This window comes from Triplophysa dalaica, chromosome 1 (assembly GCF_015846415.1).
Source record: "Triplophysa dalaica isolate WHDGS20190420 chromosome 1, ASM1584641v1, whole genome shotgun sequence".
Taxonomy (NCBI): domain Eukaryota; kingdom Metazoa; phylum Chordata; class Actinopteri; order Cypriniformes; family Nemacheilidae; genus Triplophysa; species Triplophysa dalaica.
The window spans coordinates 17,778,713-17,850,801 of record NC_079542.1 but is presented as its reverse complement, the minus strand read 5'-3'; the positions used below and the strand labels follow the sequence as shown (position 1 = coordinate 17,850,801).

At 38.5% G+C, this 72,089-nt stretch overlaps 1 protein-coding gene and 1 long non-coding RNA gene across 5 annotated transcripts; one reads left to right on the top strand and one right to left on the bottom strand.

Moving 5' to 3' along the window:
- Window positions 1-11,670: 11,670 nt before the first annotated feature.
- On the bottom strand, window positions 11,671-16,147 carry irx5a (iroquois homeobox 5a). The gene is made up of 3 exons (XM_056745022.1): window positions 15,583-16,147; window positions 14,200-14,605; window positions 11,671-13,747 (listed from the first exon to the last, which is right to left on the bottom strand). Exons 1-3 carry the CDS (start codon window positions 15,826-15,828, stop codon window positions 13,056-13,058), a joined length of 1,344 nt encoding a protein of 447 aa, XP_056601000.1. The 5' UTR covers window positions 15,829-16,147; the 3' UTR covers window positions 11,671-13,055.
- A 154-nt stretch (window positions 16,148-16,301) lies between these two features.
- On the top strand, window positions 16,302-61,201 carry LOC130418872 (uncharacterized). Of its 4 annotated transcripts, XR_008906440.1 has the most exons (7): window positions 16,307-17,609; window positions 18,056-18,155; window positions 45,289-45,357; window positions 54,818-54,848; window positions 55,331-58,368; window positions 59,154-59,239; window positions 59,613-61,201. It is a non-coding gene; the product is annotated as an uncharacterized LOC130418872 (long non-coding RNA). The 4 variants fall into 4 exon arrangements; XR_008906438.1 differs by having other exon boundaries at window positions 16,307-18,155; XR_008906439.1 differs by lacking the exons at window positions 45,289-45,357; window positions 54,818-54,848; window positions 55,331-58,368; window positions 59,154-59,239; window positions 59,613-61,201 and adding exons at window positions 27,196-27,648; window positions 27,962-28,042; window positions 28,564-28,851 and having other exon boundaries at window positions 16,302-18,155.
- Window positions 61,202-72,089: the final 10,888 nt, after the last annotated feature.

Below are 72,089 nucleotides of genomic sequence, written 5' to 3'. Positions count from 1 at the left end.
AGACACTAAAATCATATGCACTTAGTCTTAATAGCCCACATCAAAGCAATTATGCACCCAAACTAAGACCGACTCACCGTATGCATATTACACAGCTTAATACATCTGTTCAGTGATTTACCCCTGCAATCCAGCCCATAAATCAGCTAAAACCTCTGTGGTATTGAGCTGCTCAAGTGATAAGGTTTGTGCATATGCATTAAGATCTTCACAGGCACTGGGCCCTCTGAGTGTATGACATCTAGTGTCGGTGGGTTTTATATGTGTGTGTCAATACTTGTGATTAATAAACTAGTATTAGAGAGGAGGAGAAATGCTAATGAATGAGGCACACTTGAGAAGAATGAGTTAACAGGTCAAGGACAAGGAGGAGATGATGTCAGTGCGCGCGCACGCACATTTGCAACAGTGCAGAGATACTAAACATTGTTTAACATGTAACATTTATGGCTGTAGGTATTTCTGTTCTGTTGTGTCTGTATGTAATATATTAGATTCGTTTTAAATACCACTTATCCTTTAGATGCAAATCATAGTAAGGGACTAATAAAAAATTGTTTAGTTAGAATTAGTCCATTGGTTCAAGGTTTGAAACAGTTGTACCTTTTTGTTAAATTTAAATAGATTTTCAAGCAAAACACTTGTTTATGAAGATCACTTTAATGTCGTATATCAGTAATATATAGGGCTGGGAATCGATTCTTAGGTTCACGATTCGATTCAGAATAGTTTTTTTGATGTATAATGACCATATTTAATATGTCATCGCGTCACGTTTGGGCTCAGAGTCAGACTAGTATTGGTAATTTGGCTTCTACTCTTAAAACTGTCACATAATATTTTAATACAACAAGTGCCCAGTAAAGCCATTCTCATTGACGTATTCTGCTGTCAGACATTAAAACAAGTACACAATAGTAATTAAATGAGACTCATTAGTGCTGTATGTAAAGCTATAGTCACTTCCACGAATTGCCTCATCGTATGGTAAAATCATCATACACACATACGTTAAAAGAGCAGTTATTTTACCAATATTAGTGTCTTAGTCCAGTGCAGAGCATCCAGCATGTTCATTTGTGCATATATACAGAAGTATGTTCATGTTCTTAAGTCTAAACAGTGACAGGTTTTGGGAAACTCTATTTTGCACTTACTGACAGGTCAGCTGCGGTATTGTAAATTGAATGAGCTGTTTCTCTCCGCTGCTCACTCACTGCACAGATGCAGAGAAATACCCTCCCTAAAAAGTATATATTTTATCCAGCAGTTTAGTACAAGGCTGAATGTACTATATGGTTTTCTCTCTTTCTCTACTGCTCCTGTATTCTCCACTGTGTTTGCCTGTGAGGTGTGCGCAATGTAAAAGGTCTGGGTGCTGCACCGCTCTTGCAGATGACTTTTGCCCTATTTGTTCCAAATAAGTGTTATTATATTAGCCTTATTTAGTCCAAAGACATGTTATTATATTTAGTAACGTGTAAGATTTTTTTTGTTTTGTGTCATGTTGTGAATTGATTTTTCCTCCCACCCCTAGTAATATATATCTTGTTTTTAGCCAGATTAAAACAATTTATTATAAATTAATAATTTTCATCTGTATGTTAATCAAGCAAAAACAAGGCACGTTTCTGTTTGAGAAATCTTTCGTTTCTTTTTTCTAGGTCATAAATGTGAGAGACAGAGTAAGACAAAGCTTTTTATATCATTTATCACTGTGGATGAGGTTATCATTATAACAATCCTCAGCACCTGTCAGACAAATAAAGAGCAAATTCATAATTTTCTACTTCATAATTTTGTTACACCATTCACGGGGGATGCTTTTTTATTATGAAAAAGAGGCTGTGTAGGATATGTACAGTCTGTTTAATAGGTTGTGCTGTGTTGAGGTCCTAAGTCACATTTATTTATTTTTCTCTCACCAGGATTTTTGTTAGAAATATGTGTTCAGTGTTGCATCAGCTGAACGATCAACTACAAATTCTAACCCATTAAACGGACTGTACATGTATACCTTACAGCCTCAATTTCATTCACCAGGATTTTTTCATTTATTTGTTTACAGAATGCATTGACATACATCAAACATTAATCTGATCATTTTTGAGCGCTAGTAGAGGAGTGCAACACAATAACAGAAGGGACAGCTGATTATAGAATATGTGTTATGATGCATTCTTTAGTTGCCATCATGACAGGAATAAAACCATATGGATTTAAAGGTGCACCTTGAAAAGGTTTTACATTTGAAGAAATAATTAAACTATTTGTGGACAAAAACTTGTGAACTCCAAAGAAAAGACACACAAAGAAGTAAAAAAAGAAAATAAAGAGGAACGCATCAACATTTAAGCAACAAGTATAACAGTATAAAACCGGCTCACAATCGCTTGTGAGCGAGGCAATGGAGGGGAAAAGGATGGGTGAAGGGATTATTTATCAGATATCCAGAACTGCTTTTGACCCCTTGGCGACCGCTTACAATACAACCCCCCATAGGTCATTAATCATTGTTGGGATTTAGAATGGCAACTGGAATGAATGACCTAATGGAATATTTCTTGATCGGCCCCTCTCATTTCACAACATGATGTTTGTCTCTTTAGTGCTCATGTTGATTTCTAATCAGTGTAAAGATGCTTTTGTGCCAGCTCTTTTCTCGCTTCTTTTTTTAAGGAAGATGGATGGCATCAAGAGAGAGAGAGAGAGAGAGAGAGAGTGATGGTGAAGAGACGAGAGAGGGAGAATAAAGCAAGAGGTGGATATCTGATTACTTCTGTCTTTTCTCACGCACTGATCAGAGACTGAAAGTCGAGAGCAAGTGTCCCTCAAAGCAGTTCACTCCTGTTTCCAGTTTAACCTTCTATTAAACTGTCCTTTGTCTTGCTTCTCCACCGGTGCAGGCTCGCTTCCACGCATGCTGACCCGGGGTCAGGTGGGTTAAGGGGGTAAAATGTCATCCCATTGCCCATCTGAGATGACGACAGATCTGTATAATGTGTCGCCAGACAAGAAGTATATATACTACCACAGTTTGATGATCAGCGAAGCAATAAATTCATTTATCATCATTTTATGCCTCATCAAACAAGTTGCCATCCCCACCGTTGGAGTTGGAAAAATTAGCTTGTGAAAAAAGTCTTCATTTTAGTTGGGGATAGGTAAGTGCTTTTTGATTGCCTTCTCCAACAATGCTTCCCTTGACAAGCTAATAAATCAGATCCATACAAAATCTGAAATGTTGCTCTTGAGGGTAAGCACCAGCATTGAATTCAGCTTGCACACACAAAAACAAAGAGTACGGTTGTGAGGACTTTTATTCATATAATTGCTTCTTGCAAACATGTGATGCTGTTTCTTTTGCTTCATTGTACAATGGCATGTGAAAAGTAAGTCTCATATGTCAGCATTATATGTGAATCCCTGTTTGGGCGCTTCAGGGGCCATGAGGACAATGGTTAAACAGTAAATGTTATTTTAAGAGGACTGGTTTTATCAGTGACAGTCATTGCCAAGACTCACCTGAATGGTAATCAGACAGAAATGAGTTTGTGTTGAAATGTCTGCTGTGTTCTGTAGCACAGTGTTTCACTGTGGCCCCTTTGCTCTGTGTTTGGCAGGCAGGTGGAATTATGGCATGCTACACCTATCTTTCCCAGATGGCTCTGGTATTCTCAGCAGCGAATTGCTTCTCAGACTGGAAATGGCGCCTTGAGTGAAAATGAGGTCAATCGATTATTTGAGCAAGGACTGAGGCTTGCCCCTGTAACAGGTATTTATGTGTTTGCCAAGGTGCTGTCTGGGGGGGGTTGAGGTGGTTTGCGGTGAGTCGCTCCCGCACTGTGGGTTGAAGAGGGGCCACAGTTGGCATTTTTTCAGTTAAAACGATTACCTATTAGGGCTGTAAAGCACACTGCCATTCAGAGATAGTTGGTGCTCTCTTGGCTGGCACACAGCCAGAATGCTTGTTTGGCAAAGAGAAGATATAATATGTAAAATATATATATATATATATATATATATTTTGTTAAGCTCTGTTGTGAATGTAAATTTTAAATACCTGTGTGGGCTTGCCAGATGAATTTATATTGAGTCCTTGTTTTCTTGCATTTGTTAATGGCTGGTTGTACATCAGCAAGAGCCTTCCCTTAATTGGTGTGTGTGTGGGACTTGAACACCCCGTGAAGCCTGAAAGAAAACAGTCACAGGGCACTATTTCCTTGTTTAGTGTGTGTTTTTTTTTGGTCCAGCCCACACAGTGTTGTGACTGAATAAAGTGCGTCTCAATTCCTTCTCATTAAGGTTCCCTAAACACACACAAAAGTGTGCGCACACATAGAGAAACACTGCTGTCCTCACACAGCTCAAAATAACCCCAGCAAGCATCAGCCATTTATCTGTATCTGGGGAACTGATCCAATTACACAGCTCACATTTGCATCCATCAGCCTGAGAAGGGTGAAATAATCTCAGAAAACTAGTCAGATTCCTCGAAATAAATTAATAATAATGGTAAGAGTCAGAAAAAATTTTGAAGATTCCCCCATTCTCCTGCATAACTTCCATCATCAAGCTTGACTTTTCCCCCAGGTGGGCTGAAGATAATGGCTACTTACTCTTGCTATCTTACAAAGCAGGGCATCAGAGCAGCCATTAGGCTAAATATCAGTGTCATAATGTGGAACAGATGTCTCGAAGAAAGGGATCATTTAAAAAGGCCAAATGTAAATAAACAGGGAGCGTGTAGACCTCCCTTCATCCCCTCTTTCCTCCATCCCCCATCCCCCTCTCCTTGCCCCCCATTCTCGTGGACCTTGTGAAGTGCCCAAAAGAAAACAGTTCATCAATCTTAATCTGAACCATTAAGAATGTAATAATACTAGCTGCTTATCTAGGCAAAGTGGTGCGGTGGGACTCTTAGGACTTGAGCCTAATGTGTTGAAAACTCTCTGTTTTCGTTCCTTTCAATGAAAAATCATTTACATCTGCATTGAAGTGAAACGTTTCCATGCGTGTACAGCTTCCTCTTCTAAAAGTGTTGATTTTTCATAGGCCTACATCGAACTGAAATGACAGTAAGAGCGGAACAGGAATAAATAAATATATTTGCAATGCAGAATTCACACAAATCTGATGAGCACAAAGCTTTGTACCTTTTAAAGCCATCCCAATGAAAATCAAATGAATGGATTGTCAAGCCATATTTTGCTAGTTGTTTTATTGGCAAACATATTTTCAGATATGCATTTTACTTAAATGGTACTGATTGCATTATTAATTAATAATTGCAATAGTAGCTGGAGAGGGGTGGGAAAGGGCCCAGTGTCTGACAAATTAAAGTTGACTGTATTAAATATTTATCTTGTGCTCAATATTGTAATTTAATAATAATTAATAATAAAAATAATAATATCTGTATGCTTATGTGAAAAGGTAAACGAGTTGTAATTAAATTTGTCAATAAATGTCCTTAGATTTATTGAAATTATAAATATATTTTGTAATTAAAGCTGCAAGCAGCATTTAGCGGGTTCGAGCAGTCAAAGGCCTCTATTGGCCTTGCCATTGTCAACTAGGCTCAGGAATGGCACCGTAACAAATCCACAACGAATGACACTCTTCCACACCAAGAAATATGACAGAAACGGTTGGTAACTTTTAATACAGACCATGCATGCGTACACTCGTATGCAAAAACGGGCGTAAACCGATAATACCTAAGGGACGAGTGCAATAAACCATTTCTCATGTCTCTATGATGATTTGTTGCAGAGATAGAGATCTTGCTAAACGGTTGCTAAGCTAACCTGTTCGGTTGCCATGGGTGTCAATTAATACCTGTCAATTAATAACACATCAAACCACAAGTCAAACGAACCAAGCCCCGTGTCTTTATAATATTCTACTGCAGAGATGTAGGTCTGGCTAGACGATTGCAAAAAATAATCTGTTTGGTTGCTAAGGGCGTGGCTTGGCAGCTGTCAATTGATAAAGAATGAAGCCATTAGCAAAACAAAGCAACTCCTGTGTCTCTAAAACATTCTATTGCACATATATAGGTCTTTTTTTTAATACAATGCACATTCTTCAAAATAGCTTATTTTGTGTTCTGAAGAATTGATAAAAAAATACGACCAATTTAAATAGATAATTGATTCACATTCATGGTCTGCAACAATATTCCAGAAGACCTTGCCATTTAAGTGATGCTTATTTGGTTGAGTCTGGTGACTCTGAAGGCCATTGGAGTACAGTGAGCTCATTGTCATGTTCAAGAAACCAGTTTGAGATCATTTGAGCTTTCTGACATAGTCGATTTTTTTTACTGCTGGAAGTAGCCATCAAAACATGGACATGGTTGGCAACAATCCTCAGGTGGTATGTGTTATCTAATATATCCCATACCATATATCCAATTGTTTCTCCATTTTGATGCTCGGTTTGAACTTCAGCAAGTGTGTTTACCACGTCTAGAAGCCAAAATGGATTGAGTTTATGCTATGTGACTGGCTGATTAGCAATTTGACTAGCAAATGATGTATTTATTAAAGACAAGTTTAAAATAGTAATTTTAAATGTATGATATTTCACCTTTTTGACTGTTGTGAAGGCATGCCTCTTCCGATAAGAATCACATGTTGCATGCTTGTTTTGTGTCATAATATGTATAATAGTACTTAATGGCAAGACAGTTGGATTAATTATTAAGGAGTGGTGACCTTCACCACACTCGTTTCACGCTAATATAATAATGAACCCTGTTATGGTCACAAAAAAAAAACTCAACATGTTTTTGATGATTATTGACCTAGAGAGTCCAGAGAAATGTACTGTGGTGGAAATTTTGTAATTGCTTGAGAATCCTTGAACAAGTTTGCAAAAGTAGGTTTTATACATCATCACCAATAACTCACAAACCATTTGATAGACATCAATGGTTCAAGAGGCAAAGTTGTTATGAATGAGGAGATCTATCGTTTGATATCAATAGTTTGTGTATTAGTCAAATGTCACATGACACAAAGTTGTCCAGGCCACCAAAATACATGTACATTTTGCCTTTTTTAATGTTTTAGCGCCACCTAGTATCCAAACGCCACCTTCCTTTGTATGTGACCTTGGAGTGATGGTCTACACATATCATCTGAGCCCCATGATGATATGTTAAGCCGTTCTGGATTTATGGCCATTTTAATGTGATAGGCTCAGACCATTTTAAGTTTTGGCGTCCCTAAGCAGCGGTGAAAGAAAAATTTCAACTTTTTTTCAATGATTATTTACATTCACACTCCACAGAAGTCATCTGCATTGGTTTGGTTCCGATCGGTTGAAAAACCAGGAACTAGTTCGCGAAAGTAGGTTTTTGACCTCATCAGCGATAACTCACAAACTGTTCGATTGACAGAAGCGTGTCCAGAGGCAAAGTTGCTCAGAATGAAGAGTACTATCATATGATACCAATAGTTTCTGTATATGTCAAATGTCACGTGATACACAATTGTTTAAGCACTCCTAAAGCGTTATTTCGTCCCCCGGTGGCCGAATGAGTTCACATTTCTTACAGACCTTAAAGACCATGAGACGAATAAGCCCAGCGAGCGTCGTTTTGTTCGGCCTCCGTTAACCCGGTCTAATAAGTGCTCAAACTTCATTGGCCAATGGCGGCCATGTTTTTTAAGATACGCCAATGTCCTTTTAGATATTCATGTAGAATGAGACAAAGACACACCATACCAAATAATAAGTCAATTGGGCAAACTGTTGCGTAGTTATGGCCATTTTCTAGCTCATTCAAATTATAGCGCCACCTAGTGGCCAAACGCAGCATTTTTTTTACCTTGACCCCGGATTGAGGGTCTACACATATGTTTAAAGCCCCATGAAGATATCTCAAACAGTTAAGGAGTTATGGCCATTTTAGTTCAATATGTTACTTCCGTTTTGGACATTTTTGCACCCTCTAGCGATGGGGGATGAAAATTTCAACTTTTTTTTAATAATTATTCATATTCACACTCCACAGAACTCATCAGCGTTGGTTTGGTTCCAATGGGGCAAAAATCCAGGGACTAGTTCATTTTTAATTTTTTTCATAAAATGCTAATTAGCGAAAAAATTTGCATACCGGAAATGAAATAAGAGATATACGTTTTTTAAGTTTTGAGCCAGTGATTACACTGATATAAGACACTTGGGTGTGCGACAAACGGTTTAGGAGTAACAAGCGTTAACGCGTTCGGCATCGCTGTAGCGCCACCTATGGGCCGATTTGGCTGGTTCCGTGTATCTGAGTAGCGACAAGGACTACTACCATCTGACCAAGTCTCAGCTCTGTCGGTCTTACGGTTTGGGCTGCACGATCAGTTCTAGGGAAGAAGTATAATAATAATAAAACTAACAAATACAATAGGTTTCTAGCCCTTCGGGCTCGAACCCTAAATATATTTAATTTAAATATTGCAAGTTGTGGAAGCAGTTATCTTAAAACAGATGCATGGATTTAAGTCAGCCTTAATGACTCTAAGTAAACAAATAAACAATTGCTATTTCATTCTTTCCACCATGTGGAGAGGACAGTGTAGCTCAGTTCAAAAGCTTCAGTCTTCTTTCTTTCAAGTCATAATTTTTCGTTAACGTTTTCTTTCTTTAGTACAAATATTTGGTATGTAAGGTTTCACTTCAACCATCATAAGGCTGAAAATGACACGTGTAATTTCTCCCTAGAGAGTCACAGGAAAACAGTGGGTGAAGTCTAGGCTAAAGTGGGAGTAAATAGCAGTAAATCACACCCTGTCAACTCATCTCGGTCGATTTACGATGTGCGTCTGTCTATCAAAAATGTACCTTTAACGCGAACGATTTACACGCGTCGAATCGGTCATGACTTTGCCGAAAAGCCGCGCTTTAATTTGGCTCCACCCTCATCGTAGTCCGTGAAAGGATGTACGTCAGAGCAGCCATGACAACAGCTCGAATTTTGTGGGAGAAAATGCGGGCTAATTTGTGAAAATTACGCACCGTGGTCGCGTCACACTCCTCGCCTCGGCAGCAGCGCGGAGTGAAGAGAAAGGAATAGAGAAACAGCTGGTGTGAATTTTTAGCACCCATAATTAATTAAGAGGTTCCTCAGTGGGATTGGATGATTAAATACAAGGGAGGAGGTATTCCCAGCATGTAGGGGAGAGGCCACTCTGCCTGAATTTCTGACTTTATAGAGAGTTTGGTTGGAGATTATGTTTGGAGAACAATTTCTCACTTTCAAAAACATGTTTACGAGTTTTTTCTTTGTATCTGCTCTCACAACGCTGCTTTCTCATTTCTTTCTCAGACTTCCTGTCAAGCAGGTATGATTTTTTACTAGCGGGGTAAATCCACCGGCTTATTGTTCACTTAAAGGAAACACACACACACACACACCTTTCTGAATTTGGCCACACTTGCTCTGCTGCCTAGCACATGTTCCAACGCATATTAAAAGCAGTTCAAATAAAAGGGTGTCCTTTTACACATTCGAGCTGAATTTGATTCTGCTCAGCTGGAGTCGTGTCAGTGTGGAGGGATCAAATAGTCATTGGTTGTTATCAGGTGGACTGTTGGTATTACATCGAAATCCGTTTTTGAACACTTGGTCCCGTGCATTTATATGGTGATTTAACGCTCATTTTTATCAAGAGGTTCGGATTACGCCATAGACGTTACCTGTGTTTTTGGAGAGGCCCATTGCTCCTCGATTACTTGGCAGGTGTAATTTAAACTCGTGAACGATAAAGATCAGAAAAAATATCGAAATTGTTAGACCGTCCTATGTCTATCGGCGCAGAACCACGGGTCACGAAAAAAGTTAATTTGCTATTTGGTTTTAGCTAGTTACAGCTCCTGTAGGCGATAATTGAATATATGCAAACACATGGAAATATTTAATTCCATATTTATTACCACGAGGGATTTATCAGGCAATTTATAGAAAACCGAAATGCTTGATCGCTTAGGTTGATATGTGTAAGCATATATGTTTTTTTAAATAAAAATATATTTCAATGGTAAATTTTATTTTCCTTAATTTCCTCCTGCGTAAATATATCATTATCGCGTTTTTAAGCGAATTGCTTGTAATCTAGCAGCCAGTAGCGACTGACAAGCTTTTTCAACAGGTTTATTGTATATTTTTTAAACTGAGCGAGAATGTCTTAAAGGCTTTACATTTAATAATTTCGTTAAGTTTCACTATTACGCAGAGTCCATACTAATTTCACAAACGAAATTTTCAGTTAAGTGATTTCTGTTAAATATATGTGTATTACATCTTTTTCTCCCGATCTGCTAGATTGGTCTTTTTACACGTGGGAACTGTCTTGCATTCACTTGACATGCACACACACTGTGAGTGTGGATCTCTTCCAACAATGAGCCTGAAATCCATTCAACTGAAAGAGATACGCGGAAAAGAAAGTTGAACAAAGTCGTGTGGGATGATTGCGGAGTTCGTGCTCACTGCGGTATTCATTCTCACAAAAGCACCGACCGACCTTATTCCTTATATATTAAAATAGTCTGTACGTGTGTTGAACTATAGCCTTTATTTTTTGTTCAAATATAATGATTATAATGCTAATCGAACAAACAAATAATTCCCAAATGGTTTTTTTTGTTTTCCTTAAATAGTACACCTAAAAAGCCAATAAATCTTGCTCGACATTTATCAAAGGCATGTGTTCACTTTCTTGGCGTTAAATGTGTGGTTATTTTTGCTCTTATGCCACTAAAAGCAAAATTTAGTGAGATGGATTTCACACCACTTTCTCAAAAATAAATTAGACATCTTAAGTGTGTTAAAAAGTCTGTCTCTATTGTGCCTATAGGCGTTGTAATCAGCTTTTACATATTTCTCGTCTATCCTTTTAAATATCCAATCGATTTCTACCATGCGCAAAATTAGATTATTATCGATATTTTAATATTAAAGCCTAAGGATGTCAGCATAAGAGAGGACGTTTTCTGAAAATGTGACAATCATTATGCGAATGAATATTTATTATATCTATTCACTAAAAGAAAAAATAGCCATTGTCCCTCAAGAAAATAAATTCCTGCATTTTAAAACTTCTAAAAGGGCTTATGCAGAAATAGGGCATTTCATTGAATGCTTCAACTCCTAGAGGGATCACCAAAGAAAAACATAATTATGCTATTTAGCCGGGTGATGTGGTGCAGCGGCAGCTTCATAACCTCCGAGAGATTAAATATAGCCACCCCCCATCACCCGCTCTGCCGGGGAAGGACATTAGAGCCGGGGGAATTAAATGAAACCCAGGGGACTTTTCAACTGGAGTGCGCAAAGTAAACTATAGAGATTAATGACACGACCTCAGACTGAATCAAGCCTCTTGCTTTTCTTCCGTCTCTTAATAATAATAATAGTAATAACAACAACAATGTAATTTTATGTAATTATAAAAATCGATCATCAAAATCAACATTACCACGTTCAATCAATACAACAATAATAATAACAATAAAAAATGTTTAGTAGCAATAATTAAGCAAAATTATTTAATGATCTACAAAAACCTACCAAAAAAGTGCACTTTTTCAAATTAAATTGTTTGTATACATCCCATGCTACGACAGTCAATAAAGTTTCATGAGACCCAGATAAATAAAGTAATTTCAGGAATTACATTTTCTTTTTTAAACATTGTTAAAAATTATTTTAAAATAAATAAAATAATTTTTTTTTTTAAATTTTAAGTAAATAATTGTAGCAGTTTGTCGTGTTGGTGAAAAATAGGATTCGTTTGGTCTTGTACTGCCAAAGTTTTCTGACTAAATTGTGTATTTTTCAGATTATAAATGGCCTACAAGTGCATGATGATATTTTTGCATGGCACTTGAAGTCTATAAATGTTTTTCTAGCTTGTTATGGTAACTGTTTTCCTCGGATCCCTGTGCTTGAAGAAGTTTCAGGACTTGAAATTAAGAGCAAGTGTGACACCTACCTGCGAGTGAGGGTAAAGGTGCAGGACATTACTGAGGGACATGCCATGCCATGCCAGAGGGATATTTTTGAAACATACACTTTTGAAAACCATCAGCGTCTATAATCCAAACGCTATTAAGCCTATCCTACCATTTAATGATTTAACAGAACAGTATGCTCCCAGGCCCACTCCGCATCGCCGCGCGCCTCTAACCACTTTGCCACGCCTAGGACATAGTAATGAGGTCTAAATTTGGCATAAAATCGAACTCATTACTAGAGTTCGCCACCTGATTGCTTTGCATATAACACGACGCGGTTGGAATGTAATTGGGTTAAATGACTGCTCGACACTTTTGCCGCTGTTGTCATATCAATATTCACCCGTTGAACCATCTCTCAGTTTGCAAATGACAGATGAGTATTGTTCATAACCAATGCTATCAGGAGAATCCTATGTTAAAATCGACCGAGGGGCGTTTGCAAGCTCTCGTCCCCATATGGCTTTTCCCCACACCGCCTGAGTTTTCAATCTCTGCATTTGCTTTTTTATGAGTCAGAAAAGCATATTAACACACGGTTTACCTACTGATTCAAAGTATTTTCACACCGATTTAACTTTTGCTAGAGGCGTTGCTTTGCGTTTGGCAATAATACTTTTACGGCTGTCATCCGTCACATCCTTGTGTTATTTCTGTCGTTTGTGCAGCTATCAAATTCACATTCACAGCCATGCATATTTTGTAAAATCAGTCTCTGCACACATTTTCTTTATCATAATTTACTTCAAAGATAGTGTATTGTCCATTTTAAATACAAAATGCTACATTAAATATACATATTAGTCTTTAATACAAATAGACTCAGGCGGCTGCAGCGTTTAAGACAATTCTTAGAAGTTACATCCTCTTGATTACCTTTCAGAAACTAAGATTTCAGGATAGGCATTTACTCAGAAAATAATTGTCCTCGATTTTTTTTATTCAAAATGATCTTTTGCTTCTTCTTCTGCTTCTTCTTTTAAGCAACCACAAATAATAAATAAATGTCCGTGTGATTGGCGTTGAATCCGGTATTAAATGTTTGACATACCTTTCTTTAGCTCATAAGGTGAGTCTTTACAAAGATCTACGTGCGTTTGGCTTCTTACTTTGCTCTCTCTGACAAGAGCCTCGGCTCTGTTTAAAACAGTCTGGCTTAATCCATTAAAATGTGCCGTAGAGCCAGTGTTGGTGCCGTGGCTGCTGTGGATATGTCCGAAAGTGCTATAGTTCGAGTAGCCTGGGTAAAAAGGAGACGTGTAGTAAATAGGCCGAGAGAGGACAGTGTTGCTGGGGAGAGGGCACTGAGGGGACGACCGGGTCGGCGAGGCAGCTCTGGCTATGACTGTGCTTTGACCCAGGTCTGCGGCCTGTGGTGCCTCACTGATCCCCTTGCACCTGTCCGAAGACGTGGCGATCTCGGCCAGTGACCAGAGTTTGGGTTTGGGCGCGGAAGGGGGGGAATGAATAACAGACGTTACATTGCTGCTCCCCGTACTCGTGGCGTGGACCTCTTCTGATTGCTTCTCTTGCGTAACGAGATCATTCCTTCTTTGTAGAATGGAAGGCGAAGAGGTGGTGGGTTTTGCCTGCTCAGTGAGCAAGTCCGTCCCTTCCTCTGAGTCTTTTAATTCCGAGTCTGTCAAAAGTGGATCAAGATCTTTAGAATGTGTCTCATCTTTAAACCTGTCGCATGGAATCTCCCCTGGGTCGATAAGTTTATGATCTGAAAAAAAGTTAGCAGAATGGTCAACGCGTTAGTTTTAATTCATGTATTTTGTGTTATTTTTAATGAGAAAATACTGCAAACATTTTAAAATAAGTGTAGAGTTTTTCTTTGACACTCAATTAATAAACATAACATTTTATGCAACGTAAAAAAGAATACATTTTTTATAATAACAATAATAATATCAATAATAAGGCTATTAAAAGCTGTAAATGAGATTCCGTGCGCCAGCTGTGTCCTTATTATGCAGCCTGAGATAAATCAAGTGCAAAACACTGTACGTCACCAGGAAACCTCATTCCATAAGAAGTCAAATTAGAGGAGTTCAAGGTGATTATTATTTAAAGCAATTCTCCCATTATAAATAATATACCACCATTAACCAGCAATCAATTTTGCGCCCGGAGTGGAAACGACTGCGATGAAAAATTTATGATTTTTCCACAGACCTGCCTCTGTGTCTGTGGAGTCTCCCTTGTCTGTGGGCTTGTTTGGCTCGTCGTCGTCATTTTTTTCTAGATCAATGTTTTCGTCTTCCTCCTCGTCCTCGCTCCGGTTCCGTGGGGTCCAGGTCATCTTGTTCTCCTTCTTTAACCTTCTCCTAGCGTTAGCGAACCAGGTGGACACTTGGGTGAGGGTCATTTTAGTTATGATGGCCAGCATGATCTTCTCGCCTTTGGTGGGGTACGGGTTTTTCCGGTGCTCGTTAAGCCAAGCTTTCAGAGTGGCTGTGGCGTCCCGGGTTGCATTCTTCCGATAAGCTGGGTCCCCATACGGGTACGAGCCCAAGGGAGCAGCATATGGGTGATACCCTATAGATCCGGCCATGCCTGTCGTGTGGTCATACGGGGAGCTCTGCAATGAGCCAAAGCAATTGTTTTATTAACCAGATTTCACCATTTCGAAAATTAGTAACACATCACTAAAACAACACACAAAACACACTATAAACAAACACTATCGTACGCACACACATGCAAAGACAAACACGCACATGTCTGCCACATGTATTCTTCAAATCTAATTATTTTAAACAGCGCGAGGCCGCTGGGTCACGTAGGCTGCGTATCATTTTTATTTTGTCATTTGTCTAATTTCACAGCAATGCCGCTTATGTATTGCAATTACTATAACCTTTGCTTCAAAATCACATTTTTGTTTACGCTGATAGAGTGAGCTGCGACACTGTTTATTTTTTTATGATAAAGCTAATTAGAAGTTCCAGCCTTATAGTCCATTGGGTCATCTGACAGTGTGTTGTACACGCATTGACCAGGGCTGGCATGCTAATAAATTTCACATTTAAATAGCCGGTAAAACATGTTTCCTTTTTAAGTTGCTTATTTGACTAAGCAAGATGAGGACAAATTGGGCCCTGGTGACTATTTATTGTCTTTGATGGGCTATTAGAATTGTTCTCATCATTAAATTATAATTTCCTCGCAAGAACAAGTAGCCGCAAAAGACAAAAAATACACTTATTCAATAATTTGTATTTATTATGCGCGTTTGTGGCCATGTTTCTTTCTGGAATTTGTTTGCAAGAAATGTTTGCGTCATTTACTAATGCCATTTTGTTAGTAATGTCTGTTTGGGCATAATGTTTGCTTACATCTTAATTTTGTAATGATTAGTATTTTAAGAATTATTAAACCCAACAAATTCCGGTAATGCAAATTTGAGGGTTAAAACAGCAAATGTTGCGATGCAATAGCCCAACTGGTGCTTATATGTGCGTCATATTCGGAACACATAATATAGTTCGCTGCCACTGGCATTATCTGGTCAACTTTTCATATGAATTAATATAGAAAAAAACAAAACGCACTTACCACATAAGAAGTGAAAGTGGCAGCGGCGGCGGCTGCATCAGCACTGTACTGGAGATGGGAATTGTAGCCTGGCGAGGCGCTGGTGAAAGCTGTAGATCCGGCATAGGGAGCGAAAGCAGAGCCAGAGGAAGATCTCCCTAGTTCCTCTGTCCGGGGTCCCGATATCACACTCGTATTGTAGGCAGGACACGAATAGAGTGCTAAAGAGGCGGATGGCTGATACAAGTAGCCCTGAGGGTACGCCATGGTGAAGATCCAAGTATAAACTTTTCACTTGTATTCTATGCTCTCAAACTCTCACGCGCTCTCCGCGCTCGCTCATAGAGTTCCAGACCTCCGTCCCGTCCTCCTCACTGTGATAGAGGTGATGTAAATTAAACAGATCGACGAATGCATAGACTTCACACTGGTTAATAAGTCGTTGTCAGGCTGCAGCCAGGTTGTTTTCAATCACAAACGGATTTTAGAGCCACTCTCTCACCCCCTGAGCGCGTTGTGTCTCTCATGCCGAACGCGCGGAACAAGTTTTTGCTCTCTGATAGGGCTTTGCATCGGAGAGTGTCCTGCCAGGATGCTAAGTTGGAAATTGAGGATTCTGACGCCTACTAAGAGCCTCACGCTCCTCCTCTCGGGGTGTAGTCATCGAAGGAAAGCAAACTGGAGCTGGGTTACGAGACTCTCTCTCTCTCTCTCTCTCTCTCTCTACATTCGTACCATGGCACTCACTAACAATCTCCCCCGCTACCCCTATTTTTGTCTCTAACAAGCCTCATTGCCTTAGACTGCGCAGCTACAGCCCCTGGATGGCGGTCTCATGCGAGCCAGTACATCAACTTCAACTTTGCTCATTTTCTAAATACATGAAGCCTTTATTTTTACACATGGTTAATAACAAACGGACTGTTATCTTCCTGGGACGGCTTGCCAAATGCGAGAGGAGACGCTACAAGTCTACTATTTGCAGTTCTCATTCCTTCTGGTTTTGGTTGTTGTCTGCGCTCAGTTTGAACGTGTAGAAATACTTTTGCAACATTCGTTGATTGTACCATGTGACCAATGAATATGAGCGACCTGTTTTGAAGATATCTTTAAAAAAATTAGTTTGAAAAATAATTTGTGGAGATTATGTTTAGATACTTTTATTGTTGCCTCGGTTATTAATTGGAAATAATTATTTCCAGTAGTTGTCGACTCATTTTAGCAAACGAGACTGTATGTGTGCTTCGATCAATTCTCAGCGGTAAGAGAGTGAAGAGGTAACCTTTGACAGGTGTTAACTGATTTGTCCACCGGACAGTTTTCGCTTTAGATCCCGGAACAAGCTAGATCTTCTTCTCCTTTACACCAAAGCCCAAGCGCCGACAGATTAAGACCATATGAACCACGGCAAATCCGCCACGACCAGGGGCTCCAAATCCCTTTGATTCAAACAGATACATTTCTCTGCGGCGGAGGAAATTCGCATGTATGTTGCTTTCTCGCAATCTACATGGTTAATCTTTAAAAACGTGTATCATCGCATATATTGATGTATTTAAAGCAGAAAAAATAATGCATGTAAAAAAACACAAGTTCAACGAACAATTTAGCGAATTGTCTCGATACAAATATTCAAATCTAATCCAAATTCTAATAGTATTTTTTGTTAAACTGTACCGTGCAGAAGCATGCAAATAATTTAAAACAGAAGTGTGGCAGATATGTATGAACTGCTCAGATTACTTGATTTATCTTATACCTAGTGTACTATTTTTATACACATATATCAAAGGTTAAGCAAATAATAAATACCATGTGGCTGATTGCAATAAAAATGAAACTAACAAAAATGAAAAATGATGTTTATATAACTTGCAGTATTTGGTGAACTGATTGTGTCTCTCTGAACCGAAAGGGATCGCTGCAGGCGCTGCTACAGAAAATGTGCATGGGGTCACGTGTTCCTGCACTCTGAAAACCTCTCAAGAGTGAAGAATGATGACGCTCAAACTTAGTGGACCAATGCTAAGTTCAGAGCACAACAAATAGTAAACAGAAGAAGATATTATGTCGACTGTGATATAAGACGTTTTGAATGCATCTGCGCTTAACAGCTGCACCACTACCTGGGAAACTCCGTTTGGGACAAAGATAATAATATTCAGTATTGATGGCACGCTATTTGATGTAGATAGAAATAAAACATGCATATAATGATGTTTTAAATATTTAAATAATTATCAAGAGTATTGTCTAGATTAAATTAGTTTTATTGATTCAGGAGTAAATCGTGATTTTATTCATTCCAACCCAATGCAGTCTACTAGCCTAACTATTTGTGTTTATTGTTTTTGCTAAAGCACAGTGGAAGTAGGAAATGCCCACACTATAAATAGCACATCTATTTGTATGGATAGCCGGGCTAGCATTTGAATGACGTCAGTATTCATTGATAGACTATTATTGGCAGTAATGAGTTCCTCTTCACCAATAGGATTTGATAAGCAGCCTGTTTAGCAACATTGGAGGGGTGACTGAAGGAAGTCATGGAAAGAGAAATGCAGCAAGGAGTAGTCACACACGCTAGGAGAAAGGTAGGTGTTCATTTATCTTAAATGACATTCTTTATACTTAATATCGTCACCGCCGTGCAGGTGAACTAAAAATCTTAGAACTGCACTTTTGAGCATGATCTAGCAAACGTGACGTATATAAAAATTGTTGTGCTTTATTGGACTGTTTCGTTTTGTTTTGAAACGCGAGCTCCCGTGAACTCCAAGACTGGACGGCAAGGGGAGGTGTAGGCTTATGTTAGGATATGCGTTACTTCTGATTATAAAAGGCATTCACCTAAACTGAGTAACGAATCGCGTTTAAGGCTTAAAGGTGCTACTGGGTTATTTTCATAATGAATTTAGTCGTTATGTTTACAGTCATACAACGTTTAATGCGAACTGCGTTCTAGACAGACAACAGTGTAGGCTATGTCGTCACAGAATAATGTCAAACAGAATAACGTCAAACGAAGTAGAACTGGGCCAACAAAAAAGAGACAGAGGGCTAGGGGGTGTTGTTTCAATCAAGTGGTGTTTTTATTCCAGCAAAATGCCTCAGGGAAACGACGTCATTTAATTTGGATTTAGAAACTATTATTAGAAAGCATTATCTATTGTAGCAGACTAATTGCTTCTCGCGTTCACGCGCGAAATGGTCTTGTTAAACAAAAGTTAGTTAACGTGAAGTGCGTGACAGGTTTCCTCGAGGCACCGGGTTTGGCGTGTCTCCGCCGACGGCAGTGGACAGCCGGTACCGTGTAGCCTGCCTCTATCTGTGTCCCCTCAAACGGATTTTAGCCACTTCAAATCTGCCCTAAACCGATTAGTTGACGCCAAATATTCTTTGATGTATTAGCTAAGGGGTTTTGCCACTTGGAAGCCAATTGAAATTCTAAACAGTCCCCCGCTAATGCTTTGGGGAGATCCGTAGCGAATAATGGATGTGATTTATTTTTGACCTTGCCGTTTTTTATGAAATGATTAAACACATGTGCACAAGAAGGCCCCCTATTCTCTTGGCAATAACGAAAATAAACAATAATAATAATTGGTAACATTATCTAGTATTTTTATATAAGTTAGATGCGTTTTTAAATACATGTATATTCTTTTATATATTACTATCATATAAACAATAAAAAACGTTCTTTTTATTCATGAATCATGTTTCCCTCTGTAAAGCCTTTATTAAATCATTATTACCAATTGTGCAGAGCGTCGTGTCCTAATACCAGTGTTTTTACAGACAGTCTCTGACTTTGGGAGCATGCATGTAAAACTCATTTCAGATTACCTGTTATCGGGGAGTTGTTAGTAAGGTTATTTCAAATGTCAATTTCTTGTCATCCTTTTTTGAGTTTTATTCTGTTTATTTCTTCAACACATAAAATGCATAAATAACCATGAAGTTCAACATTTATGTAAACTGTTGTTTATATTTTGCTTATATATTGTGGGTATAAGACTCATGGAGTAATGTGCTGCATGTTTTCAGTCATAATAATACTGCTTGTACAAGAGCTGTAATAGCCATGATCCAAATATGTTTGTAAGTAGAGCATAAGATCAAAAGGGACAATGCTGATCCCTTTAAGAGCAATCTATATCCGTCAGTGCTCTGGTTTGTAGAGGTTCTTTTATTGAAACTACCTAGATTGTTGATGCAGGGGTTCATTTATTTTAAACATGATTACTATGGTTTTCTTTTCTGACCCCTGGAACAGATGCAAAAACCGCATGAGGGAGTTTCAGCAGATTTAATCGACTTGCTGATTCTCAACATGATAGCCTTTCCCAGCCCAGTCAATTTTAAAGTGTTCATGTACTAGGCAGAGATAGACCGGGTCCCCAGGACCCCCAGCTGAGGCTCCATATTCCCGGTAGTGTTCTTCAGAGCCCCCTGGTGACTGACAGGCTGTTAGCCAGACTAAACGATGTGATGATGAGCTTTTTATGAGAATGGATTTCGAATCGAGAGATTTCGGACAAAGATTGTGTGCATTTTCTTTCTCTTTTTCTCTCGCGGTCTCTTCCTCCCCCTGTCTTCCTTCTCTGTCAGATGGCTAGATTATGATTGATTTGGTTAAAATGGATTATAGGAAGCAGACATTGATTTTTCAATGACTTCTCACCCAAAAATATTTAAAGTTTTATCTACTGGTTGAAAATTCTAGCGTCCAACATTTTTTCTTTTTCTTCTGCCTTTGTCTTTCTGTGCTCTCAGAGGCAGAAAGCACCATAATGCAGTCTAGTCAACGATGAGACAAATGACCTGTAATGTTATTTTGAAATGAGTCAGTAGGCCGAGGGACTAAAGGAGTATTGATTGAACCTAATGAGGATTGAGTGTTGGGAAAATAAGCTTTTTCTGGGTTTGCCGAAGCATCTTTTATCAGCACATGAAGCACTACTACCCGTGTTCTCCCGACCACAACATTGCTGCTGATAACTCTCTTCCTTGGCTTATTTGCTGACTCTTAATATTATAGGCACAGATCAGTAACAGACTGTTGAAGAATGACTGTTGATGAAATAGTTTAAGGAAACATTTGTTGATAAATTGCACAGATTGTATTAGAACAAATATGGACAAGCTAATTTGTAGTTTGGGGACACATTTGGGGACTGAATAGCAATTTCAGCATAAAATCACAATCCACAACCATTATTTCAATGGTGTCATTAGATGTCTTTTTCCCAAAACAATTTTATCAGCAGTGCTTTTAATGTCTGAATGAACCTTGTAATAGTTCTTAGCGTTTTCTTAATTCGATGTGAAGAGAAACAACCTCATTTAAACCTGGTACGAGTTGATGCAAGTGATGCATAATATAAACTCTCATTTTACATTGACACCAATAAGAGTGGATTATTTATTTAACTATGGATCCATTTGAATGATAATATGATGCTTACTATGGGATCTAATATTTCCGACTACAAAACAACACCTATAAAGTCAATAGATGTTTTGCATGGAATAATTAATAATTGTTTCTTTGTTTCTATCTACCCAAAAGCACGTAACATATTTTTTATAACATTATTCACAATTCTATTTACTAAGTTCTGAATAAGTTTAGATGCTTAAGAAAATAGATTTTTCCTACCTACAAGTTTGACGGTTTATCTGTTGTTGATTTGTTTCTTTTGTTATGCATATTGTGATAATCAAAACAAACAAACATAGTGGTCTCTTGCAATCTCTCCAGCAAGGGCCTCAATGACTCTTTACAGTCCCTGACCTGTCAAAATGACTTTAATTGGTGTGAGGAAACAAGCACCCACAGTTGTTTTATTTCTGACGGGAGTTGTCAGTCCACAAAACATGTTAAAAAGACCTCCTGAGGATTAGAGTATCGTAATTAAAAATGCTGATTCTAATGCTGATGTTGTGAGAATTGATAGAAAACGTGACTTTAGTTGCATATCGTTTCAACACCCGACCAAAAAGACCATGGAGGTGTGAAAGTTGGAGAAATGCATGTTTACCTATTTATATATTGTCCCCGAGTGCATGTCACTGCACTGGTATAAGTGTTATTTGCCATCTTTGCACCGTACGGTACACTTTTTCATCCACGGATCATTTTACTTTTTAAGCAAACCCATCACGGCATTCTTTTGGTCAGAATTGTGTCACGCCCACTCTACATGCACGCACGGGACTGAGGTTCAAGCAAGTAGTTCCGGCCCCCTGTTACAGGTAATCAGCTGAAGCTATAGCATAATTCTTAGGAGAATGTGTGTTCTCTTCCACGGCAGCAGCGTGATGTTGTTGTTTTTCCTCTGAGCAGCTCTTTGATGCCATATCTTCTTACATTCACTCAATCCCAGCAGCCATGTTTCATAAACATCCAACGGAAAACATCCTCTGGATTTGAAATGTAGATGGCTTTTTTTGCCTGCCTCTCCACATACCGCGCTTGCCCTTTTGCATTCTCCTGCCGTCACTCTCTCACAGCAGAGGTATAGGGTTTCTCTCCACTGCCTTTGATACATTCGAATAGCTACCCGATCAAGCCTCGACGTTTTGGGTGTCAGGTGTAATCTGTGGCAACAACAAAGCGAGCGAGGCCTCATTCCCCATTTGCTCCTCGTTAGGATGATATCACTGAGGTGCTGGATCCAAATGAGCTGTTTTGTTATGCAGCGATAGCACATGATACAGCCTCTCATAATACATTAGGGATGCATGTGAGAACAGCATGGCAGAATGCAGACCATTTGGAATTCTATAAGTAACTATGCCCCTATATAGCTGTTTTAATGGTTAATATTTAATTTTGGACATTTTTAACACTGGAACCGCCAGAGTTCACTGTATACCTTAAACCACTGCGGGTAAAATTTACTCATACGCATGAATATTGTTTGATATACAAAAAAAAAATTAATGTCTTCGTGTAGTCGATTACAGGGACAACAATATTCCGATATTAACACGATTAGGAAAATACTCTGATTAAGAATGGACCATGTTAACAAAGCTTTTTGATTAGCTAAATCCGTCTAGACTCATAATCGTAGTAAACACAAATCGAATTAAGATGGGCGGCGGAGTACTTCTATTTTAGTCGCATTATCGAAGTGCAGTATAGACATGTACACACCTTAATCCCACTATTACCGGCGCATAGGAACTTTCGCGGCACTTTCCGACAGGTTAAACACACGCACGGTAGTGGACAGCCGTTTCGTTTTAAGGCAAACAACATGGCTTCAAGCAAGAAAGCAAATTTTTTTGGTCAGAACGGGAAACAAGAAAGATGCCAACAATTGTAGAAAATAAATGAAACACCAAAAACTGAATGTGGTACCTTGGCGAACTGTTTGTTAGGGACGTAATGAAGTATGCCATTAATCGAACTATGCAGTGTAACATGTAGTAAGGGAACATGAAAGGTATATTCTTAAAGCAACTCATGTAAACACCTTAAAAGTAATATTAGCTTACTCGGAATAAGGCAAATTATTTGATTACTGACGTCGATGTAAACATGGTCACTTTTGTATGTGACTGTCATGACAATGTAATGTCTAGAGACATGAAATTATTATTTTTACTCATCTACTATGTTTTTGGGCTGTTGAGAATCACTTTTTAAAGAAAATAATTTTTCCTAACAGTGTAATAATTGATGCAATGAAAAGTTAATGTGCACAGTTTCACCTAAATAATTATTAATTTGTTTATTCGTATCATTTATAAGTTGGACAAGAGAACAAAACATAGGGTAAAATCATAAAAGATAAAGGCATGAGGTCAATTTGACCCAACGGTGATTATAGGTATAAATACACCGCCTTTTTGTCTGGTTTTATCTAAACAATTTTAAACGAAAGGGGATTGTAAACAATGCAGTTTTAGTAAAAGTAAATGACTGGGAGACTTGGATATTTTATAGAAAATCTGTTGTGTACACTGTAAAAATAAATGGTGTCTCAAATATCGTGTTATGTACTCAAAGAACTTTAAACTTTATTTGAGGTGCTTCAAAGCAGTGCTCGAATTGAAGAGAGACTGGGGGGCCCCCATGAGGCATTAGGGACGCCCCATAAGAAGTAAAAAATTATGGGAGCCCTCGGATATTTTATTTGATGGATAGGGTTAGGGTTATGGGATATGGATATGGTAAATTTTGTGAATTCATTATTTACAATAATTTATATTAAGTTTGTTTATGTGATGGTTGTCATGTCTCTTCAAATTTTTAATTTAGCTTTCCTGTAGCTCAGTGGTAAGAGCATTGCATTAACAAGGCAAGGTTGTGGGTTCAATCCCAGGGATTGCAAATACCTATGTTAAATGTATAGGATAAAGCAATGTAAGTCGCTTTGAATAAAATTTGTTTGAGAATTTGTATTCCTTGCGTACATTATTATTATTAGGCCTTGTTCTGGGGTTCTAGAGATCTCGATGAAGATGAGTGACAGCTTTTTAGTAAATAAAGGGAGTGCTCATTGTGCGGTTTCTTCGCTAAGCAAAATCCATTCAGAATTATATAATGCTTGTTTTTCATGCTGCTAAAACCAACGTCCACATACATACTGCAAAGTTCTGTGAATTACATTGCCATATAAATGCGGGATTCACTCTTGAAATAGCTATGATTGACATATTGATAGCCATAGTTAGTTCCTGAATACAGTTGTGTTCAAAATTATTCAACCCCCACTGAAATTGATTGTTTTGGTCGGTTTGACATTGATTATGATCATTCAGTCATCCTGCTTACAATTAAATCAAAGAGGCACGTGTAGGTCAGACAAATATAACATAACATTTATAATGAAATAACCACAAATGTCGTTTCTTAGCTCACATCATTATCAGTTTTATTCAACCCCCAAGTGACATTCAATCTTAGTACTTAGTGCAACATCCTTTTACAGTTATAACAGCTTTTAAACGTGAAACATAGCTTGACACAAGTGTCTTGCAGTGATCTACGGGTATCTTCGCCCATTCATCATGGGCAAAAGCCTCCAGTTCAGTCACATTCTTAGGCTTGCGCACTGCAACTGCTTTCTTTAAGTCCCACCAGAGGTTCTCAATCGGATTTAAGTCTGGTGACTGCGATGGCCACTTCCAAATGTTCCAGCCTTTAATCTGCAACCATGCTCTAGTGGACTTGGAGGTATGCTTGGGATCATTGTCCTGTTGAAAGGTCCAACGTCTTCCAAGCCTCAGGTTTGTGACGGACTGAATCACATTGTCATCCAATATATCCTGGTACTGAAGAGAATTCATGGTACCTTGCACACGCTGAAGCTTCCCAGTACCTGCAGAAGCAAAACAGCCCCAAAGCATGATTGACCCCCCGCCATGCTTCACAGTAGGCAAGGTGTTCTTTTCTTCATAGCCTTGTTCTTCCTCCTCCAAACAAAGCGTTGATCCATGGGCCCAAACAGTTCTAATTTTGTGTCATCAGTCCACAGAACACTATCCCAAAACTTCTGTGGTTTGTCCACATGACTTTTGGCATACTGCAGTCGACTCTTCTTATTCTTTGGGGACAGCAAGGGGGTGCGCCTGGGAGTTCTGGCATGGAGGCCTTCATTACGCAGGGTGCGCCGTATTGTCTGAGCAGAAACTTCAGTACCCACATCTGACAAATCTTTTCTCAGTTCCTCAGCAGTCACACGGGGACTTTTCTCCACTCTACGCTTCAGGTAGCGCACAGCAGTCGAAGTCAGCATCTTCTTTCTGCCACGACCAGGTAGCGTTTCAACAGTGCCCTTTGCCTTGAATTTGCGAATGATGCTTCCTATGGTGTCTCTTGGTATGTTTAACATCTTTGCAATTCTCTTATAGCCATTGCCCTTCCTGTGAAGAGTAATCACCTGTTCTCTTGTATTCCTGGACCATTCTCTTGACCTCACCATGTTTGTAACCACACCAGTAAATGTCTAGAAGGAGCTGAGTATCACAGTCATTTTAAAGCTGCCTAATTGGTGCTTATTAGGCTTTATTGCTGCTCCCTGATATCCACAGGTGTTTTCAATACCTGATTGAAAGAAAAAAAGAAAAATTCAATTTCTTTCAATCAATACCTGATTGAAAGAAAAAAAGAAAAACTAAACAAATTGATGTCATTTTAGTTGCATATGGTTCTTTAAGAAGTCCTTGTAGGATTTAATTCTGAATACAATAACAAATGTACACTAAATTCCCTAAAACCATTTACAGCATTGGGGGTTGAATAAATTTGAACACAACTGTAAATAAGACTTTTGGACTGTAATGGTTGAATAGTCTGCTGACTGACTGACTCACTCATAACAGTTCCTTGCCGCCACCTACTGGAGGTAACTATGTAAACTGCACTGAAATCGTTGAAAAATCCCTACAACACTAACACACAGACTGACAGCAGGTCTTGTCATAATGTTTTTTTTATATCTAATAAACTAGTTTCCTGCATTTAAACAAGTCTTTTGGAACTAAAATTATAATCACAAAGTGTCAATCATCCAGTTGCTTTTCAGGGAAAATAGTAAATACTACATTGTTAAATAATGCTAGAATTATTCTGATTGACATACTGTTCAAAAGTAATTTCTGTTCACCAAGCCAGCATGATTTGATCCAAAATATAGTATAAGATGCCTGTTCGTTTATGTAAGCCTGTTTTTAATAAATAGTATATAGTTATACATATTATGATCAACCCCTAGTCTAACCCCTCATAAGACTAGATTCAATTTGAGCACTACTTCAAAGCTCTTTTTCTCATAATAGGGCTATTTGTGGAACCATCTATAGTCTTGGTGGTTCTTCCAGGAATTTATAAGATTCTTGAATAACCCCATATCCAGTTCTGAAGTTTTGGAGTAACCTTTTCACTACCCTGGGACCTCAAAATTGCTTTGCGGGTTATTAAAGGAACTCTAATTAAAAAAAAATGGTTGTGGTAAGATCCGTAAACATTTAAGTGGTTCTTGGAGAATCTCTCTTGTATAAGACAGCATGTAGAGGAACCCATGAAAATGTTATTCTGAGTGATTTTTTTTAATGTTTTATAAGAATAAGAGTAGTCCAAAGTTAGGGTTTTCGCCCCTGCTATGTGAACATACATTTAAAAATTATACACATGGATAGAAAAGGCTAAACTTTATTAAAACAATTCTCAGCGAGCCTTAGATTGCACGAATACTTCATTCGATTATAATAATACGAGATGAAAAAATAATACAAAAAAATATATATTCTACTCATAGATCTAAATGTAGATCCCTGAAATCTGTTTTCCATCCTCACAAAGCGCAGCTTTCCTATTCACTGTGTTTATAGCGCAGTCCCGCGCTCCACAGTGCTGTGGCGTTGTTGTTGGCCCATTGTCGCAACATCATTGTATGTGTTTAACTTTTTCTGCTTCGTGAGACTGGTCACCGTATGACAAAATAAATCATACAACATTAGAAAAGCATTTCTAAAGCAAACGGAGCAGTCAGTTCACAAATAGCTCTCACTGTACTTTGATGTCAAATGCCGATGGGTTTTGAGATCAAACATCTGTCTGTGATACGAAGCGGCTGCAAAAGCCTACAAGTGCTCTTCTATGTTGCGCGACAGGTGGGAATGGGTTAAAAATAATTCCTCAACGCAACAACCACTCTGTATGACTGTCCAATTATAGGTGAGTGAAGTTAAAAAATATAAATACATTTAGTTCCTATATACTATGTTTATACATGCATACTAATACATGTAAGTCTAATTGTATTGCGTTTTTTTGCTGTTTAACCGTTTATTTAGTACATAGTGTAGAACATGCTTCTTTTAGCCGAGATGCTAACAAATAAAATAAAGCTTGTGGGGCTAAATTGTAGCGTTAAATAACAAACAATGACTTTTAGTCACTTTTAGCTATCATGTTTATTTTTAGTTTAGTTTGTGTTAAATGGTTTCCCCACCCATGTTACATAAACTTTCTGTAATTTACTTACTATTTGTATCATAATCAGCTCAGCTTTTATCTTTTACCTTCCTCAGAACGTTCAATATTTTCCAGTTGAGCAGCAAAATGTAAGTTTTATATTTATTAAGATATTGGACATTATGAGTTTTTATTATTATGTTATTTGTTATTTTTGCAAATGTAAAAATACTAATTAACATGAATAAATCGGAATAAAGTTTAAAATGAAATAATCACATTTATTGCTATAAATATTGTTCTCCTTAACCACAGACCAAAACAGTGACTACAATACCCGGCATTGTAATATTCAGTTTATTTATACCATTGTAAAGCAATGCGTGATGTGCTAAATGAATAAAATGTTTTGTGAGATGTTATCTAAATCCCTCTTTTTTTGTATCCATGTCTTATTCCCAGGGACACCAAAGGCCAACAGTCCCAGCTCTAGCCCATCCTGATGCCCATCCTTGCACAGCCTGGGACACCTAAGGCTAACAGGTGCAGCTCCCGTTCTCTTTTTGTCATAAATACATATACATATATATTTTCCTATAGCTCCGTGATAAGAGGATTGCTTTAACAACACAAGGTTGTGGGTTCGATCACAGGGGATTGCACATACTTAGAAACAAAAAAACTTAAAGGATAATGCAATGTAAGTCGCTTTGGATAAAAGCGTCTGCCAAATGCATAAATGTAAATGTAATATACAGACGTGTTTAATTTTTGTTACCCCCCACAAAAACGAAGAATGTACAATTTTCTCTGAAATTACTTCAAACTGACAAAAGTAATTGACATCCACCATTATTTATTTCATATTTAATAGAAATTAGACTTTCGTCTGTATATATAAATAAGCTCTTTCTTTATGTGTGTGTGTGTGTGTGTGTGTGTGTGTGATTGAAGCGGCTTTGCAACCGTGAAAATTGTGAAATGTGCTATAGAAATAATTTTGACTGATCCTGTTGATATCAGGAAACCCATTGAGTGCATTATGATTATTTTTTTCTTGCTAGGAAGGATTTGCTTACCTGCTTGCTTGCCTTACTATGAGCGACTCCTTTTTTGCTGGAGTTTCAGAAGCAGAGCAGCGAGTTATCTTCAGCTGTCTTTAGTCTTATCAATTATGTAAAATCCCATGTAAATATTATTAATGTCCACTTGTTACTTATTGCATTGTATATTGTGGTAAATTTGAATTGTACTTTTCTGTACAATTGGACATTTTCTAAGTACCTGAACATTTTCTATAATTATTTGTTACAGTTTTTTTATATAAAAACATTTAATTTATAACAATAGCACCAACACAATATTAATTATACATGCGATTTCATGAATTTAGAATTGTAATGTACAATATAAAGTATTCAGTGAATATGCATTCAATTTAAATTGTTGTTGTTTATCAATAAACTGTTTTACATTGTATTTTACATTGTACCCAAGGTGGTTACAGACCATTTTAATAAAAAGGTTCCTCAAGAAGACTTGTGCCTTGAGTTTGCCCTGAGGATTCCGCCGGTGTGGCAATGTGCAAAACCCCAAATGATTCCTCAAAGAACTTTTCATTTTTACAGTGTACATTTGAAAACATCCAAGGGTAGATTTTACCCTGTAGTGGTTCTAGTGTTTGATGAATTAATGAAGTTGTAGTATTAAATTAACTCCATGTTATGAAAAATTCACAGTTTTGACACCATTTAAATTACTCATAGACTTACGCTGGTAAGCTAGCACTAGACAATCTTAAGCGGGTATAGTCTCAGACTGGGCTAAACGTCTCATGGATAAGGCACACTTTTCACTTCAGCAATTTTGAAGTAGTCATCTGATTGGTTGAATTTCACAGGATTCCGGGAGACGTGCGTGTCATGTTCTTTAACGGTCCGCCTGGAAAAACACAAAGCCGTCTGATCTAAGTAAGCTGTCACAACGGTTGCTATAAGAATACATCGCAATCGACCTAATGCTTAATTCTTGAAGGATGTGAGGTTCACGGCATAAATGTATAATAATTTTGTTGCTGTTAACTTTTGCCACGTTTGTGAATGTCTGTTACTGAGGGGACATTTCCACGCCTCTAAACATGACATCACAAAACAAAACGTGATTGGTTGCTTTTTCCTGTCAGTCATATGGCCTCTTGGGCGGGCCTTGGTCAAAGAAAGTGGCGATAAGTTCCACACAAAGCGAGACTAAAGCTGGTCTTACTGTTTCTGCTAAGTCTGCTTCCAGCTGTTCCCTCACACCTGGCCTGGCTTTAAAGGCCATACCGCTTTAGGTACCTGTCAAGCCCTCTGTTCTTCAATGCCTCTAGGGTACGTTTCCTGTATGCGTTTGTTTATGTGTAAGAATATGTCCCAATTGTAGCATTTAAGCATTTGACTTGTGTTGCTTTGGGGCCCAGGCATTATTTACTGATGCTGTGTTTGCATAACCCTCTTCGTCACCTCTGTTCTGCCTCAGGGAGGATGTATTTTAGTTTGAAACGGCAGGTGTGCTGTTCATTTCCCAAATGCATCTGTAACCCACAGTTCTGGCTAATGGCAGAACTATAGTTGTGCCATTAGCCACTCACCTGTGCATACTGAGACTCTTATGAAGTTACTTGAACTTAAATCCTTTCAACATACAGTATATGACATAAAAGAGACACTATTTTTTAAATGATTAATTAAACAGAGTCACCCAATTGATATATCAATAATAATAAAACTTTGCTGCATTATTGCAGTTTATCTTAGACATGTTATTCGCTTTTTTGCCTCTTAAAGGTGTCATATGACACGGCTTAAACAAGTTTTATCATTTGTTTTAGATGTTATGCAATGTGTATTCATGATTTAAGTTTCAAAAACGCTGTATTTTCAACATACCGTGCATGTTTGTATCTCCTCTTTGCCCCGCCTCTCTGAAACAGATTTCTACAAAGCTCATCGCTTTGAAAAACGAGGTGTGCAATGATTGGCCAGTAAACCAGTGCGTAGTGATTGGTCAAATACTGCTAGCGTGTGACGGAAATGTAACGCCTCTTACCATATTTGGAACTTAAGGTTCCAAAGCAATTGTACGGACAGGTACGCCCACTTACTTGCGTATAGATTTGGGCGGTTAGTCAAATCATTCCACGAGATTTGTGGGGGTGTGGTTACACGAGGCGTTTCAGGCAGGAATGTGTGAGCATTTGCTTATAGATAGAATACATCTTTTGTTTCCGACACTTTTCCGACACAATTTTTGCAGGTTTACGTGTCTAATACATGCATGAGCAACTTATAACACACCAAAGACACAGAAAAACACGTATTTGCGTCATATGACCTCTTTAATTAAGGCAAAAGATTAGTGTGTTTGTAGGGAGGTCATTTCCCTGCAGTTGTGTGATTTTGACTTTGACTTTTAAACCCCAGTAGTGAGCTCAGCAGCACTCTGTGTTTAGTAGAAAGAGAGGCTTCCTACTCATAGCTAAAAGGGACAGTTCACCCAAAAATGAAAATTCTGTATTCCTTTACTTAAATTCAAGTTGTTGCAATAGTTGACTATCATAGTAGTAAAATGTTTTTATATTGAACACACAACAAGATATTTTGAAGAATGTGGCAAACAGTTCTGACGGTACTTTTAACTACTTTCATTTAGCTTTTTATTTCTGGGCGAACTGTCCCTTTAACATTGCATCCTCACCACGTACCTCCATGTGCCAGTGCTGGGAGGAACTATTAGGGTTCAGAGCTGGTGAGTGAATATTTTGAATAAAGGGGCCGTCCATGTCGTAGACAGTAGAGGTATACAGAGGTGAAGGCTGTGCTTCCGTCCTTGAGGGAGCCCATTTAGACAATGCTTTGAAAGTGAAGCTAGACAGCACTGAGAGTCATTTTACTGACTGGTGTGGTGAGCGAGAGAGAGAGAGATTGAGGTGGTTGGCAGGTATGTCTTTCCACATGAAACATCTAGTGTTTTCACAGGCTGAATTTCCTGTTGTAAATATTCACTAAATGCTAATTTTCCTTACCTTTCCCTCGCTGTGTTTCTTTTGTGTCTGTTCTCTTGATCTCACACAGGGCATGATGCAGAGACAGGGAGGGAAAAAGAAATAGAGAATGGATGAGGGAAAGCCCATAATGCTGTAATGCCCATTAGCAAGATTTCACGCACACTCTCTGATCTGACTCACTGACAGCAGCCTCTAAGAGACTGTAATGAGAATGTTTGCAAGGGTTGTGTGTATGTGTCTTGTGTCAGTGTCTAGGTGAGTGTAGTATGTGCACCACTCATCGACTGTGACAGAAAATATTTGAGATGATGTATTCACACCCACACATATTCCCAACACGCATTATTATTCTTTTACAATTAAGAGCTGCTCTCTGATCAGATCTTGTAATAGCAGAGCTTTAGATTCGTGTACAGTATCTCAACGTTTTGTCTCAGTGAAACATAAAATTGGTTAATTTACTCGCATGTGCTTTTGACAACTAAAGGGATCAAATTGCCTGCAGTTTGACCTAGACCAACCTAATATACTGCTTAAAACTTTTAACATTCTGAAATGCTGTTTCATATTTTTGTGAAAGTGGCGTCCTCATTATGAAATTTAACAGCCTAGCTCTTTTTATTCTTTAAGCGGCAAACAGTAGCAAAAATGACCAAAATCAACCATGCCGCTTCTTCTCTCTCTCCCTCCCTCGCTCTCTTTCACAGACTCACATTCTATTTTACACAAATTAGCTTCGGTCCTGGAGGGCAAAATGACAAGAGGTTATTGTGAGACTATGTGTTTAATTAATTGAAAAATGCTCAAATTGCTTTTACAGTTGTTATTGGAGGTGAAAAAATGAATCCATGTTGCCAGTACTCAGGCGTAATTAGCTCCTGAGGGACTTGGATATTTAGCATTAGCAATGTTGCTGCACTTAGGACACAAATTTCTATTTTGATAATGAAGGGCCTGGGCTGTACTTGAGGACAGCTGTAGTTTGGGGGGGGTTAGGGTTTGGAGGTCCTGTGCAGAGGAGAGAGACACCCTGTCTGCTCTCTATGTGAGTGTCTGTAAAGGATATGGCAGCAAGGGCTCCCAGGGGCCATTCATTACCCAAAGTATTTAAGTTTCCAATTAAACCGAGAACTAGCACCCACTGCAGAAAGCTTGGAAACAACCAAAACAATTCCACACGCAGCTTCAGGAATCCACGGCCCGTAGAAGAGGAATAAAGAAGGGAGGCAAATGGATTGGGGGAAAAACACAGGAGAAAATCATTTTTTTATTCAAACTTTATCTAAGTTTTAGTACTGAAATGATTGGGAAGAATGGAAGGCAGGATGGAGTGTTAGAAAGAAAGAGAAACGAATAAAAAATACAAGACTTTAATGATCTGCTGTTGAGAATCAGTGTGGAATCCTGAGAGACTGCTGGGCTTGTTTGAATCAGCATGGTCTCATTTGGTTCGGACTGAGTGTGGCAGTCCAACGGAGCCCTTACACCATGCTGTCTAAATGCCTGCCTGCTACCGCCTCTAATGGTCTGTGTATGTGGACATATGCCATGTGGAGTGGAGACAGGACATGTGTGAAAGAGTACGTCTGCTGTGTTAAGTTCCCCTGTTAAACCATAAATTCCACCTTAGTCACTATTTGCCTAATAATAATTATCTCATAATTTGTTTGATAGTATAGAAGGTCCAAACCCCATGCCATTTCAATTTTTGTTGTCATTTTTCATTTAAGTAAATATAAATGCTGGCTGCACCAAAATGAAAAGTATGTCAATATGTTATGAATAACCACTACAGTGGATGTGCCCTGCATCAGCTATAAAATGAACAACAAGAAAATGTATAACCTTATTGTAATATTGTTTTAAAGTTAAAACATCCTTGTACTGTTCTGATGTTCACTCTAAAAATCACGGTGCTTAAAAGAACCTGTTGTAAAACAGAAAGGTTCTTCGGATGTTAAAGGTTCTTTATGGAACCAAAAGGTTCTTCTATGCCATAGAATCGAAGAACCTTTTGAAACACTTTTTTATTGATAGAGTATATTACTAATAGTGTAGCATAACGGTGAGGACCTGAACAAACTGTTATAAAACATATCGTTTCGTGCACTTAAAGGAACACTCCACTTTTTTGTATATGCTCATTCTCCAACTCGCCTAGAGTTAATAAATTGAGTTTTACCGTTTTGGAATCTATTCAACCGATCTCCGGTTCTGGCGATAGGACTTTTTCGCAAAGCTTAGCATAGATCATTGAATCCAATTAGACCAGTAGCATCGCGTTCTAAAATGAGGTATATCATCTAAAATGATATACCTTTCCTATTTAAAACTGGGCTCTTCTGTAGTTACATCGTTTGCTAAGACCGGCGGAAAATGAAAAGTTGCAATTTTCTAGGCCGATATTATAAGAAACATACACCCATTCCGGCGTAATAATCAAGGAAGTTTGCTGCCATAACATGACCTTTTCTCAGTAGTTGCAGTGCTCCTCGGCTGGTTTCTTACTACAGAGAACCTATATGAGACAAGACTCCCATCTGACTAGTACAGAGGGTTTTGAATTCAGAGAAAGACCCGGTGCTCAGACAGGGAGTATCTTGATTTCAGCAGCCAACTTTGACAGTGAGAGTCCAAGAGTGTGCTTTTCAGCATCTCGACTATGATCATCATGGATTTAGGTCTGCCATCCTCAGCAGCCAGCTCAACTTCCAGTACAGTCCTGCAAATTTGGTGATTAATGAAATGTATTTTGATACATGCAAAGCTTGTTAAAAACAGCCTATATTGTTCATGTGATTTTAACAATAGTTCACCTTATCTTTTTCTGTAAAATTATACCAAAGCCGCTAAGCAATGCTGCCATAAAGGCTAAATAAAGCTTGATGCAGAAAAGGGACCTATAACATGATGAGCTAAAACGTTTATTTAAATTGTGATAAGAGTATGGAATCATCACTATAGCTGTCCATTAGTTGCACGCGATTGGCTACAACGCTCAACGCTGCAAAGTATGCTTTAGAAACCGGCTCTTCAGACAGACCTTGAACACAAATAAGCACATGACCGTGTTAAAGCTGCTTCATGTCAACTGAGATGGGTCGAAATAGTCTTGGCTTCTGGATCTGCGTTCCACCCGCTCGTATTAATTCCTGACCCGCACTGAAGATGACACATTAATAATTATTCCACCTGTTAAATCGAATATTAGCGGTTCACCCGACTGTGTGCAGGACTCTGCATCAGATCACCTCATCACAGCCTACATTCCAGATGAACAGAGCCCAAGACTCCTGCCCTAAAATGAGATTTGGGTGAAGGTCTGGACTGGCCTTGAAAGTGTCAGGTAATTTTATTTCTCTCTGGAAATAGGCCTACATTGTTTTGCAGTGTTGAATGTCATTAAGATATACTAAGCATACAGAAACTTTAAACATAATGTATATTGTAAAAATATTATGCTTCAGGCAATATTAGTGACCTAAATAACCAATATACTTTTGTATACAAATATGTATAATATCTTTTGGTTTGAGTATTCTTTGTTTGCATGTGCCCAGGCCAAATCATTTATTTTACAACCATCAGGCTTGCTGTCTTGTAAAGAGAGTTAACAAAGTAAACACAGTTAAATGACTGTCTTTTTACATCCCAGACGCCATCGCCCATTGTACAAAAAATATGCTAATTGGGGCAATGGGAGAAACTGAGACATGCATGGGGTTATTTAATTTCCCATGGTGCACTGGGCTTAGCAGAGATGACAGGAAGGCTGAGGCAGAGTGTAACGGGAGCTTCGCAGCAGCAGCCCTGCTCTGGGCTTCCAACCGACAGAGGAGCACCGTGAGAAAGAGAGACAGCGAGAGGGAGAGAGAAAGAGAAGGAGAGGTTAAGTAGACCTCTGAGCTGTGACTCTTGTTCTGTAAAGCACACATCATTAAATGATATAATGTTACTGTTAGTTTGTCATGTAATGGTGTCAATTGAAAAAAAATGGTTCCAAAAATTAAGTGAGACAAACAGGAACACTTCACGTCCTCTCTTCAACGACCTGCACGTTTTGTGTGTGCTACCCAGAATTCCTCCTGACATTTGTTGTGTGAAGATTACTCACTGGCCCATAGCCTAGCGTAGCACAACAGCAATGGTTTTAAAGACTGCACTATCCAAACCTCGACGCATCACTTGCAAACTGTGCCCCCTGTCAAACCCCCTGGGCATCTATTGTGGCAAATCAGTGACCGTACCATTCCTTCTTTCTGCTGTTCACCAACAAATGATAAACTTAGGGGAAAAGAGAATGAAGGAGGAAGAAAAGAAGACTCAGAGCATGTTGCCTTTTGGCTGAAGTAGTTCAGGACAATGCAAGTGCTAGACCATCATTTTCAAACAGTGCGTAAAGCAGAGTACTGACAGGTTTTATTCAAGCAAACATTTGATTATTCTAGTTCTTACAACGCATTGGTTTAATGAAAATGAAAGTTTTGAAAGAAAAGTTGAAAAGCAACAACAGAACAGTTTATTCAGTTTACAGCTGCAATAAATGATTGTGTTGTTATATGTTTGGAGCCTTTTTAACTTGTATAAGTGAAAGAATGTGATGGGTGAAACAGGTTTGGCCAAAGGTCCAATATTTTGCAATATATCAAACTCTTGCTACCAAGACTGTTCACAAACTGTGATGACGCTTTTAACGGTCATCAGCATCCCAAATATTCTTTATATTATATTATGTAGTATTTTATATTTTCATTTGAAAAATGTTAAACTTTTATAACACCATTGTATTATATTTCCTTTGCATCTAATTACAAAAATAGTTAACGCTAATGCGATGGTGTTTCTTATCCTTTTTAGGGTTATAACAGTGTGTTGTTCAGTGCTTTGTTAGAGTAGAGAAAGCATCAGTCAGCTGAGTTTACTTTTCCTCATCTGGTCTAAATCTGTTCTAAACCTGTGGTTGGCTTGGGTGGTCTTGGTCGTTTACATTAAAGTGAGGTTAGTTTGTGCATGTGTGTTTGCTGAACAAATGACCTGCCACAGCTGTTTTAGCACTTAACTAATTTCATTCAGGGCTGAGCGGTGTGTGTTTGCATGTACTGTATATGCATGCGGTTGCGTTTGTTAACTCTGGACCTGCTCACAACGATCGAACATTAGGATGTAAATGTTGCCTCCATCACATATGTTGATTAAAGCTGGAGTCAGACCTTCATTACAATGGTCATTAACATTGCACAGAAATGCACAGGAAACAAACAAAATCCATTGCTCCATCTAAACAAAAATAATAAGAAGCATAATCCGCTTTGTATTGGAGCTGCTTGTTGCTGTCATTATCTTGCAACAAATAAGAAAATAAATTATTTGATGTAGTTTGAAGACTTGTCATCTTTTGGCAAGGGCACTACCTGACAGCCAATGACAGCAGGGAAAGTGGGTGTGTATTTGCTGTCTGTGGGTTTGAATAGGACGAGATTGTGTATGTATCTGTTCAAGACAGACTGAGTAAAGTATAAAAAAGCATATTTTTGTTGGGTAGTTACTTCAGTTTAAAGCGAAACACATCATGGAAAGAAATAGTGATCACATACACACACATACAGGGCGAGTGACAGACAATAGCTGCTGTAAAATTCTCTCACATCCCAGCTGATCTGTATTCATGGATCTCATCTGTTTTTGACCCTCTTCCTTTTTCCCCCTCTCTCTTTCACATTCCCTCAAGACTCTCAATCTCTTTCAACCTCTTCAACGCTTCCCTTTCTTCCTTGAATATTTGCTGTTACTTTTTCCCTGTGTCTGATCAGGTAGAGCCTCACTTGACAACACAATTCTTTCTCCTCTTTTAGACTTCTTCCTCAGATGTCATTTCACCCAGCCAGAGGGCTCTCTCTTTGTCAACTCTATTGAGTCTTGCTTTTTTAACATTAGTAATGAACATCTTTGGAAAATGTATCTCTTTTGTGTAACCCCTTTATACGTTAGTGCATAGAAACAAGCTATAAGTGCTTCATTTTAATCGCAGCTTCATAAAAGAAAGGAAGAGCTCATCCCCAACTCTTGTTTCCATATGTTAAGAGATACGCGCAGCAAAAGCAATGCGTGCAAGCTACATGCAGGTGTTTGTCAGTGTTGGTTTGGTTCTGGCAGATTTAGTCTCTTATCTTTCAGAATCTGTGTCATCTAATTTCTGTGGGAATTGTTTTGACAAAACAGGTTAGCATAAGGTAGGAGATGTCAGACATAACAAAGCCTCCTTCGATTTGTGTGTGCGTATGTGAGTGTCTGTCTCTCCATGGGAAACACGTGTCAGTCATCAGTGAGGTTTTACACTGGATATGACATCACGGCCCTCTAGGGCTTGTGCTAGGAAGACGAGTTGTTTGATTCTGTGTAAAAGAACAGAGTCTGGAGCTAACTGTGAAGATCTGATTCTATCTCAGCTGTTGTAAATGTCTTGCTAACACAAATACAGCTCACAGGTGCATGTCAAAACAAATGTACAACCTTTTTGTTCCTGTTTACACTCGGTTGAGGTCTTGAAAAAATGTACATGAGCTCCGGTTTTGTAAGATTGTGGATAATTAAGTTAAATGAAACATACTATTTGCCAAATCATCAGGGTTTGGTGACAATTCACATTTTGAGATCAATCAACAAATCTATTGCTACTTTTGAAGTGTTGATTCAACCAATTGGAGATATGAAATTGATATTGCATTCCTGACCCTCTTCCGATTGGCTAGTGAAAAGTGTTCTGGTTGAAACAGGTCATGTGATTGGCTAGGCAGCGTCCTGTGGACCAGTGAGATGATCATGCAGTGTAGACAGGCAGATTGATGTGGGGTGGCTAAAGGCTAAGGGAACAAGACTGCAGGCTTTTGAAGTCCTGCAGGAGGGTAGTAAATTGATATATCAATTTAAGCCACGGTGCCTATTAGAGGAGCTCCAGTCAGGTTAATGTGATAGCCCTAGCATTACCCTTCCAACCCCTTTCAGCCCCGTCCCAGGGCTCTACTCGCAACACACACCATCAGTACCTGCCAACCAGTGGCAGAAACAGGGCGTAAATAAAACTGGAAAACGGTTGACCATCTTTCTTTCTTTCTGTCTCACTATGTGTGATTTAAATTCACAAACCAAGTAGATATAAAGTTGGAGCACCTTTAAACTAGCAGACTGTGAAGACAGGAGTGTTGCAGAAGTTCAGGGGACCATGAGCCTTGTGATTGACCAAAGACATTCCTTACACTGAACTTCTGAGATCCACATATTACATTATGGCTGGTTGAACACACTAAGTCCTAGCGTTCACAGAAGCACTATCGCTCACACATTCAACCTGAGTTGAGATCATTCATATTTAACAGCATGCAGACCCACATTTACATTAAAAATGCATAGTGGTGTCTTTTAATCCAGACACTGCTATATTTATTATTAAACCTTTGTCTTTGGGGTCAGATCACAAGAATTTGGTTGTCCGTCAACATTACTACTCGCTCAATCAGTCTGGCCGACACAACATCACATTGCTTTAGATCAACATCGATTCACCTCTGCCGTCTAAATTCATACAAATATCTTGACTTGGAATTATTTGATGGTCCGTATGTGTATGGTCATAATTGTATTGTTTATCTGATATTAACTAAAAGCTTGAAATATTTAGGCCTGGTTTCATAGACGAGGCTTAGCCTAAGTCAGGACTATGCCTTAAAATTTAGGGTATTTAAGTCGCTTTTATTAAAATACCTTAGAGTAAAACTTACTGATGTGCACCTTGAGACAAAACAATGGCACTGACATATTTTAAGATTTGTCAGGGCAAGTTATTTTCAGTTAAGACAGCTCAAAATCCCTTTTAGTCTAGAACTAGCCTTAAGCCTTGTCTGTGAAACCGTGACATAATGTTTTGGATCGTGTTTAATAAATTGGGGTTTATGTAAATGTTATCATTTGTACCTCCACAACAAGTCAAACATTTTAAAAACTGTTGACCTGACCCTTGAAATCTTATTTGTGCATTTTGGAGTGGCGCATATCATCTGCTTCTTTTTATCATGCGTGTACAGACCTGGAATGGACGGCTGTGTAAGGAGATGGGTTTGATTCTAAAAGTCCATTTGTGCACTATGTTTCTTTGCCTCTGGTCAAATCATGGACTTCCTGTCTTTTTGATTTCATTTATAAAAGGCACGCAAATGTAGCCCTTTTACAACATGTGATATAAATCTAAGGAGTCCCCAGAATGTGTCTATGAAGTTTCAGCTAACAATACACCACAGATCTTGTATAATGTTGTGCCCTACATGTCCATTTTTTCATGCGAGGAAAAACAGGCTGTTTTGTTGTGTGTCTCTTTAAATGCAAATGAACTGCTGGTTTCCGCCCCCTTTTTAGCAGAAAGCGCAGGGCTGTGTGAGCTGGTGCTTCCAACAACAAAATTGAAGAGAATGGTCATTAAGCTAATGAGAAACACTGTCCCATCTTTAAAAACCACACATTGTTTTGTAGAAGTGGGAGTTCATAAGACAATCGATTATTTGTTTAAAAACTGAAAACACGCTCGATTTGAGGGAGTGCACTTTGCGTTGTGTCTTTACAACGTGGACATTGTTTTTATCCTTAAAAACCTAAAACATGCTCTCTTTAAATGAATGGACTTTGCGTTACGTCATTACAACATGCACATTGTTCTTATACTTGACAATACACGGGACAAACGCATCATATCTATAAAATCTGAAAACATCCTCTCTTTGATTGAGTGCACTTTGCGTTATATCTTTACAACCTGCACATATGTTTTTTAACATTTAAGTGTGCATTTTCTGGATTAGGAGGGCCTTTATAAAGTAATCTTTTAAGTGTTATGTATTTATTATGATTTTTTTAGTGAAGCCACAGTCGTATGTTAAAATAAATAATTGTTCTAGGAAAAGGGATCTGTTTGGATTGTTCTTGCATTCTGTAATACACAACAGATACAGGTTTGTGGTATTATGGGAATTGCAGCCCTCACATCCTTAAACTTCCAGTTTAAGTCTCAATGCACACCTCTTTAAGATTCATGTACTCTGAGACCAACACACACCTTACATGAATTATGTATTCATTTTGTTTCCTTTTTTTAGCCTTGCACGTGTCACTTTATATTTAGGTAAATGTTATCTGTACACTTACTAGGGAGGCTCAGAGATGACGTATTTTTGTTTGCAAACCCTGAAGCGAGTTAGCATTTTAAGGCTTTTGGTTCCATCGCTCCAAAGTATATGGGTTTTTTGAATGAGTTTCTGGTAAATCGCCCGAAAAGGTCTGTGGTAAACAAAACCTCTAAATATTTTTACATTTCATTCTATGACATAAAACACACAAATTATAACCCACTTGTGATTTTTTGAAACCTTATTGTGTCTTAAAAACGGCGGGGACGTTAGTCTTAATCGCGATTATGAAGCTCACAAATAATATAACATGGGCACAAATCTCTTAATGCGGATTCATTCAGGCAGTAGTTACATACCTGGAAACACATTTTTTTATAAAGTTTGAAAAAGTTGTCTGGCAATTGGTGGTGGTTACGTTGATATTGAGCGACCTTAAAGTCCCAGTGCAGGCAGTTTCATTAAACAAATTGCCATTGAAAAACACAAGCCACGCCCACAAATTTTCTCCTTCAAAATTCCTTTTCACTTGGAAATGTGTCAGAATACGGAAGTAGAAACGATCGCAACTTCCGGTTACGGGGACTTTAAGTTTAGTCTGTTTATAGCATCACGTTAGCTTTTTCATCTGCAAATTTTATTTCGGCTTCAAAGTTACAAATGTGGTGTTAATTTGTTAAGATTCTCCTGATAGACAAGACGTGTGAACATCATATACCTTTGTTAATCACAGAGCTTATTTTTGCGACCTTCCAATAGTCTATGGGAAAAATGCATAGATTTTCGGTCAAGGGAGCCAGTGCGGCACTTACTTCCGGGTTAGCCTACAAAAAGACGTCATCACTGAGGTACCGGATAGCAGATTACATAAATGTATTTCACTTGAGTGGATGTGGGTTTAAGAATTTAGCAGACACAAAGATGCTTTTTGAACCGAGTTCTTGGAGTGTTAGTGGTGGTGAGGGGCTCTTTGATAGGTCCGCCTCAGTGTTCACTGGAGCCTTTCGCATATATATGGAATTTTTGAATATCTAAAACATTATTTAGCATCTAAATCAGTTCTGCCTGTCTGACTGATGGACAATTTGAGCGTGACCCATGTCTCTCTGCATGTGACCTATACTGTCCACACTCTTGCGTATGGCTTTGGATGTTTGGGTTCTTTTCCAGACACACTCACACCATTTAAACATGTTCTTTATTTTATTTTTTGCCTTCGAGCAATATGCATGCATGGACAATGGCTTTTGCATATCTTTGTGCACGGTAACTCAAGTAATCCTGCAATGCTAAGGCTTTCACCAGGCTACTTAGTTCAGCTTTTAATTCAGCGTTTGGATAATCAGTAATAATTATTAACACATGAAATACTGTGAATTGACAAAAAATGCTATTTTGCTGTTCTAACAATAATAAAAATTGCATCATATTATTAGTTCACTGGACATATACACTACACTATATATAATCAGTGGTCGAATTGTAAAACAATTCAAGGGGGATGGAGGGGTCAAATTTATTTGGTGTTGGGGAAGTGTATGTCCCGTAGTAAACCTTAAACAAGAATTACAAATTATGTTTAATTTAATAAATATTAAGATTGATTAGAACTACAAGATGTATTCTACAAAATATGAGCCATCCAAATTTAATAGATGAAATATAATGTAATAGTTTTCTATTTTTGAATATATTTTATTAATGTTATTCCCTTGGTGACTTTTCAGCATCATTGCTCCACAGTATGCCATGTCACATAAACTTTGACCAGTAAATATAACATTGGAGTCAGTAAATAGATGCATCAAATCATTATAAAATGCTTTATGTGGGCATCAGTGGATCTAAAAGACCAAGTTGTAAAAGTCTTATGAAGTATGCTAGTACATTATGTAGCGCTTAATGTCCCTGTGCAAGGCCATCACGTTCTAATAAACTTACAACGTTTATTGTATGGGCTCAGGTTATTCTGACATTTGGTCAAAATCTCATGTTTTGAAGATCAGGTAACACACGCAGTTTCTGCAAATTTCTTATTAATCTTGAGAACGTATACAGTAGTATTGCAAACATCATATCTTCGTAGAATATTCTGTTAGATTAATCAAATTTATAAAAGAGAGACACAGCGCAGCCAATCTTGATGCAGAACACCCAATCTTGATAAGCGGGTCTTGCTATGCTCGTCGGTTGGTGCATGGACGCCTTGCCACGGTTTTCTGGGAGAATTGCCCAATAAAAGGAATAGGATCCCTGTTACGAATACTCAAGCACAGAAATACTACGTCATATGTCCAACTCGTTTTTTAATAAGTTGACCATGTTAAGCATGAGAAGCCAGCTTGTTCAATAGTGTAATGAAGTAAGAATGCATGACATAGCATGTTACCCGTTCTTTAAAAGATAAAGCACTTTGCAGTGGCTATTTATGACAGTATTTGCTATGACTCACATCAAATGCTAGATAGACACTTTTCTCCTCCTATTCTGGCGAATCATTTGCAAAACCTACAGACAGACAGTCTGAATAATAGTTATGATTTTTTTTTAGATAAAATATGGATTACGTTTCCACCTAATCCATATAAAGAGAGGATTGGCATTATAAAACTTGTATTATAATAATTATAATTGTGATGGTAAGGGTGGTTTTACAAACAGGATGCTTTTGGTCATTTTCTTCAACGAGGGGGATGCCATCCCCTTGCACCTCCCTTCATGAAATTAGCAAAAGGCAAAAAGGGCATTGCACTTTATTAAAAATAAATAAATGAAGAGTGACCAGTCTATTATACAATCAAGTTGAACCTGAACTATATAATGTCATTTAAAAATGTCCATGTACACATTATACAGTATGTTGACACATAGGCGTATCTACTAGTACTCTGTCGCTGCTGTGGTTGTGGGCAGACAGTATGTGATTGTCATTAATATGCAGGATTCTACACAGACACTTCTATTTCCTCTGGAGCTCTGCATGTAAACACACAATGATTTTCTATTAGATATATGAATTTTTATTATTGTGTAAATGGATTCATTTTCTCTCCCTTTCTCTCTCTTTTTCTCACTTCCTTGTCTGTGGAGAGCACACTGAGTCCCAGAGCTGTTTAAGACAGAGAGTCAGGATTTAAGCTTGTGGCAGTCCACTTGGGAGTCCTAGATGAGTATTTAATTCTCAGGCTGTGTGTGTGAGCCTTGAGGAGAGTGAGTTTGATAGACTCCATTACCAAGTAACAGTCTGCATGTTTGTGTGTGCATGCATGAAGTTGTTTGTGTCTGTGTGTGCGTGTGTGTGTGTGTGTGTGTGTGTGTGCGCGCGATATAGACTCCATTACTGAGTGAATCTGCATGTTTACTCAACTGTATTGCACTTTTCCTTCAGTTTCCATTACCTGCTCCACCTGCACAATAGTTCTGTGCAAACCCGCACACAAACCCACACATGTATATGCAAAAGATTGCAGTACACTGCTTGGTCACACAGATGGAAGGAGATATGATGCTGATGATGCAACACACACATGTGCACATGCTTGTGTATTAATGTAACATAGTGCTAAATATGGTAAATATACGTATATGTATCATTGATGTTTTGTGGTGGTGTGCATTAATGCTTTATATATATATATATATATATATATATATATATTTTAAGTGCTTACAAATTTTGCCCACTAAAATAAGTAAGAAATAATCAACATCTTTGATAAAAGAGATGCATATTTCTTCCCATTGCACTCTCTTTAGTGCCCCATTTGTGTTTTGTGTCCATAACCTCTGTTTGACTGCTGATACCCATAAATATCACCTGACGTCTGAGAGCAGTTTTTCTTGTCAAAATGAAAAAATAACAAGTTGGGCTCTGTTTCATACTCTGTGACTCATTATCCCAGTTAGAGAGACTGGGTGTCAGTATATCACCCTGAGAGCTCCATCACCTGACCTCAAACTAGAACCCCCACATACCTCTGTTGAGTGTGAGAGGGAGAATGTGGTTTATGACCTCTGAGAGGGATCTAAAGACCTCTGAGAGTGTATGTGAGTTATGGTTGGACCCAGTTGTTCCTGGTGTGTATGTGTTTGTGAGAGAGTGTGTGCAAGTGCAGATGACTTATGGCAGAGTCCAGTGGCTGCTCTGATGAAGGGGCGTCCGAATTTATGGCTGTGCCAAGTTCACTGCTTTGACTTGGATACAGAGCAGACCCTTAACTAGAGAGAGAGACTGACACACCCCTCCATTTACTCTACCGTCTCTTAGTTGACTTTCTGTGTTTAGTATGTCATGTGTCATATGTCATGACATCACAGAATGGGGAACAATATATAGTGTCAATGCAAATATTTTTGTTTATTGCTATTGTTTACATATTAAAACTGCATAAGAAAACTAGAATGTATGTTTGTGTGTACCACTGCATTTTGCATTCTTTTACCTTATCACTATTATTAAAACTTAAACAATATATTGATGATATATAGTTATTTATTAGGGGAATTGTCATATTGCTCTTATGTTACGGCATTGCTGCGAAGGCTTCTAATGATGTTTTCTATTTCTGTTTCAGACCCAATCTCACATAGACATGGACTACTAATGGGCATATCTATATCGGGATGTTTTGTATTGGACACGAGTATGTATACATGTGTGTGTGTGTGTGTGTGTGTGTGTATGTGTGCTATTTGTTTGAGCGCTCTTGGGAATAGTGAGTGAGGAAAAGAGAGAATAAATAGCACACACAGCTAGCCTGCCTCCTGTGTCTCATTGCTCAGATCTGATTGCAACATAAACATGGCGTCTCAATCCAGACTGCCCTTTCTAAATGATTTTTCACACAGCCAAACAAAGGGCTATTGAAAGCATAATGACTTACACATCAAAACACTTGCATGCACAAACAGACACAAGCTGAGCCAGCTCAAAGCAGACCTCCTTGAGTGAGCGCTGACATATTTTTACACTTATTGTAAGACTACATGCTCATGCATATACAAGTCTCTATCAATTAATAATGAATTAAAAATGCTTTGTTATGAGGGTAGTCTGGACCCACACTGAGTTTTTTGTAAGTTACTTTGGTAATAATACCTTCGTGATAAATATAAATATTAGTGAAGAATGACATATTAGGCTCCTGATGAAAGGAAAATGTTAGCATGATTTTATGTGTGTGCATGTGTCTATATAATGATTATGGGTATATGTATCTGTGTGTGTTGTTTATAAAAAGGTATACTAAACACACTTCACCTAATCTTACCCCTTTGCTGGTTGATTTAAACCCGTTCGCCTGTTGATACACGGTACGTCATTGTGCCGGACTTCTTCATCTCGCATCCTTTATCGCTATGGAGACATCTGGCTCGATGGTTTTTCAGACAGAGTACTGGCTGCTCTACATTAGAAACTAAAAATACACCCAGTCTTCTGAAGTTGTGCCACAGGAAGACAGTAAACCCTTTCATTCTTTCCACCCCCTTTATTTTAAACAGTCAATGAATCCGTCATATCTGGAGAACAGGTGGCACTTCCTCTGTGTCCCACAGTGCCGAAACTCAACTTTACATTTCTTAACATCACAGAGATGCTGCTAATGCTCCATGTGCCCCGTGCTGTATTTTTAGTAAGGATAGCTGTGCTTTTCTTGGAAGACCGACTTACTGACATATCCATACACTAGAAAAAAGAGACAGGATGAAGAGAGTAAGCGTTTAAACAATGATGATGACAGTAGAACTGAGAATTACATTAATATTCTATACAGAATTATTTCTGTAGCAGTTTTTTACAGTTTTGTAATGTTGCATTAAATGCTTATTTACATAGATATTAATAAACACAAAGGTGCAATAAATTATTAAAAACATATACCTGTATACATATAACTTGAAATAGCCTACCGGTCAAGTTTTGGGACACTTACTCACTTATGTGTTCATAGTTCCCTAAATTTAAGAAAAATAATGAAATCATTAAAATGATGAGATAAAACAAAGGGAACAATGGGATTTATGTTGTTACCATAAAACAAACAAACAAAAAATAAAAAATCTTTTGACTAGAATTTGCAGAAACGTTTTCTTGTCTTTTTATGAAGCATCTTATTGAGGTCTCACCCTGAGATGCTTTATAAACAATATTTAAGAACTTCCCATCTATTCTGTGCTCTTATTGGCTGTTTTTATATCATTTAGTCAAAGTAATCCATTTTAAAAACATTTTTTAGTTTAAAATGTTAGTTTTATCACAGAAAAACCATGACATTTTTGTCTACAAAACTAATTTCAGACATTTTAGCACACATGAGAAACATTTCAGTCAAGTGTCCCGAAACTTTTGACCGGTAGTGTACATTGAATATATGGCATTATTGCAAAATGTTCATTAAGATGTACATTGATGAACTACAGTAATTGGAAAAATCCATCTTTTCGCTTAAAAAGATTGACAGGTCAATATTTTAAATGAGAAATGATCACAATAATAATTTGATTATGATTTTATTGTGGGAGCCAAATATGCTATTGCAACTTTTATTTCAGAATATTTCCATATTTTTTCATATCTGTTCTAATTAGACCTGAATAATTATACATATGTTTTCTTCTCTTGTAGTTTTTAAAATGTGAAAACCAGATATTTCTCATTTGAAATATTCACCTGTCAATTAGTGCATTAATGTTTTAGCGAAAAGCTGGGATTCCTCTAACTGGTATTCAGGAGGGAATAAATTTAAAGGGTATGCTTTAATGACCTTTAGCTGTTTTCGAAGGTTCAGTAATGTGTGTGGGGGGTCTGGATGTGTGTTTAATGTGCAAGCATGGTGTCCCGCTCTCTTGTGATTGCTGTAAAAATACCAATTAACCCAAACCAATTAGACAGGAGCTCTTTAGTACAGGACTTTACCCCCTCCCGCACTTCCAATCTGTCCAATCTTCTTTCTGTTTGCATGTGGATCTGTGCTTGGGTGCATGCAGTGATTTGGTCGGTGTGTCTGTTTACAGTGTGTAAGAGTGTAAGCTTAATTACCAGTCCAGGATATAACCGCGGGAGCCCCCTGAAATCCAGTCGATGTGGGAGCGCACACACACATAAGACATACTCTTGCCCTCTTCAGCCATTAGCTTCATGTATGTTTGGCTTTCTTCCCCCCTGGTGGTTAATGCATGCATGCCGTCGAGCGGCTCCTTCTCATGTTTAAAGGTGTGATTAGGCCTGATCTCAGATCAGACGTTTGTGGGAGGAAATGTCCTGCTGCTGTAGGGACCAGGCTGTGTTGTCTTTGGCTTTACTTTACCCTCCCTCCGGCCCAAACCATCACCTCTCTACCTTTCTGTAGACCCATCTGAAGTACAGTGCTGCCACTCTGATAATATTACTGAAAAAAAAACAGTCAATGAATTCTGGATTGCTGTAGCTGAGAATGAACAGAGGGGAAAGTGGGTCGAAAATCTGACTTTTGGGATGAAACTGGAACTGTGTGGTTCCTGTCAGATCTTCTAGAAGTTTTAATTCTTTGCAATATTTTTTAGTTGATGATATAACAATATATACTTAATTTATAGCCTACGAAATATCTAGATTTTATAGATTTAGCATTTACAATTTTGTTATACATTTAGATCAGCGCTACACACATCATAAACAATGATATCATTATTTCTACCTCTTATTTCATGTCTGCTGTATTTTAGTGGCTCCTGGGGTTCTTTTAATAAAGAATATTGAACAGCTGCTTTTATATATGACTCATTTATAGTTATAGGCTATAATGTAAGCTTTATTCATATTACTGTGTATGCATCTCTCCCTGACAGAAATATAAACTGTGTTGTAATGTTGTAGTCAAACACACGCGCCACATTCTGTAACGTAAATTGATGATAAATGAAATTATAGTTTATTAGTTTAATTCTTCACCTCAAAAAAAAAACATTCCAACAAAGGTTTTTGTGAGGTAAGATGGGATTTGGGTGCAGCGTGTGCCCTGTTGTTTCTGTATTTGTGTCATGTCACAAATGTTAAAAAAAGACCAACACAGTGCGAGGAAAGAAAGAGAAAGAGTAACATGCTCAAATTGCCTGTGATTGATGCCCTGACTGTCTCACTCACTTTGTGTCTTTATGACAAAATCAAAACATTTTGCTTTGGGAGCTCAGTAGCAGGCAGTATCAAGCAGAGATGTAAATTAGCATCTTTGCTTTTGATTGCTTGCTGGGTAAGTTCACCTCACAGCCACGAGGCTTCAAAACAAAGTACAATTTCAGGCAGTCGTCTGACGTCAAACACAACTGCTCGCTTGTTTGGCAGAGTGACACACAAGTAAACCGTAATGATTGCCTTGTTTAAGCGTTTCTCTCACTCACTCGCTCGCTCACCGACTGAGCGGCAGCTTAAACCAGCACTGCGCTTTCAGAAGTTAAGGAGTTTTGAAAGTTAAAAGAGATATTTTTCTCAGGAGCCAGTGTGATGTTGCCTTTACAGCTTTGGTGGAGAGACTCCCAGACGTTGCTATTATGTGAGCGATGATAGTCTGAATCTGACAGCCTTCTGTACTAGAACTGGCAGTTTGTGTGTGTGCGAGGGAAAGAAAGAGCGAGCACATCATGCTTCTCTTAAGAAATACACTTTTCCCTTGCACTGTCTTTAAAGAACCTTGTTAAACACCAAAAGCGCAGCAGCGAGTCTCATGCAAAAAAGGCAAAGAGGTAAAAACTAAACTTTCAAAAAACGGTTCTAATCGTGCTTGGCAGGTTGGAGAATGTCAGGGTGAATTTGAAGATGTATTTGCGATGGTGTCGTTCAAGTGTTTAAAGTCTGACCTTGAGACTTTTTTCAGTCTGAATTGTGTTAGTGTTCCTGCCTTCTATCTCGTGACGTGCCGCATAGAATCACAACATTGTTTATTCACTTTGATTTGTCAAAGATGCGTGCAGGAGTATTGACAAAATATATCCAACCCCCAAACCCAGATGTGCTCTTGCGAGACATTGCCAGTGCTGCCTGCGTGTTTCATATCTTAGCCCCTTATCAAAGAGCCTCGCTGATGTTTCGGTGCTGCCCTGCTTCTACTCAGTAAAACATTGATTAACTGTATGTTTGAAGGCCGCGGGCACCTTTCTAAAACGTTAACCTCTTTCCATTCATGTCACACTTTTTTATTGTCTCTTCTCCAATAATATTTTGCTTGAGAAATATATGTACACATCACACACGATACATACTTCTTGACGTTTATGTGTGTGACACTTATAAGACATAAAGGTGCTAACTCACCAAATGCATATAAATGTATAAACATGTGTGTTCATATATAATGGCTATACAAACAGCACACGCACATTCTTTTCCTCTGTCTGTGTCAAGTAAATGTGCACATGCATTACGGATCCATATGCTTAGGTGCAGAGATCTAGCAGCACTTGATATAAAAGGTACTGTGACATTTCTAATTTTCCGTGCACCAGCCCTCTTCATTTTCTTCCCTGCTGCCTCTTGCATGCAACAGTAAGCCTCTAGGATTGACAATAATTACACCAGCACGCAAAATGAAGAGCGTAATGTGAACACAGCTTTGCCATAATTGCCTTTTCATTATTTGCTAACAGTGAGCTATTCAGTCAGAAGAAAGAGATTGCACAGTAATTGGCTAACAATAGGAAACAGGGACACTGTTCAGCAGCGCTGGTAATATTTGTGTTGCCGCGATGCCGTTTTTTCCAAATAAAAGTCTGAAGCATTAAACTGTAATTTGAAACTACAATTTCCAGCCTGAATGAAAATGCTGGTATTACCATGAGCTCCTATTTAGAGTGGAACATCCTATTAGCTGTATTAGCTGCGGAGTTGGTTCGCTTCCATATTCGCAGCCTCCAAACCAAATGGGATTTAGGCGGCTTTGTTTTTGCCTCTGTCTCATTGAGATGCTCGCAGACGGGAATGCCATAGAAACACATCACAGAACGCGCAGGCTCTCTCTGGAAAATCACACTGTCTGTGGTGACTTTTGATGGAATGTATGACTGTATTACAATTCAAAATACTGAATGGCTGAAGGCAGTACGAAGAGTGTGAGGAGGTGGTTTTGCAATAGATAGGTTTGGTAGATTAAGTACAAATGTAGGAACAAATGCATTTGTTGATTTTTTTCAAATATAGCTTCGTTTACAGAATTGAAACGATCAGCTTGTTAAACTGACCAAATAAGGGTTTTCCACTGTTGTTGTGTATACTCTGATTCCTTTTCAATATTCACTCTTCCTTCTTTTCCATTTAATCTCACAGCATTTCAATGTTAGTCAATCACAGCCATTGAATCAGCTTTATTCAGGTAAATGAATTAAGTAAAACCACTCCAATATTCAAAGTGCATCTGTAATCAGTTTTTGGATATAAATATGAAGAATTGCTAGTATTATTTTAACTCTTGTAGTATGGTTTAAAATAATACTCTTAAATTGCCCTATTATTTCTGACCCATTCAAAGCCAATAGGCAAAAAATATTGAAGCTTTGACCCTGTGTGTATCACTTGTGGGTTTCATTTAAAAAGTAAAATCTTAAAGTTATCATTTAGGTGATGTTGGGGTTTCACAGACACCAAACACACCATGAAATTAAAAACCTGTAATGTTTTTACTTTATTTGTAAAACCATTTCCTTTTATAAAAACGTAACACTTCATAACTGTATATATACAATATAACCAGAATGGTTAACCCATACCAACCATTCACCTCCCCCCAAACATGCACCAAATATTCATGAAGGTAATCAAACATCACAATCAGAAGAACCTAGGAAATGACAAGGGGGGAAAAAACGAAAAAACTGAGGAAAAACAAAATCAATTGACACATTAGCAGCACAGTAGCAAGGACATCTTTAAAGTAGACCTGAGGAAGGACCCCCATATTTTGTCAAACATCCTTTATCTGTCCACTGTAGAAAAACGTAGCCTTGCAAGCTTGATGGGCCGAAATCATTTCAGCTAACCATTTAAAAAAAACTTATTGAGTTATTGAGTTATTGAGATTGCAGCCAAGTTAGAGCCTGGTCTGAACATCCAAATTTTGCTAAATCGACATCAATATAAATCTCTTTTTCAAAAGTGTGAAAGTAAAGCCTGAAAATACTTTTCCAAAATTGAGATATCTCCGGACAGGACCAGAACATGTGACCATATGAAAAACCCATAATGGGTTTAAAAAGATTTTGACGGACTATTGTGTAATTTTTGCAGCATTAATCACAGCCAACGACTTACTACGGATAAGCATTACGGAGGCTGAGAGAGGACTAAGATGTCATCATGTTTTCAGTTCTTTCTCGAATGAGAGAACGCATTTACGGAATACGCTCCTGAGCAATTGTCCATTTAGGTCTACCGTAGAAACTACATGGCGAATCCCATGTAAGGGGACCCGTGGTGTAACGAAATAACTCATTCTGATGTAGTAAAAACATAAAGTCTGTGTAAAGTCTTCATACACCTCTGAAGATATAGTTATGTATATTCTCTCTCTCTCTTTCTCTCTCTCTCACTCACTCCCTCACTCTTACTCTATTTGAGGTATGTGTCGGTGTCATAATTATCTAATACAGTTGGTCTACTGCTCTCTTATTTAGCAATTAGCTACATCAAACTGATTGGTTTGGCTTCCTGAATTCATCCCTTTTAATGTTTAAAGACTGACTTTGTGCTTGAAGGATTTGTTTGTATATATCCTGCGTGTGATGAGAGCTTTTCAAGTAATTGGCTCCTCAGGGACAGCACTTTCTAATAGTTATAGCTTAATTACTGCCTGTATGAAATGTTCAACTGCCCTCGCTGTCTCTCATGCCGGCTTAATTGCATGCAACAAGTAAGGGAGTCTTTTAATTTTGTACCATCATACGGATAGACTGAACTTTCATGGAAACACACTGGAAATTTGTCAGGGAGTAAATAGTGTCTCATATGGTAATTTTATAGGACAACCAGGAAAAAAGGCTCTGAACTTATTCATACCAATACTCATGTCTGCCCCTCCTTTCAGGTTGATGGGAGGGCGAGCAGAGTGTGTTTCTTTGTGTCTGCTTGTGTTATGCAGTAATAGGCTTCTGCTATAAGAGTCTGCTAAAAATTTCAAACGATAGAGGTATTGACCAAATATGGACTGCTGTCTCTGATTAGCTGTTTATGTTACTGAATGCCTTTGTCTGACTACTTAAACTAAGCTGTTGTTTATATCATTGTTATTAATTCATTGTGATTAGACGTCCATGCATAGCTCAAAGCGTTTAGAGTCTATCTCTTTGAACTGACAATACTTTGTTCTCTATCCACAGCTCCCTGATTGGAGATTTAAATATTATATGCAAGAACAATTGAGAAATTTAATGTAATCCTTAAAAAAATATGTTGAATTAATAGGCCGAATTATAATTCTCTTGGCTATTCCATTAGACATTCATTATTCAAAAGAGAAAAAAGGCAAGTGAACTTAATAGGAAAATATCATTTCCTTCTTATTTATTCATAACTGAGGGAGAGGGAAATTCAGTGAGCTCTTTAGATCGTTTAAATGTTAATATGCAATATTAGTTTATTTTTTGGTATCATTGTTTTTTTCTTAAAAATAGGGATGCTCAATGTCATTTTCATAGGCCGAGGACAAGTACTGATATTTTTATTCCAGAATTTGCTGATACCGATGCCTGTACCTCTGCTTTTTTTGTTAGGTGGCAATTTTCCAAGCACAACACACTGAAACTAAGTAAAATAGAATAGAACAACTCCTCCTCAAACACATTATGAGAAAATACCTAATTTTATGTCTTGTGCCTGTCACAAACTTTCAAAGCACAAATTTCAGTCAGTTCTTTCAGGTATGTCACATGAGGTATTGGTCTTTGGTATCTTTTATACGAGTACATGAGCTTGGTATCGGGCCCGATACTGATCCTGGTGTCGGTGCATCCCTACTTAAAAAAATATTCATTGAAGTTCTATCTATTTCGAATTCTTTTTGTATGAAATGTTTTTATGTTTTTCATGTAAGATATTAAAGAAATATAATTTCCAAACCATTGTGTGTGTTCAGGTTTGAGAGCAAGATTTTCTCACCATAGTCAAACAAAACTACTTAAACAATTGTTTGATATCATAAATATTTTAAAGACACTAGTATTAACTTTTTAAGAAAAAAATCACTTGCCAATTGTAAAAAAACACTAACCCTTTATCTCAACAGGTAGTGGTCTAGCTTTTGTTGAAACCAGTAATTCTGTATCGGCACTTAATGTATTATGGCTCCTGTATGACATATCGCTTATTGCTCCTAAACTCTTTGTAAGTCGCTTTGGATAAAAGCGTCTGCTAAATGTAAATGTACTTCCATCCACATCTTGGTTAAAAACTTGTAACTGGGAGCAGGAAATCTCTTAGGTTAACATCGCTTATGTTGATGAAGAATATATCAATATTTTACAAAAACAACTCTTTTTTTCCTAGCTATTAGGAGAGATTGGGATGGATTAATTAGAGAGATTGTGCCTTAGTTCTGCTTTCTGCACTTTGTGTAAAGATCTCCTTCTTCCCAACCAGATCTGGACTGCTAAGTGCAGGTTCAGTGATGCTGTACCTTTTCCAGCTGAACCTCAGATGTTTATCAGGGATAGAGAGACAGAAACAAGAATGCAAAGAAGACTAGGCCTTTGTTTGGCTGCTTCATTCAATCACTGTGATACTGTATACGATCTTGCATTAAACTAACATTACGTCTAAGTGGCTGGGAAATTTTACATACATTGGGAGACATTAAGTAACGTTATGTCAAGTCAACTTTATTTATATCACACTTTTTACAATTTTCATTGTTACAAAGTTCAAATATCAAACAGACTATAAATTCCTATATGTAATTTATTTATTAATTAAGTATACATTTTAAATAGATTTTAAGGTATTCAGAGTAAAAAAATGAAGAGACTGAAAAAAAAATGTTTAAACTATGTAAATGAAGGGAAAGGGGAAACAGACACAAATAAACATCTATGTTTGTTCAGATTGTTAATTTCTTCCTCCATTCCTTCCTGTGTTTTTGTCATCAGTGTTATTTCAAGAGGTTAACAAGCTCATGAGGTAAGCTGACCTACTGTATACTTACATTCAATAAGGGAGTTTTCTATTAGGAAATTTATAGCATATTAACTATTTATAGTTTGTGTTGAGGTAAAATTATGATTTTTCATTCTATGAACTACTGACAACATTTCTTTCAAATTCTATTATTTTTATGCAGAAAATGTGAAATGGGCAAACTGGTCAAAATAAAAAAAAATGCCATCTATACATTCAAAAACCCTTTCTTGTAAATGTTAGGTATAGGATTGAATATAAAAAGCCTATGTCAGATAAGACAGTTTTATTCAGATCTTTTTATGCAGTCCAATTGCAATTATTTCCTTTGCTCAGGGCATTATGGGAAATCTGGATTCAATTTAAATGAGTGCTGCAGAAATCTTCTATCATATCTTATGATAAGCAGTAGCTGTTGATGTATTCACTATTTTGTGTTTATCTGTGTATGTGTGTATATGCTTGTGTGTGTGTTATATTCACAGTGGTTGAAAACATCACCCTCTCAGGCTAAACCGGAGCGGTTTGGGTCACACTGCAGCTACATAACCTAAAAGACTTAACTACTGGGGTCTGGAAATGGCTGCATTCCTCAAACATTGTCTGAAACATGCACGCACATGCACACACGCACGCACGCACAACACACACACACACACACACACACACACACACACACACACACACACTGAAATCCCATCTGCTTTGAATGTTGGGAGAGCTGCAGCTTTTTAAAGGTGCATCATTGCCTCCCAGTCTGGCCCTAAAGGTGACACCTCAACACCTTTGTCTCCTAATCATCCATGGCCCCGTGACCTCATCTCAGGCAGCATGAGAGTAAGTGAAGGTGAAGCATGTTTGTTAGCACTGAGGCCATTTGTCGGCCTTAGGAGCAATGTTAAATACAAGAAAAAGATCAAATAAAGGGAAAAAAATGATTTGGCATGCAGGCACAAACATTTAATAGCCAGTAATTGGCTTTAATGCCAAGTGCGCTCAAAATAAATGTGTTTTGTGATGGAAGCTTGGTTGTCAAATAAGATAAAAATTGGATGCAAAATGTTAGACAGTAAAAGAATAAAACATCAGTTTTATTGTTTATAAAAGCAGACAAGCATTTCAAGATATAGTATATAAATACCATACCATACCATACACTGCAAAAACAAATCCCTTAAAAAACAGATAAATTACATTTTCCTTTATTTTACGGACATTTCCGTTCATGCTTAAGTAAAATTGAATGCAGGACAAAATGTATAAGACAGGTAAATCAACTGTAAAAGTGAATATGTAAAATTCCGTCATATTCATACAGTATTTTGTGCACTATATCTTACAGACTTTTTAAATAACATTTTAAAAGTGATAATTTTTAAAGAAGTCTTAATATTTTAATAAGTTTTAATATTACATCTTGCAGAAATTATCTACATTCTATTAATTATAATATTTGTTGTATTTTAATGTAAATTTGTTTATTTTCATTATATAATAAGGCTAGCATGAAATAAGCGCATATGTCATTTGCAAAATTAGCATCTCGCTGTGCCTGCTTGGCTACACACTCATACATCCATACATAATATGATATAGTTTGGTCACCTGGACAGCTAAACTGTATGTGGGGGGAACCTCCTCAGTACAACAAGCTGTTATAGCGGCATTGACTAGTATTAGACCTGATAAAGTCCTGTTAGACCATGGTGCTATCACATTTCTGAACATGAGAAAAATAACATTTTAGCAAGGGGGTCAGGTGGAGAAATGGCACCTCTAAATGAGGGTTAAGGCCCTATCATTGTCTGTTCTTACGCTGCCTCTCCCTCGTCAAATAATAGCAGTGACCTTCGACGGGCTGTGGGCCTGTTAGGGCTCCTGGCGCTGGAGAGAATCCATTCACAGGGGCCGATCGGAGCAGCCCCGCTCCAAATGGCTTTTTCTTCCTGCACACAATCAGCCGAAACAGCCGCTGAATGAAAACACTGATTACATAAGAAAGGTCCTCTACTGGAGATAAGACATCCACCTGAAGACGGAGGACATCATCCTCTCTGTCTTCATCTCTATGTTTTTGTCTTTTTCTCTCGCTCGCTCTTTCCTTTTAAGCCCTTATCTTTTACCTTTATTCATTCAGCTTTTTGAAACTCTGCGACTGAGAACTTGATTTGAAATATGTCAGGCCTGAGACTAGATTAATATGTTAATGTCTGTACATTTTTTAATTAAGTAAGATTAACAGAAATTCTGTATGATCCAGCAGGGAGCATTTTAGCGTTTCATGTGAAACACTTATTTCACTGATTTACTCTTTTTCTCTTTTCCCGTAACACTCGCATACTCACTGCTTTTTCCCTCTCTTCATTTCTTACATGTTCTTTTGTTTTTCTTTATCTGTTTCTTTTTCTCTTATTGTAGTGAGTATCTCTCCATCGTGCATGTTTGGAATTGAACAAAGTACTAAATAAAGAATGACATTTATAATACATTTGAGAATGATAAATAGAGCCTTATTTCCCTTGTGTGTGTGGAGCATATATGACAGTAAAGAACAGTTCTATTGATCCACAGTTTCATTAGGTGAAAGCAGCTCCCAGTGAAAGAACAACCTAACCTCTATCAGCATTACAGTGGGGAGACATTTGAAAAATATATATGCCATTTAAGTAATTATTTAAACATGCCACGCATAATACAAATTAATTGGCAGCTGCAAGCATTTCATTTTAATGACCGGAGATCACATCCTATTGCTTGATTGAGTTGCACACAACGCCTGTATTTCTGAAGCGTAAGCACACCCCAGCAGACATACAGATGTACTACATTTTTTAACAGTGAGAGGGACTGAGCTAAGGGGATACATTAATATAATGGGCCAGACGACACAGTGCCGCTTTGTGGCGTGGAGGAATAATCCTGTGGCACTCATGAGACACACAAGCCTGTTGGGATCCGCTAAACAGACTTGGTTTTACAGATTTGAGGCTGTATACAGAAACACCTCTGTTGTATTTTTTTTATCATAGCTAGTGATTTAAAGAGTTCAAAGATACATTATTATTATTATTTTAGTAGCAGCATTCGTCCTGTAGAAATCTATTGTATAATTTCACATTTCTTTTACTATTTGAAAATCGTTTTAAGAAATGAGGCCAATTTCTAGCTCATAGCCCACAGAGAATGAGTGAGACAGGCTTAACAAGCTTTCCTAGTTAGGCACTATGAAAGGGGGCAACCTCTTCCTAATATGGTTGCCCAAATAATTTTGCTTGTTTGCACACAGACTATTATTGGCAAAACGGGGAGTTGTTGAAGTTTCGGCGAGCTGTGATTAAGCGGATGTATTACCGTCACAATCTTGCAAGACTTATTCAAGCACCCTGTTCCTGCCACAAAGTGTCTCGCTGATAAGAGCAGGATTCTAGGTCTCATCAATGGAAGCACTTATCTGAAGAGGAAGAGGGAGTGAGATTGAGCTTCAATCCACACAACAATTGTGTATTATCTTCAACGCTTTGAGGTATTTTCTATAACAGCAACTCAACTACTTTGGAATGCTTTTTATGTTTTGCCCGGGAGCTTCTTGGAGTTTTGGGGGAAAACAAACATGTGCGTAGATTAAAAAATTAAATGATTTTTACCGGTGACCTGATTTTCTAATCTACAAACAATGTTCTCTGCAGTTTTTTTTCTTAAATTCATGTGACACAAATGTCTGATTTGGTTCTAAAAATACAATAGCTACAGCGAGCCGTCTCGTGGAGAAGTGTATGATTATTCCAACAATATGCTCTTTTCACACCAGCTTAACTTTTGCCCTCTTTTCGCTTGTTGTAAAATGATCTGGAGGTGTAATCTTAAGAAGTCCTGCAGATTAGGAAGCGAGCGAGTTAGAGAAACTCTTTGGAAACTTATTTGGGCCGTTTTGTTTATCTCGGAAGTGAAACAAAATTTCCCCGCTAAGTTTTCCCTGTCGGAAACCAAGCTTAATTCATTGTAAAAGCACAAAGGGATGAGGAGTGTTTTTTTAATGCCAGGACAAACCGACTTCGGGGTGCATATCACACACTACCTGAGCCACAGAGATTACACCATTGTGAAGAGGGAATGTTATCACAGGCATGCCAAGCACATACTCCCCTGTGTAAAGGCAGCAGGCGAAAAGGACTCTTTAAAACTCTTAAAGAATACAGTTTTATCTATTTCGTGTCCTCTCAGACTGAAATCAAAAGGTGACCCCATATTGCAGATATATTTGGATGTACCCCGCGTGTAAAACTCATGTATCTCTGTGTGTTTTTCTAGACTCGGGCCTACCACAGGGACGTATCACATCCTTCAACACTTTTGCACAAGACCAACAGTTGTCTCTATTTGGAACAAGATGAAAAGTGAGCAGAATAAAATATATGCAAAATGTAATGCCAACATGTGATCCAAGCTGAATGGATCACTGAATCCATTGAATCCAAGCTGTGAGGTCAACACGGAGCCAGTGCGGCCAGGGTTAGACCACCACCCAAACAGTCCTTTCTCTAACAGCCATATAAACTCCAGCAATCCTCAAAACCAGAGATCACAGGTTGTAGGAAACCACTATTCCATATAGGGATTTAGTTTGGATTTAACATCACAAACGCAGGAAAGATGTCAATCTAATAATATCAGATCTCAAGAACTAACATGGTATGGCAGGAGTCACTTTTCTAACAATAAGAAATCCTTTTAGTGCATCTAATATTTTATTTGTATTCTGTATTATAGTGTTTATGACATCATTATCATCGATGACATTTCAGTCCGGATGTCTGAAGAACAGTGGAATGCTGTTTCCTGACTAAGCTGCTGTGTCTGCACTCCGACTGTGTCCTGCTATTACATAATTAAATTTGGACTTGGATGGTGCTTTTTAAGAGATTATGGCAGCATATGTTGCTTGAAAACGTGCCAGCCTTTCAAATAGAGAGAGCTCTTTCATGAATCTTTCTGCCTCTATTTGCCATTGAGGGTTTATTGAAAATCGGAATACACTTTTGTGCCAATAGTTAATGAATTGGTGTTATGATCTTGGGCCAAAGGATGCTGGTGTGCTATAAATTAGAATAAATGCCAGCTGGGAATGAATAAATAAATAAATGTATCAATGTGTCAAGGCCTTGTATTGTATATTCAGTGGATTTGTAGCCCTGCCACAGGCGAATTATGTAACTACTTTATCTGAAATGTGATTGAAAGTGTGTGTTGCTGTTGTGAATGTGTCTCTATAGTAAAAGCTCTATCATATATTTTGTTCCTTTTGTCTCCCTCGTTGATATATTTCCCCCTGTCACTACACAGGCCAAATATATCATCTCCTTCACTTGAAGCCACGCAGGGTCCGTTAAGGTTTAAACTGCTATTCCTGTCATTATTGCCTATTAAATCCAGCGCAGGTCATAAAGGCCCTGCTGGTCCACTGTGTACCATTGAGGTCAGGTGCATTGCACTACTTTATGAGCTCTTTTGTGCATCACAGAGATGCCGTGAAGTTCTGCACCTCACCGACACCTTAACGGATATATGGGCCACGGTCTGTCATCCATTACCCCTGTCAGTGGCTTCGTTCATCAGCTGTTATAGCTGTCCAGTTCTCTTGCTCTCCACCTGAACGTTATGACGCTCAGCCTGATTTAAACCCCACTACTGTACCCAGTCGTTACAATGCATATGGTTAGTGTCTCCCTGTCTCGCCCGCCGTCACATTTACAGCAGTTTTCAGAAAATGTTCTCTTTTACAATCCCATCATCCCCCGTGAGTGAGGGAATGGCTCGCTCTTGCGATTTCAGAGGTCTCTGTTGTGTCCTGTGCTGACACAGGGGGAAAATAATAGAGTTTATCTTCGGGTTTTAAGGGATACTGACACACTGGGTTTTATTTGACTTTTTTTAAAGACATATGTTCTTATGGGAGGTATTAAAGTCTCTGATCGTTAGACACTGCCACAAAGATGATTACTTAAAGCTGATAGGATCCAGAATATTGCTTCCCTTATACTGATATGCAGGAAACGTATAGGACAAATTCCCATTTTATGATGATACAGCAAAATCTGTCTTTGGTGGAAATTGCTTTTATCCTAGTTATCCACTTAAGTGTGTGTGACAGCAACACCATTTCTCTGTATCTTTCTCTTTCCTCCTTACAATATCTCCCCTGTCTCTGTTTGTCCTTTGCTTGTACTTGTCCATAGTATGGCTTTAACATCACATCATTTTTCAATTGGTTGCATTTTAAAAGCATAGTCCACCCCAAAATGAAAATTCTGTCATGAATTTCTCAAACTCATGTTGTTCCAAACCTTTTTGGGGCACCATTGTCTACCATAAAAATGTACTGTATATTTTTTATTCTATTAAACACATAAGAATATTTTTGAAGCATTTACATTCTTAGGAAAACGACCATTTCTGTGGCACCCTTGACTACCAGTTGCTATAACTTCTCAACTGATGTCTGAACGGATGAATTTGTTTAGTTTTGCAATGATGATTCAGTAAATAAAGTTTGTAAGTGGATATATAACTTTCCTGTCAGACACGTTCTGCAATAGCAGTTGTGAGCACAGTGTGTGTAAGTGACATTTGTGTGTGTGTGTTTATTACAGGAAACTGTACTTGTGTGCTTTAGCTTTGCCCTGTTCCCTTAATTTGCCTGCCGAGGAGCATCATGACGGCAGCACGGTGATGACATCATACAGCTGGCTGCGTTTGATGTGTCAGTCCTGAAGGAACCACTTATAGCAATTAGGATATCCTTGAACAAGCGTTTGTGAAACATTGGCTGGTTTTTGGCATTTGCCTCCTGTTTCAGCCTGCTAACTAGCGGGGTTTGATCTGTGATAATTACCCTCCCACCAGCCTCTTCACTCTGACAGTCCTTTTCCCCTGAGATCCCTGCACGCCCAGGCTACTCACTGATTGCATCAAAGTGACAGAAATTGCAACATCAAAAATAATAACTGATATTCCTCTGGCTTTGAATATTTCCTTTTAAATGCTTTCTACTTTGTGTCTGACGCACTGCAAGTGTGTGTGCAGTGGTAAGCTTAAAGCCAAAAAAGCAGGGATAGGGCATTCATTATTGTAGGCCTACTACTATTTACATATGGTACACAATTCTATATGAAACTGAGATTTTACGAGCCATTTCTTCCTATCAGTGTCATAACTTTGAGTTGTGCACGCTTCTATTCGTCATCCTTGTCTTTGTAGATCTGTTTTTTGTGTTTGTGATCATTACCGTTGGATTGAGATATGCAAATGAGATGCTACGCATATGTAAATAGAAAAACCAGTGATAAGCAAAAGTAAATCAGACCTGAAGTGTGCACATTGGTAATATCATCCAAAGGTGATCCGAAGCCATTAGCATTCACCTGGTACACATCTCATATTTCAACATCTTGTCCTGTGTTGACCTTGCGTGAGGACACATTAATAACATTTATAATATATAATATCTGTCTTGTTCACATCTTGTTCTCGCTACCGTGGAGTCGGTATGGCTCTCGGCTGTAATTACCGGCCTCAGGAAGTATAATTTGCAATGTCTCACATGCATGGCTGTCTCAACGCAGATCATTTGCATCAGACTGGTAGGGCTCTGCGCGAGCAGTCTGACTCTAGATTAAAAAGGACAAGTGTGTTCAGACAGCCAAGGTTTCACAAGGATGAGTTTAAAATCATCAGCGGTGCCACAGGTGCCGAGCCTCTGGTTAAATGAATTAAGAGTGTTTGTAGAACTGAGTTAGTTTCAGCATTGACCAATGCTGATTTCCCTCGAGGTGCCCGCAAAGATCTGACCTAGTCAGTATTTAAAACCGTACAAAGAAGATGATAAATGTGGTACTAATGAGACTTCTCGTTCCGCTTTGCTCATTAAGTTTTCTCTCTCTTCGTAAGTTTGTGATAGGCGGGAGAGAGCGAGCATATCCGTTGCGAGCTGAGTAGATTATAGGGAAATTAAAATCAAACACACAATCTCATTGTTCTGCAAATTCCGCCTTTCTGAAACCGCCATAATCTTAAATCCTGCACCCAAAATCCATCCTGTCAGCATTTATAGATATTATACTGATCTGAATATTCTTTGCTTTCATTGCTGTTGTCTTTTGTTCCCTCGCTTATGATAGGGAAGTGTGTTCTTGATACGCGCAGAGCTTTGAAAGCTGTTTAACACCGATTGGGCCCTTTCTGCTCTTAGCGAGGGAGAGAGAAAACCTCTTCAGGTACTGTTGCCGAGCACCTACAGACTCCACCTCCTCCATGATAACAGGCCCGCCCCTGATCAATCAGGGTTGACAGCGAAGGCCTTTGTATGATACTCAAAGGAACAGATGTCTGCCTGAGAGAGCCGTTCACCTGGAGCCTCGCTGGATTACCCTTGGCCTCGCTTTGATGGATTAGCGCGGAAATAAGGGAAAATTGCCTGATTGTTGATATGAAAATATTTGCCAACGAGCGAAAAGTAGTGAGGTGAGGAGGGTGAGGGGCACGTCGCTAAGAGAGCTTATCGCCCTTTCTTCTAACCTTGTCCCGCGTTTCCTACAGAAAAGAGAGAAAAAAGGGGGGTAAAAAAGACAGATGAGGCCACGCAAAGAAGAAAAAGCGAGCCGGTGTGTGTCAGCGTAGCTGTATTCAGCTGCCCTTCATGAAATATTGTTCACCATTATATTAACAGAGCTGAGTGGAGAGAGATAAGAGAGCTTCAGAAAGAGTAAGCATAATGTCCCGAGGAGATATTTCAATCTTTATTCAGTCTCTCTCTCTCTCTCTCTCTCACCCCATTTTTTTCTTTCATTTAGCACCATGAGTGAATGTGAAATGTGGCAAGACCTTTATAAATGAAGACAGGGCTGCAGAAATGATGACATCATCAGGCCCCACATAATTGCTTGATTTGTCAGTCTGTAAAAGGAGAGGATCAGGCGGGCTATACTTTGGGAATGGGTTGGGGGGTTAAGCTGTGTGTGGGGTTTCCTTCAGATTTACCCGCTACTCAACCTCTCGTCGCTCCGATTTAGTTTTCTTAACTAGCCTCAGAAAAAGGGCTGGGACTTTGCCCGCCTGCAAATTATGTTGATCTTATTCATAATTATACAGTATGTGTCTGGGGGGACAAAATGATATAACTGAAATGACATATTTGGGAAGGAGATCAACCAAACACCACGCTTTTATCATTTGAGTCTTTTTGACCTTTTTGAGAGGTGATACTATGGCATACCACACTGTGATGGCGAGAGAGAGGGAATATTGAGCATACTGGAAATGAGAATTTTAAAGCAGCAGTTCTACCATGCTCAAGGTATAATGTAGTGAATATATTCTCAGTGAACACATTAAATATTTTACATCCTTTGAGATTATGAAGAAGAAATGTAACTTTCTTGTCAAATCTTCACATGTAGCTCTTTTAGAAATATACAGTAGGCTACTTCAGCGCTGCCTCTTATCAACTAACCAGATGCTGATTTTCCGACTGGGCCCCTACACACACACACACGCAAACACACCTCATAGCCATCCACAGGTTAATAAAAACAGTGTGTGTGCAGCGTGAACTCCTGAAGCACGGTGACAAACATTGGTAACGTAAAAAGCGTGTGTTTTACAATTTCCCCTCCCTCGTAAAGGTCCGCTCGTAAAACCGAGAATTTACGCCCTTCATTAGAGCTAATACAATGCACATAACTCTAATGCACAACAATTGGGATAGCTATAAAGTAACCGCTTTATACCTCCTCAAAACTCTGACTCCTCTGTGACCCTCGACTGGCCGCAGTCAGGGAAGATAGATTTACCGTGAGCCGCTATTCTGCCTGATAGACCTCTGCCTTTTTAGGGAATTAGAAGTGCCAAAATGTAAAATGATTTAGCTATTTATTTTGTGTACTCTTGTCAAAAATATAAGTCTCCTAAGCACTATTTACAATTTGCAACTCAAGACGTTTTGCTGAGGACACTGGTGTGATTTACGGCTAGGCTCAGTTTTATAACCAGACAAGAGGTTAAAAAGAAAGGCTGTTTTTATTTCGGCTGTAACTAGTCTGAAACTCCACTTGGGCTGAAATATTGAGTGTGAGTTACATTAAGGTTCAAGTCACGATTCAGTTACTTCATCAGTTACTTCCCTTGGTCCTTCCTCCCCTAATAATTATGGGTAACTTTAGTCCTGGACAGAGCTTGGACTTTTAAAACATTTCCTGGTGTCACTCCACCTCGGTCTAATTGATAAGCCATATGAACTTTAATAGATTCATGTGTTTGGGCCTCTTCTGGTTTCTTTTATGGTATGTCTGTGTCTCAATGTTGAACATGAAAACTCGTTTTTTTAACTACCCCTCATAATGATGTATGCAACCTTGAAGCTGGTGAGAATAACTGTTTCCAGATCTTTGAAGAACCAAAATCCAAGGATAATGTAAATGATGAGTCCCATACAGACTACTAAGTTTAAGAGAGAAGCAGATAGAGAGAGAGAGAGCGAAAGAGAACTATCAATGTCAGGTTGTAAAATTAAACGTGAGGTGAACTTTAGCCAGGAAAATGATTTATTATAATGGCCGGGTGGAGAGGACACACAACTCGCGCTTTGTATTTGTAGCTCAGTTTGACATCATCGTTGCATTTATAGCGATACAAGTTTGCATGTATCAGGATGTAGGTGTGTGTTCTCTATTATTCGTCATCTCACATCTACAAAGTAAATTTCACAGAGGGCACTGGAACGTGTCACAGATTTGCGTAAAAAGTTATTCTTTATTTTAGCATTTTTCCACTGTAAAACTTTCCAACCATTTACACGTACAACAGGCGGTTCCACAGAGGGAGTCTTTAGTGTTGTTTTTGAAAGGATACGGACAATAAAGACACTTTCCTTCTGCTTCTATTCTCATCCATGTGTGATTCCATTTAATTTCCATTTTGTGTCCATCATAACACAAGGGAGGATCCTCATCTACCTGACTGAGCTCGAGAGGAGTGTAGCTGGATAGTAAGTCAGTCAGATCTCCCACAGCTCCTCACAGAGGTAAAGAGTATTTGTGTTGTAAGTGATGTAAGTGAGTATTTGTGTTTTCCCAGAGTGAATGTGATGTAAACCGAGATAGAATACTTATGATAAAAAGAAAGAAATTTATGTTCATCCTTTTGAACTAAACATATAAAACATAACATAGTATTCTATTAGCACTCCATCAAAAAAAGACACAATAAGAGGAGACTCACAGAGACATAGAAGTGGGTTACAGAAACAGTATAGTAAACATTACTGTTTCTAAGAAGTAAACTAAATATGATGACATTTTTCCTTGAGATGTTTTATGTATGTGTCAACCCCAATGCCTTAGCAGGTAATTTGGATGGTCGCAATCCGGGGTTGTGGAGGCAAGAAAAGCAGTATGTTTCTATCTATTTTTATCGCTGTTCATATATGTGTTGGCTTTATATGTGTGTGTGGTACATTGCTGGTTAAGCAGATACAGAAACAGAAGCTTGTTTCCTAATTAAAGTGAACTGATAAAGGCTGTAGCCCAGTATACCGTGCCAGGCAGTGCCAGTCTGCTCTGCGCCTACTGATAGCGCTTTAGAGATGAAAGCTCTGTTAAAGACTGTTTAATGTCCCTCTCAAAGACCTGCTTTAGAGAATCCCCTTAGATCACACCACAGAGAACTTTTAATGGGTTCAGGATATTCAGTTCAGGGTCCCAGGAGAAGCACAGGGAGACTAAACTACCAGGCTTCATTAGTTTAGTAAAGTAGGACCTGATTTGCATAATGCACTGTCTTTATGAAAATAAACTCTTATAAATTCTGTCAGACCATTGTTATGGATTGTTATGATCTTAGTGATATGGCATATAAATAAAAAATTCTGTCATCATTTACTTGTCATTTCAAACCCGTATGATTCTTTCTTCCGCAGAACACAAAAAAATATATATTGTGAAGAATGTTGGAAACCGAACAGTGGTGGTTCCCATTCACTTCTATTGTATGGACACAAAACCAATGCAGATCATTAGATACGCCCAATGTTGAGTTACCAGCATTCTTTAAAATACTTATTTTTTTTGTGTTCCGCAGAAGAAAAATGTCATAATAATAAAAAAAAGCCCTTAAGGTCACACAGCCAGACCACAGCACCTGACACCCCCACATGAGAACTAGAGCCATCTCTATCGCTCACACAACCATCTAGAAACGGTTTATGACAGACACCATCCTGGCAGAGACGTTAATGGTCACCAGTGAAATTTTAAATAAAAATAATGATCAAACAAAACCAGTACTAACTGGTTTTTATTAAAGCGACAGTAATGGCAGCAGTGTCAATAATAGCGCAGTGCAATACAGCCCAATTTCACACTCAGTGTGAAAGTGATTAATTCATGCTTTAAGGATGTCTTTACAGAATGGGAGTAATTCTTTACACTGTTCCCACAATGAATCACGTGTGAGCTCCAGCCACAACTGAAATAATGATGGTATAATAGCGGCTAACGCAGAACGGCAGATTACCTCATATTTATAAATGTCTACCACGGCGCAGTAATCTGCTGTGACAGAGAAACATGCGAGAAGCGCAGCAGCGACTTCTTCCATGTAATGCAACAAATGCAAGATCCCCCCGTTATGCCTGCACTGTGAATAACTGCGATAATCACAAGACAATGGCTTCATTTATCAAGCTAACCCAGCAGCCTTGTGATTAAAGTTCTTTGTATTTTCCAAGTTTATTTTAGATGTCGGGACAGAAGGATAGAGAAACATGCATCATGGAGGAGAGACAGTCATCCAAACATAATTAGAAGATAAATTAGATTCACAATTGTCTTGACATTTCTACTGTATGTCTTAGGATTTGTTTGTCATTATAAATTTCAAAAGTCTGGTTTTGGAAATGTCGAGTATGTATTCTATGATCTAATGAATTATAATGAAATTAAACTGTATGAATTATTTTTGATTATGCTTTGAAGCACCAAGAGTGAAGTACTTTTTCCAGATGCTTGTTAAATCAGTGTATTAATGTGTATTACTGTATTCCATCAACCGCCAACGTCCTGACGAACGACTTCCTCTTATTGTCATGGCGACACAGTTACGCCATTCAGCTGAATGATGAGTCTCATTCACCTCCCCAAACAATAGCTACGTTCAATGTTAAATATAGATGTGATGACCAAAGGTGGTTTTCAAATAGAAAATAGGGATGCGTAACAGCTCACTGTTTTCAAAAGTTGCCATATGTGTGTCTATGTATCTGCCAGGAGAAAAAGGAGGGTCATGTAATGGATGGAGCTACCCTTCCTCAGGAAGACATAAGTGGATGGAGGGATGGAAAGAAAAAAGTCCCCGCCGGTCTATGAAAGGTCAGGGAAAGATGGAAATTTTTCTCTCTCTCCCTCTGACTCTGTTTATAGTCATCATTTCACTGCCTCAAAGGATCCCATTATTTACTTTTTGGGACTTGAAGACGACAGAAAAACAAGTGCTATGGTACAGGGTGTAGAATGTATTGTCTTCTGTTTCCACACCTCATGTATGTCTTGATACCCTAGATATACAGACAGATAGACAGGAACACCGAAAAGTAGATATTACACCAGTGAAATGAACCACAGTTCGTAAAAAAAATTTTTTCACACTGAACCCTGAACTTTCTTCTTTTATCCAACAAAGTTTATGTTTCTTTTCTGCTGGTAGTTTGTAAGTACCCTCACTAAGACTGATCCAAAAGATTATTTGACCTCTCGTGATCTTTGCAGTCTAATCCATTGTTTCAAGTGTAATCAATCCCCAGGCCTAACAGTGTGAACCTCAATGTATTTGAGGCATACAGAACACTTCTGTAAGTACCCTCAGTGTAATACAGGCAGAGGCTGAGGAAGTTGTGTGACATGAATTCTCTATAACTGCACAAACACACCTTACTGAAAAGATGCAATTTACTCAATACATTAAAACAATTTCATTGGTAATTAACAATAGAGTAACTGTTTACACAAACTTCTTGTTCTAAACCTGTATGATTTACTTTCACACATGGATGAATCATTTGAAACACGTCAAACTGGCTTAAAAAGTTGAGGAAGAGTAACAGATTAAATAAATTTTGGTTTTAGAGAAATTGTTATTTAAATACCCAAGAAGAGGCTGTGCTAAATTATGAGACTTAAAATAATAAGTGTTTTTAAAAAAGACCCTTAATTTCATTGGAATATTATATAGAAAAAGTCCTTCACATTGGGAAATGAAAACAAAACTAGTTCCACTCAAATATCACATCCTTATTTCTATGCATACAAATGCTCAAACACATACACATAGACACACACACGCTAGCACACACACACACGCACACACCTACACACACACACACACACACACACACCCATTAAGCCATGATGTCTAATTTAGAGTCAGTGGCTATTTCACTCAAACCTGATCCCTCTTTGTCTAACAGCTTCCATTAACTTAAAGGACCGCAATCCCAGAAAATGCACTTTTAAATGGTTTAAAAGCGTGTGTGCAGAAACACCCTGTAATTATACAAATCAATCTATTCTTCTTTTTGTAATCTACTTTAAACCACAACAATGACACAAACAGGCTGTTGGTGATCCCCTAACAATCTGATGTCACATTGTTTATGCCTGCCCATGACCACTCACAGACACCGTCTTATGAGCGCTTAAGTTCACCCTCCGCCAGAGACACGCTGTCAGCCATTTTCAGGCAAGAGCAGATGTAGCCACTAGCCAACAACAAAAACGTCTAAGAAACAACAAATGTCTGCTGTTGTTGGATGTAAAATGAAAGATAAAAGTAGGCTGGGAGGAGACCTTTACGATGAGCCCAGGTTCGTCCCGCGGCGACCTCGCGGGCCACAGTTATACCCGTCCATATCTCTAGTCCGGAAGGACTAAGAGAAGCGAGCCAGGACTTGTTGGAAATGTCACCGCGGGGGCATTCGAATGACGCTGACCTCGAGTCAATGCGTCCACTAAGTCGGGAGCTAGAGCTTCTGGTACCCGGAAAGTTTGAAAAATCTAAGCTCAGGGACCCGGTGGCCTGTCAGTAAAGCATGGGTTTCGCCAAAAATCATCTCTGTAAGAATAAAGTTTTACACATCATTTTTATATCGCCTATCTTCAGACAAGTGTTATGTCGTAACGTTAGTTGTAAAACGCATAGCGCCCATCTGTTCAGAAGACTTGTGACCGACATAATTCCTTTAAGCTTGTTCATTACAACGAAAGAAGGTTATAACAGTATCTTTCTCTGTGAGTTCAACGTTTTCTCATATGTCCTAAGTGCGACAATACTAAGAGCGGATAGAAACAGACTTCGCATTTGTAAGACAATGAGGTTACGCAGAAATTGCTACTCACAACGTAGTAACAATGTGGCCTCCAACGTAGGTTTTGGTTGGGCAAGGCTTTACTGACGGGACTCTATACTCAGGTCCAATATAAAAAGGCAAAACTAACGCCTCTGTTATTAGTGATAACCGGTCTGACGCCATTCGGTCCGGTGTCATTTTCATCGCGTAGTAGAAAAGATTTCTTACAAAGATTACTGTTTGCGCATGCACTAGCAGACCTCCATTACACTTCGATCGATCCGCATGTTTTTAACTGATGAAGTGAAGTTGACGCCATTGTTACTGTTTATTGCTAAAAGCCAAAGCTTATGAATTCACATGCACTGAGAGGGGGACAACCAATCACAACAGCTTGAGGAAAGGAACTTGCTGATATGGTATGGGTGGGACATCTTCACACACACACTCTAAGCGGGGAACCAGTGACGACAGACCTGGTCAGCTTTATCAATCAGAGCGTTTCGGAAGGCGGGACTTTGAAGAAACTGGAAGAAATCCATTTGTTTCGTGAGAAGAGAGACAGCGTTGGACGATAGACAGCAGTGGACGATAGACTTGAAATATGTGAAAAATAAAGGTGAGACATGAACATCCATTGCCTAACATCCAAAAAACACAATCAAAGCTTCGAAAGCAGTGAAAAAAGGGGGCATTTAAATACAGAATAAACATTTTACATATTACATACTGACAGATCAACCAATCTTGTTGTCCCTTTTGGGTTATTTGGCAACGGGGTTTAGTCTGGGTGTCCTGTGCACATCTGACCTGTGCTCAGTAGAAGATCTGGAGTAGTTGGAGATGTTTGTTATTACAAGTGGACATGCTCAGGAATACTTCAAAATCAAACAGACAGACATACAATTCTCTTGAAATGGCACTGTGTCTCTGTGTTGTATGATTGACTTGTGTTTGTAAAAGGGAGAGAATATAGTTATTGCTGGTTGAACAATCCTTTATGAAAATGGGTTTCACTTTCTATTGGACTCTCGACGTTGTGTCGAGACAGAATGGTGTTTGAACTTGAGAACCTTTCATCTTTGATTATACTTTTAAAAGGCCAATGAACTTGGCGAATGGCATGGCATGCCAGTCTCCGCCTTGTGCATACTGCTATAAAAGGAATATGGTGTCCCCATTAATTCACCTTTTGTTCTTTGGATCCAGCGAGGCATTTACTTATGCCGAGCGATTCTTTCGTCTCTAAGCGATTATCCTGCCGGATTTACAACACAGAGTGTGAGCACAGATGCCTTAGCACACAGGGAAGTATGCCTTCCCCCCAGTGAGCCTTTTGTCTAAGGTCTTGTGCAAGGTCAGGGATGAGGAGCATTAAGTGCTGCTAGTTGCACCCTGTTGGCCAAACCAGACTTGGCTCTGAGAGCTGACGCTTCTGAGAACAACTTTCCCTTGGTCGATTCCCCTGATGAAGGAGCAACTTTCTCAGGGGAAGGGCGAGATGTGGCTCCCAAGACCAGACCTCTGGAACCTTCTGACTCCTGAATGGGATGAGGAGATCCTGAGTGACTTGCCACCTGCACTATCACTCAGGCCAGAGCTCCAGGCGCCTCTACGCCTTAAGTGGCACCTCTTCTCGAAGACCCACAGAATTGTGCGATCGGTGTTGTGGTGTCCCTCCTCCATGAAAGGCTAGAGAGCAACTTCTCCCCTCTTACGGTTAAATCGCCGCACATCACATGCTTGTTGGGAGTAAGAGCACGACCTGGTCATTAGCTTTACCTTTAGCACTACCTTTGCGTAGCTTGTCATACACGGGACCAACAGGTAAGACAGGTGAGTCAGTGTGCTAT

What these genes read in the sequence shown, in the direction of transcription:
- irx5a (XM_056745022.1), bottom strand. Translation starts at nt 15,828, where the DNA reads ATGGCGTACCCTCAGGGCTACTTGTATCAGCCATCCGCCTCTTTAGCA. An exon ending in CCACTTTCACTTCTTATGTG is followed by an intron (nt 14,606 to 15,582) that starts GTAAGTGCGTTT and finishes GGCTCATTGCAG; the next exon opens with AGCTCCCCGTATGACCACAC. An exon ending in CTCCACAGACACAGAGGCAG is followed by an intron (nt 13,748 to 14,199) that starts GTCTGTGGAAAA and finishes ACTTTTTTTCAG; the next exon opens with ATCATAAACTTATCGACCCA.